Source organism: Mobula hypostoma, chromosome X2, assembly GCF_963921235.1.
Source record: "Mobula hypostoma chromosome X2, sMobHyp1.1, whole genome shotgun sequence".
NCBI classification, from domain to species: Eukaryota; Metazoa; Chordata; class Chondrichthyes; order Myliobatiformes; family Myliobatidae; genus Mobula; species Mobula hypostoma.
In genome coordinates, this window is record NC_086129.1 from 36,181,584 (window position 1) to 36,253,672 (window position 72,089).

At 43.7% G+C, this 72,089-nt stretch overlaps 2 protein-coding genes across 6 annotated transcripts in view; both read left to right on the forward strand.

The window, feature by feature from the left end:
- Positions 1-2,244: 2,244 nt before the first annotated feature.
- On the forward strand, positions 2,245-51,487 carry LOC134341027 (layilin-like). Its single transcript, XM_063038752.1, has 7 exons — positions 2,245-2,525; positions 32,799-33,096; positions 34,052-34,209; positions 44,104-44,190; positions 47,138-47,215; positions 50,034-50,136; positions 50,532-51,487. The coding sequence occupies exons 1-7, from the start codon at positions 2,453-2,455 to the stop codon at positions 50,860-50,862; spliced, it is 1,128 nt and encodes a 375-aa protein (XP_062894822.1). The 5' UTR covers positions 2,245-2,452; the 3' UTR covers positions 50,863-51,487.
- A 17,686-nt stretch (positions 51,488-69,173) lies between these two features.
- LOC134340794 (thy-1 membrane glycoprotein-like) overlaps positions 69,174-72,089 on the forward strand; it is a 13,661-nt gene continuing 10,745 nt past the window's right edge. Inside the window, exon 1 of one of the 5 annotated variants that reach the window (XM_063038317.1) lies at positions 69,174-69,279. The gene's annotated coding sequence lies outside the window, so the exon portion shown is untranslated. Of the gene's footprint in view, positions 69,344-72,089 lie in introns of all 5 variants that reach the window. The other 4 variants (XM_063038319.1, XM_063038315.1, XM_063038318.1 and 1 more) reach the window with 4 other exon arrangements.

Below are 72,089 nucleotides of genomic sequence, written 5' to 3' on the forward strand. Positions count from 1 at the left end.
ACATACAGTCTAAAGTATAAAAACTGTTAGTACAGCACTACTGTGCTTCATGTCAGACCTTACATGTCTTGATAGGAATGACTGATCTAGAAATTCTTTGTCAGCGCAAGTATATAGAGTCCAGTAACAGAATTAGCCTCAGATGTATGAAAGCATCAAAGGATCACCATTCTGCTTCTTGCAGAGTTAATATTTGTGGAAAGAACTGTATAGAGAACTCTTGATATTGTAACTATAAGAGAGAAACAGAGGAATGGTAGGCTCAGGAGGGAGATAGGCAAAAGGGTGAGGGAACAGGGAAAGTTAAGGGTCCAAAACAATAACCAGGCTCATTTGTAAAATATTCTGTACGTCAAAAAAAAAAGAAAATTTCTTACAAACACCTCATAGCTCTCAAGGCAGTTTCTTTCTCTAAACACTACCTGCATTATACCCTATAGAATTATACTCACATTCCCATAGACCCAACAGTTTAGAAATTTATTTCAGTGAAAAGCTTTTTTTCCCTCCACCATCAGATTTCTCAATTGTCCATAAACCCATGAACACAATCTCACTTTTTGCTCTCTTTTTGCACTACTTTTTTTTGTCTCTTATTGTAACTAATTGTAATGTATTATGTATTGCAATGTACTGTTGCTGCAAAACAAAAAAATTCATGACATATATCAGTGATAATAAACCTGATTCTGACGATCCTAGGCAGCACAGTAAGCAGTGCTGCTGCTTCACACTCCAGTTTTCTCAGAATCAATCTTGACCTCCGATGCTAACTGTGTGGAGTTTGCATTGCTCCCCATTTGATATTGTGGGTTTCCTCTCAAATTCCGAAGGTCTGCTGGCTGGTGGATTACTTGATCCCCGGTGTAGGTGGTTGGTGTGAGAATCACAAGAATGTTGACAGCCATACGAGGGAGAATGGGATACAAGTACCTAAGTGTGGGAATGCCTTGAGAGCACAGGCTCAACAAACAGAACGGTCTTCTTTCCTTTAGTCAGAGAGTGGTGAATCTGTGGAATTCATTGCCACAGATGGCTATGAGGCCAAGTCATTGAGTATATTTAAAGCAGAGGTTGATAGGTCCTTGATTAGTCAGGGCGTCAAAGGTTACAAGGTGAAGATAGGAGATTGGGCTAAGAAGAGAAATAAATCAGCCATGATGAAATAGCAGAGCAGATTCGATGGGCTGAATGGCTGAATTTCTATGTCTTATGGTCTGATATCATAAGGAAATTTAAAAAATAAGATTCTCTCTGTGCTCTCATTGAATGATATAGAACAGAGGAAGTTATTCAGCCCATTTTACCCTATCAACTACCTCACCTCCAGTCCAGTTTCCTTACAGACATGCAGAGTTTATCATTTTTATACACCTCTAATATTCTTTTGAAAAAATACTATCGAATCTGTTTCCATTGCCCTTTCTGGCATTGAATTCCAGAACATAACAAGTTGGTGTGTAAAACAATCCTTCAACCTCCCACTTTTCCTTCACAATTATCGTAAATCTTTATGCTATCCAACAACTAATCCTCTTGCCAGAGGAAACAAATCCAAAGGCTAAAATAAACACGGCTCTTCCTGCAGGAAGACAAATGGTCAGGAGGTAAAGGCTTGCCAACCACATAACAAGGTTTTGGATACCCCAGTGCTTGTTGTCTAATTTATTCCTTCCCCTTCTTTAAACTGGCAGACAGGGTACAGACTCCTAACCATCTTAAATGCTATTATTTTGGGGTTGTATACCATATTTATGTTTTTGCAGTTTCTAAAGAGTTCCTGTTACTAACCTTTGCTTTTGCTATTCTTTAACCACATAGTTACAGGTCTGAACCTCTATAAATTAATACGTTTAATATATTGGGATTGGACTTACAATTTTTAGTGTTTTTTTCAAACTGTTCTTTGGTTAATTGGTTTATTGATCAGACTCCCTCTACTGTTCCCTTTATAATGGTTAAAAAGTGCTGATGTTCAGGAACAGCTGGCTTCCTGCAGTCCCACTGCACCAGAGAGAGAAAGAGAGTCAGAGAGAGCGGGGAGAGGGAGATGGGTAGAGAGGGAAAGACAGACTAAACGATAGAGTGAAATTGGAGGAAGCAGATACAAAGACATAAAGAGATAGACAAACACGGGAGGGGGAAGGGTGAGCGTGAGAGAGACAGAAGGGGTAGACGGGGGGTGTAAAGGGAGAGGCGGGGGAAGGAAAGTGGGGGAGGAGAGAGAGAGAGTGGGAAGAAATCAGGCTCTCGGGAAGAAACAGCTAGCGAAAGTGCGTGTGTGTGAAAGAGTAAATCTCAGCAGTCCTCCCATCTCCACGCGGCTTCCTGCTCGGATTTACTGCCTTTTCCCGGTGGAAACAGGCGGGATGGAGATTTCGGGAGCACGGGGCTCTCCGAACTACTGAGATGCGGCGTTCACCCGGCGTTTTGCAGGCGATGTTCTGGTGAAATGGAACCAAAGGCAATCCTGACGGTGATGGTATTCTGTCTGCACTGCAGCTTCGCCTTCAAACTCCTGAGCGGTGAGTTCAGGAAAACTGCGAAACTCTCGAGCAGATGGAACACTACGTTTCTTAACCTGTTATTTTATGTTCTAGGCGCGAAAAACTTTTTGTTCTGATACTTTGAGGGCTACAGGAACGGACCTAAGTATATTTTCAGACTATAACCTGCCTGTCTGCGCCCATTTTCCTCTCTGTGCCGCCTCAATTCATTAGCTGATGATAACTGGACATTAGTTGTAAAAAGGAAAGGGAAACTTTAGACGTTGTTCGTAAATTAACGTGCTTGAATGATTACAACGACCATAGACTTGGTCCTAAGAGCGCAAAGGAAATTGAAAAAAAACTGTTAAGGGACAACAAATTACTTTCAGTGAGTTAAGTAATACAGTGCAATTTTTGATAGAGTACTTTCTAAAACTAAAATGTTTAATGTGACTGAGCACATTGAATATTAGAGTGTGCGGGGTGGGCGTTGGAAGTTGTGAAATTATAGAATGTGGTAAATCCAGTTTCCGTAGCAGTGACCCACCATTTATCTGTCAACGGCCAACCGGGAGCGCAGACGGGTCAATATTGGTTACAGCGCAAATCCCATTTAGGATTTATGGACGATATCAAAGCGCTGCTGAGTGCGGAGAATTTCATTGGTTCTCCCTCTCTCTCTCTCTCTCTCTCTCTCTCTCTCTCTCTCTCTCTCTCTGTCTGCCTGTCTGTCTCTCTTTCTCTTTCTTTCTCCCCCATCTCCCTCTGTCTCTCTCCATATCTCTCTCTATATCATTCTATATCTCTCTCACTGTCTCTATCTCCCTGTCTCTGTCGCTGTCTCAATCTCTCTTTCTCTCTCACTATTTCTAACTCTCTATCTCTGTCTGTCTGTCTCTATCTCCCTGTCTCTCTCGCTGTCTCAATCTCTCTATCTCTCACTGTTTCTAACTCTCTATCTCTCTCTGTCTCTATCACTGTTTCTATCTCTCTATCTCTCTTTCGCTATCTCCCTATCTCTCTCACTGTTTCTATCTCTATCTGACTTGCCAAAGGAATGACATCACTGAGTATTGTGTTATAATTCTGATGACCTGAAATATTGACTGTTTTTCACTACCTGGCTGCCATCTGACCTGCTGACTATATCAACATTTCCTATTTTATTACAGATTCGTGATAATTGGAAAATGACCTAAAATGGCCCAAAGTAAAACTATTTTACAGGTGGTTAGGGTTTGACATGTATTGCCAGATAATTTGGATGTCGTACGTTTTATAATAGTCGAAAACTGGTGGAGAAAAGTTACAAAGAAGTGGTGAAAGATTGGGGTAATGGAACTATTTCGATGCAATTTTGATCAGCAATTTTGACCTCATACTAATATAAAACAGAAAATGTTCAGAAATGCCCAGTGAGACCAAACGAGCTTGTTGACATGCAGGGAGTGTGGAGGAGGGGCATGTCTCTGATAGGGTAAAACTGGGGTGACCATGGGGGTAAGCTGTAAGCAAGGCTATCTGGTCATTGAGTTAGAGAGTGAACACGCAGACAGAATAAGAGTTGTGAAAGGCAGATCAGAAAGATATGCTCAGTAAGTTGGGCTGGGCTTGTCCACCACATTCAAGGGGAAAATAAGGGCATAAAACAAACTGAGCAAAAAACCACAGATGGTGACTGCTAACGACCGAGAAATCAAGTTACCCTAAGTTATAGAATTCAATATTGAGTCCAGAAAGCTGCAAAGTGTCCATACAGAAGCTAGGATGCTGTTCCTCAAGTTGGCATTGGACCTTATTGTGAGAGTACAACTATGTGAGAGAAGGCCACACACCAATTGGACAGAGTGGGATGGAGAACTCCTGTAGTTTTATTAAACAATATGAATATTAGATAGACTAAACTTGCATTTCTATGAGTGTAGATCACTAGAAGGTGACCAAATTGAGGTGTTTTAAGATGACTAAAAGATTCAACAGAGCAATTTCTTTTGGTGACAGTGTCAAAGCTGCACCAGTTTAAAACTTGAACTAGCTTATTTGGAGGGGGTCAGAAAATGCTTCTTCATACAAAGGAATCTGGAAATTTGAAAACATTATTAAGGCCAGGGATCAATTTAGCATGTCAATGATAAAAATGATGGTTTTTTTGTTAGGTCAAGGTTATGGAATCCCTGGAACCTGATCGTTTTTACCCTATATTAGTTGTGGAAATGGCAGTTACTTCCAAAGTACTCCTGATTTCAAAAATGTACCTTAAAGTGGTAAATCTTTACCATTTTAACTTTGTTATTAAAAAAAAATGAAAGAGGGAGAAAGAGAGCAAACAAACATCCAATAGTCTCCCATATATTGTGCAGCAATTTTTGAAATAGGACAACTGTGATTTAGCCTGATTAGGTGAACATTGGTGATGTACAATAAGGATAATTGAATTTTTTGAGGATAAAACTAAATTAGTACGTGCAGGAATGTCAATGGATGTGGTATATATGGACTTCAGGAAGGCATTTACTAAGCTTTCAGACTACAAATACAATGGTGGAAAATTAATGATTGTGATCATTATGTTAAGCAGTAGAAGACAGAGTGTAGGGGTAATGGGGGTGTCCTCAAAGTGGGATAAAAGAAACCACTCGTGATTCAGTTATACTGAGGCCTCAATTATAAGTTTTCTTGATTTAAGAGATGCAACAAAGAGGCAACTATCCAAATTTACCAATAACAAAATGATTAGCAGTTGTGTAGAGAATATAGTTCGGAGCTAAGATCACAAGTAAGACTGATCAATAACGTTGGCAGATTGATGTCAGTCAATAGTGAGATCATCTATCCTACAAAAAGGAAAAGTGAACAAAGCATTATTTAAATAGTGAATGGTTGGAAAATCTGTATTTTATCTTTAGGAGTTAAAACCAATGTAAACTCTGGGCATCCAAGTTTGTACTGGTATGGGACTTACTGACACATTCTGAATTGGTCAGTTTGGTCCACTGCTTGGCCACCTTCTGGATCCAATGATGAGGTCCAGTTTGTTTGGGATTCTGAACTATTGTGCCAGAAGATTAAATTCCAGATCCTGTGCTGGATCAGATCTACACAGATTCGAGATCATATTGATTTCATAGGGTATTGTTGGTTACAAAGAAGAGGGCATGTCCTGGATGGTGAAGGTCTTGAATGATGGATGCTGCCTTCTGGAGGCACCACTTTTGATGATGTCTTCAATGATGGTGAAGCCAGTGCCCATGATGTAGCTGGCTGAGAATACAGCTTTTTCTTATCCTGCGCAGTGGCCCCTTGATACTTGCCAGTGATGCAACCAGTTAGAATGTTCTCCACAGTACATCTGTAGAAATTTGCTAGGGTCTTTGGTGACATACCAAATCTCCTCAAACTCCTGTAGAAATATAGTTGCTGATGTGCCTTTATCATGATTGCATCAATATGTTGACCCCAAGATAGATCCTCTGAGATGTTAACACCGAGGCACTTGAAACTGTTTATCCTTTCCACTGCTGATCCCTCAATGAGCACTGGTGTGTGTTCTCCTGACTTCCAATTACTGAAGTCCACAATCAATTCCTTGGTCCTACTAGCATTGAGTGCAAGGTTGTTGTTGCGACCTATCTCACTCCTGTAAGCCTCCTCATCACCACCTGAGATTCTACCAACAACAGGCCAACTTCATGAACCTGTTTGCAGTGTTTCCCATCGAGTCTTTGCCAGCTCTCGGGCAATTCCATTTCCCACAATTTTCCCTGTAAACTATCCTGCCTCGGCAGAAGTGGTGGATGCAGGTTCAATTTCAACATTTAAGAGAAGTTTGGATAAGTACACGGCTGAGAGGGGTACGGAGGGCTATGGTTCAGTTGCGTGTCAATGGGACAAGACAGAATAATAGTTTGGCCCAGAGTAGATGGGCTGAAGGGCCTGGAGTGCTCTATGAACCTCTGTCTATGACCCATATTCCCGCCAACTCCAATTTCTATATTCAGGCAATTTACAGTGGCCCATTAACCTACCAGCCTGCCTGCCTTTGGGACATGGGGAGAGTATTCTGGGTAAACCCATACAGTTAGAGGGAGAACATGCAAGCTCCACACAGGAAACACCGGAGGTCAGGATTTAACTTGGGTCACTGGAGCTGAGAGACAGTTGCTCTTTTCTAATTCCTCCCAAAGTTTCTTCAAAGTGTTGTTCAACAAGGAGAACTGATTCAATATCCTAGGAATGCTGTACCACCAGACTTTCGATCACACCAAAGTCCCACTCGGCTGGGGGCAAGAAGGGACATAATCAGAATGAGGTTGCTTGCCCATGTCTAACCTGATGTCATTAAATTTTCCTTGGGTCCATGGAGAACAGATTGGCACTGTGACCTCCTCATACCCCAGTTATTACCTGTTATTTAGACAGCTCCATTATTTCCACGCATAGTGAGTGGGTGCACTCTGAAGCTGTGCCTTGTGCAGCTTGTCCTAATTGTGGTCAACCTCCTTGGCCTCCTGCAGACTCTTCCATTCAGTCAGCAACCATTCAACTACTCTCCAGCAGCTGATGGAGGGAGCGCTGTGTGGACAGTCAAAACTATATGGAGGTCAGATATTGTGGGAATGGTTAGTTTACGTTTGTATGGAGATTTTAAATTTGATTTTTGTTTTGTCATTGTGGTCAGGTAGATGATGTGGTGATCAGAAATAAAGGCAAAATAAGCTGAGAGCCATTGTGGAATGGAAGATCAGGACTGTGTTCATTCAAAGCAAAACTTGATCGGTTCTACTCCTTGTGGAGTGCCCCCTTCAACTTTCTCCCTCCTCCTGTTTCTTTACAATATCTTCAAAGAGCCGGTCAGTGTGATTGTGAGGTAGTGCAGATCAAGAGAAATGAAGATATACGTTGAAGATTTGAGACCATAGACCATGAGACATAACAGCAGAATTAGGCCATTTGGCCCATTGAGTCTGCTCCACCATTCAATCATGGCTAATCCTTTTTTCCCCCTCCTGAGCCCCACTCCCCGGCCTTCTCCCCATAACCTTTGATGCCATGGCTAATCAACAACCTATCAATCTCCACCTTAAATATACCCAGTGACCTGGCCTTCACACCTGCCTTTGGTAACAAATTCCACAAATTCACCACCCTCTGGCTAAAGAAATTTCTCCCCTCCTCTGTTTTAAATGGACACCCCTCTATCCTGAGGCTGTGCCCTCTTGTCCTAGACTCCCCCATCATGGGAAATATCCTTTCCACATCTACTCCATCTAGGCCTTTCAACATTCGAAAGGTTTCAATAAGATCCTACTCATACTTCTAAATTCCAGTGAGTACAGACCCAGAGCCATCAAACATTCCTCATATGATAACCCTTTCATTCCCAGAATCATCCTTGTGAACCTCCTCTAAACCCTCTCCGATACCAGCACATCTTTTCTTAGATGAGGAGCCCAAAGCTGTTCCCAACACTCAAGGTGAGGCCTCACCAGTGCCTTCTAAAGTCTCAGCATCACATCCCTGCTCTTGTATTCTAGACCTCTTGAAATGAATTTGCCTTCCTCACCATCGACTCAACCTGCAAGTTAACCTTTAGGGAGTTCTGCACAAGGACTTCCAAGTCCCTTTGCATCTCAGAATGTTGGATTCCACCCCCCCCCCCGCCCATTTAGAAAATAGTCTGTGCATTTATTTCTTCTACCAAAGTGCATGATCATGCATTTTCTAACATTGTAGTTCATTTGCCACTTTCTTCTAAATCATCAAAATCATTGATATTCTGCATAAAAAGAAGTGGTCCCAACACCAACCCCGTGGAACAGCACTAGTCACTGGCAGCCAACCAGAAAAGGATCCTTTTATTCCCACTCACTGTCTCCTACCAATCAGCCAATGCGCTAACCATGCGAGTAACTTTCCTGGGCTCTTAACTTGGTAAGCAGCCTTATGTGTGGCACCTTGTCAAAGGTCTTCTGGAAATCCAAATACACAACATCCACTGCATTCCCTTTATCTATCGTACTTGTAATCTCAAAAACGTCCAACAGGTTCCTCAGGCATAAGGAAACCATACTGACTTCATCCTATTTTGTCCTGTCTCACAAAGTACTCCATAACCTCATCGTTAAAAATTGACTGCAACATCTTCCCAACCACTGAGGTCAGGCTAACTGGTCTATTTATTCCTTTTTGCTGCCTCCCTCTTTTCTCAACAGTGGAGTGACATTTGCAATTTTCCAGTCCTCCAGAACCATGCCAGCATCCAATGACTCTTGAAAGATCATTACTAATGCCTCCACAATCTCTAACGCTACCTCTTTCTGAACCCTAGGGTACAGTTCATCTGGTCCGGGTGACTTATGTACCTTTTGGTCTTTCAGCTTTTTGAGCACCTTCTCCCTTGCAGTAGTAATTGCACTCACTTCTCTTCCCTCACACCCTTCAACATCAGGCACACTGCTAGTGTTTTCCACAGAAAAGGCTGATGAAAAATACTCATTTAGTTCATCTGCCATCTCCTTGTCCCCTGTTATTATTTCTCCAGTCTCATTTTCTAGTAGTCCTATATCCACTCTCGTTTCTCTTTTTATTTCTAAAAAAAAGCCCTTTCTATCCACCTTGATATTGTTTGCTAGTTTGCTTTTGTTTCATTTTTTCCTCCCAATGTTTCTTTTAGTTACTTTCTGTAGGTTTTTAAAAGCTTCCCAATCCTCCATCTTCCCGCTAATTTTTGTTTTGTTGTATGCCCTCTCTTTTGCTTTAATATTAGCTTTGACTTCCCTTGTCAGCCATGGTTGCACTATTTTGCCATTTGAGTATTTCTTCACTTTTGTAACACATCTATCTTGCAACTTCCTCATTTTTTTGCAGAAGCTCAAGCAATTTCTGCTCAGCTGTCATCCCTGCCAGCGTCTCTTTCTAAATTACTTTGGCCAACTCCTCTCTCATATCACTGTAATTTCCTGTATCCACTGAAATCCTGCTATGTCAGACTAAACTTTCTCCCTATCAAATTTCATGTTGAACTCAATCATATTGTGATCACTGTCTCCTAAGGGTTCCTTTACTTAAGCTCCCTAATCGCCTCTGGTTCATTACATAACACCCAATCCAGTATAGCTGATCCCCTAGTAGGCTCAACGACAAACTGCTCTGAAAAGCCATCTCTTAGGCATTCAACAAACTCACTCTCTTGAGATCCATTACCAACCTGAGTTTCCCAATCTACCTGCATGTTAAAATCTCCCCTGACTATCCTAACATTGCCCTTTTGCTTACCTTTTCTATTTCCCATTGTAATCTGAAGTCCACATCCCAGCTACTGTTTGGAGGCCTATACATAATTGCCATCAGGGTCCTTATACCCTTGCAGTTTCTTAACTCAACCACAAGGATTCAGCATCTTCCGATCCTACGTCACATCTTTCTAATGATTTGATGCCATTCTTCACCAGCAGAGCCACGCCACCCCCTCTGCCTACCTTCCTATTGCTCCAATAAAACGTGTAACCTTGGACATTCAGCTCCCAACTACACCCAACCTTCAGCTACGATTCAGTGATGGCCACAATATCATACCTGGCCACCTATAATAGTGCAATAAGATCATCCACCTTGTACTCCGTGCATTGAGATAAAAACACATTGAACATTGTATTTGCTACCCTTTTTGATTCTGCATCCCTGATGCACTGATACTCACCCTGCTGGCTGCAATTTTGTCCTGTCATCTGCCTGCCCTTCCAGGCAGTCTGACTGCATGGTTTTTTACCATCTGTCCTATCCTGAGTCCCTTCACTCCAGTTCCCATCCTCCACCCCTGCCAAATTAGGTTAAACCCTCCCCAACAGCTCTAACAAACCTGCTTGCAAGAACATTGGTCCTCTTCAGGTTCAGGTGCAACCGGTCACTTTTGTACAGGTCACACCTCCCCGAGAAGAGATCCCAATGATCCAAGAACCTGAAGCCCTCCTCCCTGCACCAGCTTCTCAGCCACGTATTTATCTGCCAAATCATCCTGTCTCTACCCTCACTGGCGCGTGGCACAGGCAGCAGTCCAGAAATTACTACCCTGGAGGTCCTGCTTCTCAGCTTTCTACCTAGCTCTCTAATTTCCCTCTTCAGGGCTTCTTTGCTTTTCCTTCCTATGTCATTGGTACCAATATGTATCAAGACATCTGGCTGCTCTCCCACCCCCTCCAAAATGCTATAGGTACAATCAGAAATGTCCCTGACCCTGGCACCTGGGAGACAACATACCATCTGGGTGTCCTGTTCATGTCCACAGAATCTCCTGTCTGTTCCTCTGACTATTGATTCCCCCATTACTACCACTCCCCTCTTCTCCTTCTTTCCCTTCTGTACCACTGACCCATGGTCAGTGTCAGTGGCATTTTCCTGGGAGCTCATCCCCCACAACAGTATCCAAAATGGTATGCTTATTATTGAGGGGAATGGCCACAGGGGTGCTCTGTGCTAACTGCCTATTCACCTTCCCACTCCTTCTCTTGACAGTCACCAGCTACCCGCGTCCTGCAACTTGGGGTGACTACTTCCCTGTAACTCCAATCGATGATATAGAAACATAGAAACATAGAAAATAGGTGCAGGAGTAGGCCATTCGGCCCTTCGAGCCTGCACCGCCATTCAGTATGATCATGGCTGATCATCCAACTCAGAACCCTGTGCCTGCATTCTCTCCATACCCCACGATCCCTTTAGCCACAAGGGCTATATCTAACTCCCTCTTAAATATAGCCAATAAACTGGCCTCAACTGTTTCCTGTGGCTTCCCCTTTATCCTCAAACTGTGACCCCTCGTTCTGGACTTCCCCAACATCGGGAACAATCTTCCTACATCTAGCCTGTCCAATCCCTTTAGAATTTTATACATTTCAATAAGATCCTCCCTCAATCTTCTAAATTCCAACGAATATAAGCCTAGTCGATCCAGTCTTTCATCATATGAAAGTCCTACCATCCCAGGAATCAATCTGGTAAACCTTCTTTGTACTCCCTGTATGGCAAGAATGTCTTTCCTCAGATTAGGGGACCAAAACTGCACACAATACTCCAGGTGTGGTCTCACCAAGGCCTTGTACAACTGCAGTAGTACCTCCCTGCTCCTGTACTCGAATCCTCTTGCTATGAATGCCAGCATACCATTCGCCTTTTTCACCGCCTGCTGTACCTGCATGCCCACTTTCAATGACTGGTGTACAATGACACCCAGGCCTCGTTGCACCTCCCCTTTTCCTAATCGGCCACCATTCAGATAATAATCTGTTTTCCTGTTCTTGCCACCAAAGTGGATAACCTCACATTTATCCACATTAAATTGCATCTGCCATGAATTTGCCCACTCACCTAACCTACCCAAGTCATTCTGCATCCTCTTAGCATTCTCCTCACAGCTAACACTGCCACCCAGCTTCGTGTCATCTGCAAACTTGGAAATGCTGCATTTAATTCCCTCGTCTAAGTCATTAATATATATTGTAAACAACTGGGATCCCAGCACTGAGCCTTGCGGTACCCCACTAGTCACTGCCTGCCATTCTGAAAAGGTCCCATTTATTCCCACTCTTTGCTTCCTGTCTGCTAACCAATTCTCTATCCACATCAATACCGTGTGCTTTAAGTTTGCACACTAATCTCCTGTGTGGGACCTTGTCAAAAGCCTTTTGAAAATCCAAATATACCACATCCACTGGTTCTCCCCTATCCACTCTACTAGTTACATCCTCAAAAAATTCTATGAGATTCTTCAGACATGATTTTCCTTTCACAAATCCATGCTGACTTTGTCCGATGATTTCACCGCTTTCCAAATGTGCTGTTATCACATCTTTGATAACTGACTCTAGCATTTTCCCCACCACTGATGTCAGGCTTACCAGTCTATAATTCCCCTTACTCTCCCATACAAGCCGAAAGTCATCCAGCTGCTGCTTCAGATCCCTAACACGGTCTGCAAGGAGCTGCAGCTGAGTGCACTTCACACAGATGTAGCTCCCTGGGAGACTCTGGCTCTCCCTGGCCTCCATCATCCAGCATGAAGAGCACACAACGGCTATTTAAGCTACACTAGGTACCCCTGACACAGTAAGAAAAAAGGGATGCTTGACAGAAAATTACCCACACAACTTACTCAGAGCCAATGGCTCTTCTGAGCTGAAGCCTCCTTTGAGCCAAAGCCTGACACTCCTACTCTCACCGGTCGCCCAGTCCTAACAATGGCCACCCCAAGCAATTTGCTTGGCTCTACGCACCAAAGTTGCTCCAGAGTGGACCAGGCATTATTTGAAGATAATAATTGTCTTTGTTATGTTGTCAACACAAGGTTTTCTTAAAGGGCGTAGTGATTCTGGGCAGCAGAGACTTCTTAATGAACCCACTGTCAGTCAGCAGATTGATCAGCATCCGTAACTAATTTGAACCAACTACAGAAACCACTCGGTTTCAGCAAAGTAGAGGCCATGTTCACTAGTAGCTGGCCCAGCTGGTCCTCTGTATGTTTCGCAGTCAGGTCCCAACACTTGGAAGTACTGGGAACATGGTGGTAAGGAGCTGGGGCCTGGGTGGAGCGCGTAGCCAAGAAGAAAAATAAACTAGGAATATGGGATCGGTGTTCCGTCTTGATCCCATGAAATAATCTGCTTGTCTGGTGGAACTTGCTTTTGGTGTTGCTGTACATGCTGCAGATATGGTCCATATCCCACTGCTGCTGCACTGCAGCAGTCCTGAAAGGTATCTTCCACATCATTTGGAGGTCTATAATGAATTGTGCCCACAGGGATGCCACGTACAAATATTTGGGGGACGTATTCAGTGTGGCTCTCATTCCTTTATGACTGCATCAAGATTTGTTTGGACCCTTTATACACATACTACAAGTGTCATTTTGAGCTGAAGTTCTGCGGGTCCCATTGTTGTGAAGGATGAGCAGGATTAATGTAGAGCTTTTCCCCCTCCGTTGGACAATGACACCTGCTCCTCAAATAATTTGTGCAAAAATACAACTGTGACCACAAATCAATCTGTTGACTACAGAATTTGTATAAAGATCTGAGGAAGAAGGATATCGTGGCTCCTGTCAGATGGTTCTCAGGGCAGACTGTCAAATCACATGGGGAATACTATACCACCAAACTTTCAATCACACCAAAGTCTCAGTTGGCTGGAGACAAGAAGGGAAGTCCCTGTCAGATCCTTCAAGCACAGAGCCCCAGACCTGGCACGCTGATGAAGGGTCTCGGCCCGAAGCGTAAGCCGTTTACTCCCCTCCATAGATGCTGCCTGATTTGCTGAGTACCTCCAGCATTTTATGTGTGGTGCTCAAGATTTCCAGCATCTGAAGAACCTCTTGTGTTTATGATTTCCTGCACACTGTCCTCAAGGATGCTGCAGTATGGACAAGGCAATCATTCACCTCCTCGTGGGGTGTGTATTTGCTAAGAAGGACTGGAAATGGACATAAAGTTTTCTTTTGTTGAGGTCCATCCTGTGCAGCTGCATGAAAAAGGACTCTGTTCTCTACAGGCTATTCCCACAAACACTGAGTCGAGCAACCAATTGTTGCTGGAAACACGTCAACATATCAGCCTGAAACTTTCTAGTCTTCCACTGCAAGGAGCTGTCTCAATCAAATTCATTTCAAACTCTGGCAGTCTATGTTGAGAGATGTACTGAAGTTCAGTATAGCATCGGAAGGACTCTGTGGGGAGGACCACAGTTGAGGGTCTCCCACCAGGGCCCTATGCAATACCTTACCTCAAATGGAATGGTTGTGAATGAAAAAAAAATCTCATATTGACATATTGTAAGAAAATATAATAATATACATGCTACAAGGAATGGTAATAACAGATGAATGTCCTGTGTTGTTTAAATTTTATCTATTAATTATATTTTGCTCCTCATTAAAGTGCACATAGAACTGCTTCATGAAAGACCCTGGCTGGATAGAGACACCTTTGAGGGAGCTCCCTGCCATTCCAGTTTGTTTTTCTGCGTGCTCTCTCCTCATTCTCCCGACCACACTTGAGTAACCAGTGCCAGATACTATATTTGGAAGCTAGAGTTTTGAAGTCTTTAGCTGAAGGTACAACTTGTCCACCTGTCACACCTCTCCCTGCAGACTTTATAATATGTATATGGTCTGGGAAACTAGCAAATGGTGCCTTATTCCATCCAATTTTGTAAATTAATCTGTAACAAGCCATTAATTAATTGATGTTCCTTTAAACAGTACAGGCAAAGGAAGAGGGGACGATATTTTTCTTGTTGCTAGATGCCCTGTCTATATTGGACATACTGTATGTCACTAGTTGCATATTGAGTACATAACGGTCTGACCTACTCAGACTACTAGCACTTTGCGAGAACCCAATATAATCACCCAAGCAAGGGAGGCGATGCTGTTGAATATTAGAGTCAGAGGAATGGCATTAGGTCTAGTTTCAAAGAATTGAAGTGGATTTTGATATCCCACAGAATTTGTTCCAAAACTGCGCCTCTTCAAGGTTCAAGGTTCAAGATTGTTTATTGTCATTCTTCACCATATGATTGTAGAAGAGAATGAAATGATTGTTACTCCAGATCTGATGTAGCAAAAAACACAATAAATTTAAATACACAAGATAACTTTATATACTACACTGATTGTATGTACAGCACATAAAGTGATGCTTGGCACAGAAGTACCTATACATAAGTGACTCTGGCAAGAAATGATAAAGTACAGGTGTATTGGTGAGTGGAGGTGTTGATCAGTCTGGCAGCTTGGGGGAAGTAACTGTTTTTGAGTCTGGTGGTCCTGTGTAGTCTCTTCCCTGATGGGAGTGGCATCCCTCATGATGTTACTGGCCCTTTTCGGGCACCTTTCTGTATCTAGGTTTTTGACGGTGGGTAGGCTGGTGCCGGTGATGCGTTGGGCAGTTTGACTACCCATTGTCGAGCCTTCCTGACCACCGCAGTGCAGTTTCCGTACGTACCATGCAGTGATGAAGCTTGTTAGGCTGCTCTCCACTACACATCTGTAGAATGACGCGAGCGTAGATGCACAAAATCCAGCTCTCTTCAGTCTCCTCAGAAAGTAGACATATTGGTGAGCTTTCCTGAATACATAGGATGTGTTCTGGGACCATGAGAGGTTGTGTGAGGTGTGCATTCCCAGGAGTTCGAAACTGGTCATAGTTTCCACTGCTGTGTCACTGATGCAAAAAGGTGGTGGGGGTGGGGTGGGGGGTGAATGGTGCGAGTTCTCCTGGAGTCGATAACAATCTCCTTTGTCAAACTGACATTGAGGAAGAGGTTATTTTCCTGGCGCCGGGCCTCGCACTCTTATACCTCTGCTCTATAGGCCGTCTCATCATTGTTGGTAATGAGCCCCACCACTGTCGTGTCATCAGCAAACTTGGCAAGGTAATTACTCGGGTTTTGACCGTGCGGTCATGTGTGAGCAGGGTGTACAGCAGTGGGTTCAGCACACAGCCCTGGGGAGCGCCCCTGTTGAGGGGAAGAGCAGTTATTCATCCTGACTCTGAGGCCTGTTGGTGAGGAAGTCCAACACCCAGCTGCACGGTGGTCAGTGGCGTGTTTAGACCAAGAAGTAGGAGCTTGTTCACCAAGGTCTGTGGGGCAATGGTGCTGAATGCAGAACTGAAATCCAGAGACAGCATTCTGACATCAGTGTCCTTGTTTTCCAGGTGTGTCACAGCCAGGTGCGTGACAGATGCCATGGCATCTGTCGTAGAACAGTTCTGTCAGTAAGCATATTGGTGAGTGTCTGATGTGGCAGGAATGGAGATTCCAGCTGTTCAAAGCACTTCATGATCGGAGTACAGGGCGTCCAAATTGAAGCATGTGGGAACAGCAGCCTAGATGAGTGATGCATTGAAGGTGCTCATGAAGATGTCAGTGAGCTGATGTGCACACTCAATGAGTACTCGGCCTGGGATGCTGTCTGGCCCGTTCGCCTTACAGGGGTTGACTCTCTACAGAGCCCTTCTCACGTCCACTGCTGTTGTAGACCTGGGAGAGGGGTAGCTTTCATGGCCAACATTGTGATGTAGGCCTCAAAGCATGCATAAAGGTTGCTTGGAGCATTGGTGGGTGGTGTCACTAGTACAGTCTATACTGTTTCTCCTTGCATAGTCAGTAATGCCGTTGGTGTCCAGCCACATACGCCAGGGATTAGTATTGGACAGATGTTCCTGAATTTTTTGGGTGTAGTTAGTCTTTGCTCCCTTGATACCTTAGGCATGGTTCCTCCTGGTGGCTCAGAGAGTTATTCTGTCTCCAGACTTGAAGGCAACATGCCAGACACTTAACAGGGGGAATACCTCTGCATTCAGCCAGGGCTTCTGGTTGGGCCATGAGGTGACTGTCTTTGAGGTACCAACATCATCTACACATTTACAGAGTCACAATTAAGCATCATTAATTCTGACCCTGGGCTAGAAAGAGTGGTGCTAAGCTTCACACACAAATCTAAAAAAAATTATCAGTGATATTCAGGATCCAACACAATTGTCAGGTGATCTGGATAAAATGATAGGACAGGCAAAAAGGCAATGTATGACGTTGTGTCTTGTGGATGGGGTGGATCATTTTGATAAAGCCAGAAGTAACAATTACTTTGAGGAAATAGCTAGGTGAATGGAAAAGCAGACCGATTTGAGGGTTGAGGTTTCCAACACATTAAATGCAGTATCCGGTGCACATAATTAAAACTAATTGATCACTGAAAGGAATGTAGAAGTGAAGATTTAGTAAGGAATCCACATCAGATCATTGTGGTTATAGTTGGAGAACCATATACATGAAGAAGGGTTTGTGGTGCAGGACAGTGGATATTGCACATTCACTTGGCTGCTGTGAGGGAATTTAAATGTAAAAAAAAATTATTTTGGTTTTGCCAGTATAGGTTATGGAGTTTTTAGATGTGTTTACCTCTACGAAAGTGTTAGGTGGAGTGGCTGAAATTAGGCTGTTCCAGTATTTGAGGGACAAAATTATAAGGTTAAAAGCCATTTAGGACAGACAGCATGGGATCTTGGCAGTTCAATAACAAAAGCAGGGAACTTTGTCAATATTGATGAATAGCCTGGTAGGACTGGATACTGTTTGAGTGGAGGCACACTCTTGCTATTGGCCTGGATAGTTTGTGTTGCAATTTCTGTGTAGGTCTTTTATGTTTTATCTCATCTTCTCTGAAGCAAAGTTTTAATATGTGCCCTTTGGTGCCACTGTACAAAGATTGAAAGACTTTTAAAATACTAAAATTAATATTATGCTGTGCTGCCAAGGTGTTCTCACTGGGGAGAGAGGGTGGAGTGCTGCCAGACATTATTCCATTTACTACTCGACAGAGCCGCCATCAGGTGAGCACTGGTACTGCAGCCGTGTAGAAATCCTCCTGAAGGCTCAATAAAACCAGCAAGTGCTGGAAATGGTATACAGAGTTAACATTTCAGGCCTAAGACCCTTCCTTTTATGTGGTCTAATCTGCTAAGTATTTCTAGCATTCTCTGTTTTGTCTTCCAATACTTATAGTTGTGTTGATTTTCAAATTCCTGAAGGCATTAGACTCAAGCATCCGACCCACTGACCGGGAGTTATTTGAGACTAGACAAGGGGGTGACCCGTTGTGGCACCCTTTGGGAGAAGGGTAGTGCAGTCTGATGTGACCAGAATGAACATTAAATTTTCCTGAATGCTATTGGTATTGCTTTCCTTTGGAAATTGAAGAAGAAAACCTCAGTTTATTAAAGAAGAACGACACGTAGCAAGGCAAATATAGCCCCTTCTCATTTAACGAAGGACACTTTTGATGGCATCATTTCTGGTTGATCTGCCACCCTTGTGCATCTCGTTGTCATTCTGGAGACGTGCAGTCCTTTCATCCGCTGTCTCTTCATCTCTTTTGCTATTTATTCTTTGTCTCTGACCTTGGAGACGTGCATTTCTCAGCTCCTTTGTCTCTTCCTCTCTCCTCCTCCTGTGCCTGTTTTTGTCATTCTGGAGATGTGCAGCCCTTTCATCCCCCGTCTCTTCATCTCTTCTGCTGTTTGTTGTTTGTCTCTGATCCTAGAGACATGCATTTCTCAGCTCCTTTGTCTCTTCCTCTCTCCTCCTTCTATGCCAGTTGTCACTTTGGAGGCATGCATGCCTCTCCTCCTCTGTCTCCTCTTCTCATCTTTTTTTGCCCTGACTCTTTGATCCTGGAGTCGTGTGGTCCTGGCCTCATCCGATTCTTGTTCTCTCCCTCTCCTTGCCGCTTCCCGACGACGTTTGGTGTCATCTCTTGACCATAATGTCCCCCTTCTTTTCCATACAGCATAATTAGGCTGACCATATCTTTTTTTACCCTAATGCTGTATAGAAGATACAAAACAGTAACACCAAAGGATACTGATTATTCTTGATGATGTGGTTGGCGCTCTCCTAAATGGATGTGATATAGTCACCGCTGTCCTTTGGCTGCAGCAAAGGGTTTTATGGGTGTCTTGATTTATGTCATTACAATAAGATTTAATTATCTCTTGTTGATGGGTGGCAGTTAGATCTGTCCCAATCCTGCACATGCTGATGGTGACTGCTTGAAATTGAACTGCCCTGCCCTTTTGCTCCAGTAGGTGTCGCTGCTGTAAGCATCGTGAGTCACTTCTGAGGCTGGCCGTGCGCATGCGTTGTGGTGTCGCGTCGCGGTTTCCATCATGGCTGACATCGGCTCTCGGGTAAAAGTGGGGCTGTTGATTTTGGCGAGTGAGCAATTTTAATCGAATATATAACCCTGAACTTTGGATTCATTCTGTAAGTTAGTGCATTTTAAGTCGATTTAGCCAAAAATAGTGCCGCTGTAATGCACTGCTTGCGCTAATCAGAGGTCACAAACAGAGCATGAGAGGTTTAGTAGTATATAGATAGAAGATAGATTGGGAAGGCGGTGGGTCGATTTTGGTAGTCGTGGATGAGTACCTTGCAAGGATAAGTACCAGGAGGGAGAACAGTGGGGAGGGATGAATGGACAAGGGAGTCACGCAGGGAGCGATCCCTGAGGAAAGCACAAAGCCATCATTTCCATTATCTAAATCATTGAAAAACAACGTGAGAAGTAGCGGTTCCAACACTGACCCCTTAGAAATACCAGTTGTCACATGCAGCCAACCAGAAAGGTACTAGAGTTCAGTCAACACACATCAAAGTTGCTGGCGAACGCAGCAGGCCAGGCAGCATCTGTAGGAAGAGGTGCAGTCGACGTTTCAGGCAGGTTCAGTACCTGGTTTGTTATGATGAGAAACCTAACAGTGAATGCCATGTTTTGAGAAATGAAAGGGAAAGAAAGCAGGTGTTTCCTGCACCTGTACCCAGTCCTTTTCATCTTTCTTTCTTTTTCAATCTTTTTATTGGTTTCATAATGATAAACATACCATAGTATTGATATAAAGTTATTGGATTACATTGTTATAATTAACATAGTTAAATATAAACTCAGTTGACACATGGGTATTTAACCTCCCACTCATACAGGATACAAATATAATATACAAAAAAAGAGAAAAAATCATGAAAAAGGAAAAAAAAATATACCCCAAAAGAAAAACTAGCCTGAACAGTGTTAACCAACTAAACTAAAAAAAAGACATGGGCTGTTATGTAACATCAAAAAAAATAGAACCATTGGTGTCGTCGACTCCGCTCCTCTCAACATATATTAAAAAGAAATAGAATAAGTTTGGAAAAGGTCAAATTACATCATATGGAAATGTTGAATAAATGGCCTCCAAGTCTTTTCAAATTTAATAGAGGGATCATAAATAACACTTCTAATTTTTTTGAAGTTTAAACACAACATAGTTTGAGAGAACCAATGAAATGTGGTGGAAGGATTAATCTCTTTCCAATTCAGCAAAATGGACCTTCTAGCCATTAATGTAAGAAATGCAATCATCCAACAAGCTGAAGAGGTTCAATGACTTGATTCTATCATTGGTAACCCAAAAATTGCAGTAATAGGGTGAGGTTGTAAATCAATATTTAAATCAACAGTTGAAATAATATCAAAAATATCTTTCCAATATTTTTTCAGAAAAGGACATGACTAAAACTTTTGAGTTAAAGAAGCTATCTCAGAGTGACATCTATCGCGTACAGGATTTATATGAGAGTAATAACGAGCTAGTTTATCCTTAGACATATAAGCCCTATGCACTACTTTAAACTGTATCAATGCATGTTTAGCACATATAGAGGATGAGTTAACTAATTGAAGAGTTTTTACCCATTTTTCAATCGGTAATCTTAAGTTCCCCTTCCCAATCAGTCTTAACTTTGTTAGATACGTCTGGGCATATTTTCATAATTATATTATAAATAGTTGCTATTACACCTTTCTGAAAAGGATTTAAATCTAAAATTTTTTCCAAAATATCCATTGAATATAAATTCGGGAAGGTAGGAGAAACAGTATTTAAAAAGTTTCTAATCTGTAAATATCTAAAAAAAAATGGGATCTAGGCAAGTTATATTTATTAGATAATTGTTCAAAGGACATGAAACAATTATCCAAAAATAGATCACAAAAACGTACTATACCTTTAGTTTTCCAAGCCAGATATGTTTGATCCATAATACGGGGTTGAAAGAAGAAATTAGATATAATAGGACTTGCAAAAATAAATTGATTCAACCCAAAAAATTTTCGAAATTGAAACCATATACGTAAAGTATATTTTACTATTGGGTTTTCCATTTGTTTATACAATTTAGAAAGAGTAAAGGGAAGCGAAGTCCCTAAAATAGAACCCAATGAAAACCTTTGTAAGGAATTACATTCAAGATTTACCCAATGTGGGCTTGAAGTTACGTCCAAGTCCCATAACCAAAATTTTAAATATAGAATATTAATTGCCCAATAGTAAAATCTAAAATTCAGCAAAGCCAAACCCACCCCCCTCCTTTTTCAGATTTCTGTAAGTGTCTTTTCCCTAACCTAGGAGTTTGTTCTGCCCTATATATGAAGAAATTTTGGAATCAACATTATCAAAAGAAGATTTCGGAATAAAAATTGGCACTGCTTGAAATAAATATAAAAATTTAGGCAAAATAGCCATCTTGATAGCATTAATCCGACCGATCAATGACAGAGACATTGGTGACCATTGGTGAACAAAAGTTTAATCTGATCAATTAAAGGTTAAAAATTAGCCTTAAATAAATCCTTATGCTTTTTCGTAATTTTAACCACTAAATATGTAAAAAAACTTGATAACCAATTTAAATGGTAAACATCCATAAATAGGAACCTGCGTATTTAGGGGAAATAGTTCGCTCTTATTAAGGTTCAATTTATAACCAGAAAAATTCCTAAACTGAGCCAACAAAGATAAAATAGCGGGAATGGATGTCTCAGGATTAAATGTATAATAACAAATCATCTGCATATAATAACTTGTGTATTTCATTCCCACGGGTAATACCAAAAATGTTAGGTGAGTCTCGGATAGCAATTGCTAAAGGTTCAAGGGCAATATCAAATAATAAGGACTAAGAGGACATCCCTGCCTAGCACCCCGAGATAAGTGAAAAAGGGGAGATCTTTGATTATTAGTACAAACTGAAGCTACAGGGGTATGATATATCAATTTAATCTAAGAAATAAATATCGGACTAAAATTAAAGTTCTCAAGCCCACTAAATAGATATGACCATTCAACTCTTATCAAAAGCTTTCTCAGCATCTAATGAATAACGCATTCCAAAATACTAAGTGAAGGAGTATAAACAATATTCATTAACCTCCTAATATTAAAAGATGAATAATGGTTTTTAATAAATCCAGTTTGGTCCACAGAAATAATTTGAGGTAATACCTTCTCTAACCTAGTTGCTAATACTTTAGAAAAAATTTTAGAATCTACATTCAGGAGAGATTTCGGTCAGTATGATGCACAATCAGTAGGATCTTTATTGTTTTTAAGAATTAAAGAAATAGAAGCTCCATAGAATGATTGTGGTAATTTACCTAATCTGATTGCTTCTTTAAAAACTCTAGACAACCAAGGAGAAAGAATAGAAGAAATAAACTTTAAAAATTCCACTGTAAAACCATCTGGACCAGGTGCTTTGCTGGAATTCATTGAGGAAATAACAACTGTTATTTATTCATCCGTAACAGGAGTTTCTAATGTTAAACATTCTTCAGGTGATAATTTTGGAAAATTCAATTTCCTTAAAGTGTCATGCATGGTGTTGGGATCATGAGGAAATTCAGAGTGGTATAAGGAGATATAAAATTCTTGAAAAGATTTGTTTATCTCGTCATGATTAACTGTCAAGGTGTCATCATGTTTGCGAATCTTGATAATCTGACATTTAACCGAAGCAGTTTTCAATTGATTAACTAATAATTTACCCGATTTGTCACTATGTATATAAAACTCACTTCTAGTTTTCAATAATTGACTTTCAATCGAGGATGTTAATAATAAGCTGTGTTCCATTTGAAGTTCGACTTTCTGTTTATAAAGCTCCTTACTAGGAGCAATAGAATATTTATCATCAATTTCTTTAATTTTATCAACCAACAAAAGTGTTTAATTCTTAATATGTTTTTTCAAACCAACAGAATAAGAAGTAATCTGTCCACGGATATAGGCTTTAAAAGTGTCCTATACTATCCTGTTGGAGATTTCTTCTGTAATATTAGTTAAAAAGAAGAGATCAATCTGTTCCTTCATAAACATAACAAAATCCGGATCTTGACGCAAATTAGAATTAAATCGCCATTGTCTAATAGTAGAAGAAGTATCCACTAACTTGATAGAAAGTTTCATTGGAGCATGATCAGAAATGGCGATAATGTTGTAATTGCAGTCAATTACAGATGGAATTAAACGAGAGTCAATAAAAAGGTACTCAATTCGAGAATAAGAATGATAAACTTGTGAGAAGAATGAAAACTCTTTATCCTTAGGGTATAGAAATCTCCAAATTTCTGAAATTCCAGCATCAATCATAAAAGAGTTAATAAGAGTAGCTGACTTATTCGGTAAAGCCTGACTAGATATGAATCTATCCATCAAGGGATTTAAATAGCTATTAAAATCACCACCCATTATCAACATATACTCATTTAAATTAGGAAAAGAAGTGAATAAATGCTTAAAAAATTCAGGATGATCCATGTTTGGAGCATAAACATTAACCATAGCAACTTTTTTATTAAAAAGTAACCCAGTAATTAACAAAAATCTACCACTTGGATCTGAAACAATGTCTTGATAAATAAATATAATTGAGGAATCTATAAAAATTGAAACTCCTTTAACTTTGGCCTGGGAGTTCGAGTGCTACTGTTATTCCTTCCAAAACCTAAAGAAACGTTGATTATCCTCTTTCCTCACATGAATTTCTTGTGTAAAAATAATGTGAGCATTCAGTCTTTGGAATACTTTAAAAATCTTTTTCCATTTTGTTGGATGGTTTAAACCATTTGTATTTCAAAAGACAAAATTAATAATCTGAGCCATAATTTAAAGTCAACCCTTTGGTATATAAAGAGTTAACCATAATGTAAAACTTATGAAATCGGAAGAGGAATAAATATTCAGAGCGGAACCGGAAGTCATGACACTGCAGACATCTTTGAAGTACTGAATCAGCCCAATAGAAAAGATTAATAAAAAAAGTAAAGAACCCCCCCCCCCACCCTCCACCCCTAAAGTTCCGAAACTAAGCCAGAAAGGGCTAGAAAAAGAACTAAGAACTAATACTAAATCTACCCCCATTTCTACAGAAGGCAACTCCAAAGATATATATTAAAAAGAGAACCCCCGCCAAAATCCAAAAAAAAATTAAACACTGTACTGTAATAATCTTCATATTATGATTTCTAAAATGAATGAAAAAAAGTAAGTGCCGGTGCATATTATTAATCAATTACAAACATAAATAATTGAAAATGGCACTTCAAAAAAAAGAAAGGAATTATGGGGAGAAGAAACCTGAAAAGATGGCGTAGTGAAAAGAACAAAAGATATTATAGAAGGGAAACAGACTGCCATCTTAATTATATGAAGCAAAAAATAAACAAGATATTCCTCCATACAATAGAAATTCACCATCAAATCGTTAGTGACAATGTCAGAAATCAAATAATTAGGAATTAACAAAGTAAAGAAAAGTGAAATCATCAACAAGAAAAAGAAACTTTAATTGAGATGTGAAAAATGCCTACACTACTAACTGAAAACAAAGATCTTGAACTTATAAAAGACTTTCTTCATACGATGATTATAGACTTTAAAGAAAAAGCACATAAAAACAGAGCCAATGCTGCGAGAGCTAGACATTAATTAGAGCGAAGTATTAGATTAGATTAAATTAGATTAGATTCAACTTTATTGTCATTGTGCCGAGTACAGATACAAAGCCAATGAAATGCATTTAGCATCTGACCAGAAATGCAAAGAATAGTGTTATTTACAAAATAACTGCGAATAAAAGAAGTGCTACAGCACACAAATATGGAAGTACTGAGACTTAGTGCTGTGATGAGAGGTTCAGCAGTGTCACAGCCTCAGGGAAGAAGCTTTTCCTGTGCCTGTTGGTGCGGGAGCAGAGGCTCCTGTAGCACCTACCGGATGGGAGGAGAGTAAAAAGTCCATGGTCAGGTTGAGATGCATCCCTGATAATGCTTTTCACCCTGCCCAGGCAGCGTTTATGGTAGATGTTCTCAATGGTGCGCAATTGGGTGCTGATAATCCGCTGGGCAGTTTTCACTGCACGCTAGAGTGCTTTGCGGTCCGATACAGGACAATTGCCATACCACACTGAGATGCAGTTGGTGAGTATGCTCTCAATGGTACAACGGTAAAAGTCCGTCAGTATCCTGGGACAGAGGTGAGCTTTCTTCATGCTCCGCAGGAAATAAAGGCGCTGTTGCACCTTTTTGATCAGGATGGAGGAGTTCAGGAACCAGGTGAGATCCTCGGAAATGTGGACACCAAGGAATTTGAAGCTTGATACACGCTCCACTACAGTTCCATTAATGTAGATGGGGACGTGAGTGTGACTCCTGGCATGCCTGAAGTCCACAATGATCTCCTTGGTCTTCTGAGTGCTAAGGGCCAGATTGCTGTCGGCACACCACGCAGCCAGGTGCTGGACCTCAACCCTGTAGGCCTTCTCGTCATCCCCTCTGATCAGACCAACCACCGTGGTGTCGTCTGCGAACTTGATTATGGAGTTAGAACCATGTACAGGAACGCAGTCATAGGTGAAAAGGGAGTACAGAAGAGAGCTCAGCACACAGCCTTGAGGAACGCCGGTGTTCAGGGTGAGAGTGGAGGAGGAGAGGTTGTCTAACTTAACTGATTGGGGTCTGTTGGTCAGAAAGTCCAAGGACCAATTTCAGAGGGATACGCTGATACCAAGCTGGCGAAGTTTGGTGATCAGCTTGGAGGGGATCACAGTATTGAATGCTGAACTAAAGTCGATTAACAGCATTCTGATGTAAGAGTTGGGGCTGTCCAGGTGGGTCAGGGCAGAGTGAAGTGCCGTGGAGATGGCATCCTCTGTTGACCTGTTGGTGCGATAGGCAAATTGATGGGGGTCCAGGGTAGAGGGTAAGACAGGATTTCAGATGTGATAGAAGTATCCGTAGCAGTTGAATAGTGCTCAGTCAAAAAACTTTGAGCCACGCTTATGCAATGGAAGACACAACGTGGACCCTCCAAAGGAGAAATTCTTAGACAGGCAGACCTTTTTGGTAGCATTCCGACATCAAAGATTTAAAAGCCAGCCGCGCCTTCATCACTTCTGGACTGTAGTCCTCCACTAAATGGAACTGATATTGTTGAAATTTAATCATACCTTGCCGACGGGCAATTCGAATAAGATGCTCTTTAACGTGAACATAATGGAAACGGAGATCACCGGCCTCGACTTAGACCCGGGGTCGGGTTTTGGACACAGTGTACGGTGAACACAGTCAACCAATGGAGGATCGTCGGGGAATACAGAGCTAAACACATCCTTTAAAAATTGAGAGAAGAATTTTGAAGGGTCCCCTTCCTCGACATCCTCAGGGAGACCAATTATACGTAAGTTCTGTCTTCTAGATCAGTTTTCAAGATCAATAATCGAGTCCTTTTCATAACCACTTGGTTTGCAATGAAATTCGTTATCTGCATGAAGTTCATTGCAGGTACGTTTGCTAGCATGGTTCGGGAGGGTTTAAACTAATTTGCAAGGGGGATGGGACCCAGAGCGATAGAGCAGTGAAAGAAGTGCATGGAGTAAAGCCAAATCTAACATATAGAGAGGCTTTGAGGAAAGAGAAGCAGAATAAACAGTGTAAAGACAGTAATGTAGAAGGGCTGAAATGTGTGTACCTCAATGCAAGAAGCATCAGGAACAAAGGTGATGAACTGAGAGCGTGGATACATACATGGAATTATGATGTAGTGGCTATTACAGAGACTTGGCTGGCACCAGGGCAGGAATGGATTCTCAATATTCCTGGATTTCAGTGCTTTAAAAGGGATAGAAAGGGGAGGAGGGGTGGCATTACTGGTCAGGGATACTATTACAGCTACAGAAAGGGTGGGCAATGTAGCAGGATCCTGTTTTGAGTCAGTATGGGTGGAAGTCAGGAACAGGAAGGGAACAGTTACTCTACTGGGGGTATTCTATAGGCCTCCTGGTAGCCGCAGAGATACAGAGGAGCAGATTGGGAGGCAGATTCTGGAAAGGTGCAAAAATAACAGGGTTGTTATCATGGATGACTTTAACTTCCCTAATATTGATTGGCACCTGATTAGTTCCAAGGGTTTAGATGGGGCAGAGTTTGTTAAGTGTGTCCAGGACGGATTCCTGTCACAGTATGTGGACAGGCCGACTAGGGGGAATGCCATAATATATCTAGTACTAGGTATTGAACCGGGTCAGGTCACAGGTCTCTCAGTGGGTGAGCATCTGGGGACCGTGACCGCCGCTCCCTGGCCTTTTGCATTATCATGGAAAAGGATAGAATCAGAGAGGACAGGAAAATTTTTAATTGGGGAAGGGCAAATTATGAGGCTATAAGGCTAGAACTTGTGGGTGTGGTTTGGGATGATGTTTTTGCAGGGAAATGTACTATGGACATGTGGTCGATGTTTAGAGATCTCTTGCAGGACGTTAGGGATAAATTTGTCCCGGTGAGGAAGATAAAGAATGGTAGGGTGAAGGAACCATGGGTGACAAGTGAGGTGGAATATCTAGTCAGGTGGAAGAAGGCAGCATACATGAGGTTTAGGAAGCAGGGATCAGATGGGTCTATTGAGGAATATAGGGAAGCAAGAAAGGAGCTTAAGAAGGGGCTGAGAAGAGCAAGAAGGGGGGCATCAGAAGGCCTTGGCGAGTAGGGTAAAGGAAAACCCCAAGGCATTCTTCAATTATGTGAAGAAAAAAAGGATGACAGGAGTGAAGGTAGGACCGATTAGAGATAAAAGTGGGAAGATGTGCCTGGAGGCTATGGAAGTGACTGAGGTCCTCAGTGAATACTTCTCTTCGGTATTCACCAATGAGAGGGAACTTGATGATGGTGAGGACAATATGAGTGAGGTTGATGTTCTGGAGCATGTTGATATTAAGGGAGAGGAGGTGTTGGAGTTGTTAAAATACATTAGGACGGATAAGTCCCCGGGGCCTGACGGAATATTCCCCAGGCTGCTCCACGAGGCGAGGGAAGAGATTGCTGAGCCTCTGGCTAGGATCTTTATGTCCTCATTGTCCACGGGAATGGTACCGGAGGATTGGAGGGAGGCGAATGTTGTCCCCTTGTTCAAAAAAGGTAGTAGGGGTAGACCGGATAACTATAGACCAGTGAGCCTTACGTCTGTGGTGGGAAAGCTGTTGGAAAAGATTCTTAGAGATAGGTTCTCTGGGCATTTAGAGAATCATGGTCTGATCAGGGACAGTCAGCATGGCTTTGTGAAGGGCAGATCGTGTCTAACAAGTCTGATAGAGTTCTTTCAGGAGGTGACCAGGCATATAGATGAGGGTGGTGCAGTGGATGTGATCTATATGGATTTTAGTAAGGCATTTGACAAAGTTCCACACGGTAGGCTTATTCAGAAAGTCAGAAGGCATGGGATCCAGGGAAGTTTGGCCAGGTGGATTCAGAGTTGGCTTGCCTGCAGAAGTCAGAGGGTCGTGGTGGAGGGAGTACATTCAGATTGGAGGATTGTGACTAGTGGTGTCCCACAAGGATCTGTTCTGGGACCTCTACTTTTCGTGATTTTTATTAACGACCTGGATGTGGGGGTAGAAGGATGGGTTGGCAAGTTTGCAGATGACACAAAGGTTGGTGGTGTTGTGGATAGTGTAGAGGATTGTCGAAGATTGCAGAGAGACATTGATAGGATGCAGAAGTGGGCTGAGAAATGGCAGATGGAGTTCAACCCAGAGAAGTGTGAGGTGGTACACTTTGGAAGGACAAATTCCAAGGCAGAGTACAAAGTAAATGGCAGGATACTTGGTAGTGTGAGGAGCAGAGGGATCTTGGGGCACATGTCCACAGATCCCTGAAAGTTGCCTCACAGGTGGATAGGGTAGTTAAGAAAGCTTATGGGGTGTTAGCTTTCATAAGTCGAGGGATAGAGTTTAAGAGTCGCGATGTAATGATGCAGCTCTATAAAACTCTGGTTAGGCCACACTTGGAGTACTGTGTCCAGTTCTGGTCGCCTCACTATAGGAAGGATGTGGAAGCATTGGAAAGGGTACAGAGTAGATCTACCAGGATGCTGCCTGGTTTAGAGAGTATGCATTATGATCAGAGATTAAGGGAGCTAGGGCTTTACTCTTTGGGAAGAAGGAGGATGAGAGGAGACATGATAGAGGTGTACAAGATAATAAGAGGAATAGTTAGAGTGGATAGCCAGTGCCTCTTCCCCAGGGCACCACTGCTCAATACAAGAGGACATGGCTTTAAGGTAAGGGGTGGGAAGTTTAAGGGGGATATTAGAGGAAAGTTTTTTACTCAGAGAGTGGTTGGTGCGTGGAATGCACTGCCTGAGTCAGTGGTGGAGGCAGTAGTGAGGTTTAAGAGACTACTAGACAGGTATATGGAGGAATTTAAGATGGGGGCTTATATGGGAGGCAGGGTTTGAGGGTCAGCACAACATTGTGGGCCGAAGGGCCTGTACTGTTCTATGTTCTAAACAGGACATGTAGTAACAATAATTGCAGAAATAAGCACAAAAAAACAGAATGGGGCAAAGTATACCTGTGCAAACTGATTATTATGATTATGTGTTATGCTCTATGATACAGGCGATCATGGTCTTGACCATGAATGTTCTTTGCAAATTTTTCTCCAGAGGTGGTTTGCCATCGCCTTTTCTGGGAAGTGTCTTTATGAGATGATGACCCCAGAGTAATAAACCTGCCTGTCCAAGTAGACCCATTCTTTCTGCTTGTTCCTGCCCCACTGACCTCATGTCTGCATACCTTGACTCTGTTTTATACCACCCCACCCCACCCCCCAGGTTCAGTCCCTTCCTAACGACATCTGTGATACTTCACATGCTCTTGATCTTTTCAATGACTTCAAGTTCCCTGGCCTTGATCGTCTCATTTTCACTATAGATGTTGATTCCTTATACACCTCCATCCCCTATCAGGAGGGCCTTAAAGCTCTCCACTTCCTTCTGGTCAACAGACCCAACCAGTTCCCCTCCACCACCACTCTCCTCCATCTGGTGGAACTGGTCCTCAACCTCAATAATTTCTCCTTTGGCTCCTCCCACTTCCTTTAAACCAAAGGTGTAGTCATGGGCACTTGCGTGGGTCCCAGCTATGCATGCCTTTTCATCGGCTACATGGAACAGTCCTTGTTCCAAGCCTACACTTGTATTGCTTCCCAACTCTTCCTACACTACATCGACTGCATTGGTGCTGCTTCCTGTACCCATGCTGAGCTCGTTGACTTCATCAACTTTGCCTCTAACTTCCACCCTGCCCTCAAATTAACTTGGTCTATTTCCAACACCTACCTCCCCTTTCTTGATCTCTCTGTCACTATCTCTGTAGACAGTCTATCTACTGAGATCTCTAATAAACCCATGGACTCTCACAGCTACCTGGACTATACCTCTTCCCACCCAATCACTTGTAAAAATGCCACACCCTTCTCTCAGTTCCTCCGTTTCCACCATATCTGCTCTCAGGATGAGGTTTTTCATTCCAGAACTACTGAGATGTCCTCCTTCTTCAAAGAAAGGGGCTTCCCTTCCTCCACCATCAACGCTGCCCTCAACTGTATCTCTCCTACTTCACACAAGTATGCTCTCACCCCATCCTCCCATCACCCTACCAGGGATAGGGTTCCTCTTGTCCTCACCTGCCACCTCACCAGTCTCCGGGTCGAGCACATAACTCTCCATAACTTTGTCTGTCTCGAAAGGGATCCTACCACCAAGCATATCTTTCCCTCCCTCCCCCCCCACTTTCCTCAGGGATCGCTCCCTGCGTGACTCCCTTGTCCATTCATCCCTCCCCACTGATCTCCCTCCTGGTACTTATCCTTGCAAGCAAAACAAGTGCTACACCTGCCCCTACACCTCCTCCCACACTACCACTCAGGGGCCCAAACAATCCTTCCAGGTAAGGCGACACTTCACCAGCGAGTCTTTTGGGGTCATCCGGTGCTCCCGGTGTGGCCTCCTGTATATGAGTGAGACCCAACATAGATTGGGAGACTGCTTCGCTGAGCACCTACACTCCATCCGCCAGAAAAAGCAAGATCTCCCCGTAGCCACACATTTCAATTCTACTTCCCATTCTGACAAGTCAGTCCATGGCCTCCTCTACTGCTGCGATGAGGCCACACTCAGGTTGGAGGAGCAGCACCTTATATTCTGTCTGGGTAACCTCCAACCTGATGACATGATCATCGATTTCTCCAACTTACGGTAATTGCAGCCCTCCCCCCTCCCTTCACCATTCCCTATTCCCATTCCCTCTCTCACCTTATCTCCTTACCTGCCCATCACCTCCCTCTGGTGCTCCTCCTCCTTCCCTTTCTTCCATGGCCTTCTGTCCTCTCCTATCAGATTCCCCCTTCTCCAGCCCTTTATCTCTTTCACCAATCAACTTCCCAGCTCTTTACTTCACCCCTCCCCGCTTCCTCCCTCCCCTCAGCTTCTTACTCTGACTTCTCCTCTTTCCTTCCAGTCCTGATGGTCTCAGCCTGAAATGTCGACTGTTTACTCTTCTACATTCATGTTGCCTGACCTGCTGAGTTCCTCCAGCATTTTGTGTGTGTTGCTTTTCAGAGATTGTCTGCCTGGCGTCAATGGTCACATAACCAAGACATGATATGCACCAGCTGCTTATACGACCATCTACCACCTGCTCCATGGCTTCATGTGACCCTGACCAGGGGGGCTAAGCAGGTGCTGCACCTTGCTCAAGATTGACCTGCAGGCTAGCAGAGGGAAAGAGCGCCTCGCACCTTCTTTTGTAGAGACGTACCTCCACCCCACCCTCATTCTCCACCCTGCCACCCAATCTGAGGCAGTGCTAAAAAAATGATAAAGTGTCAATAAGGGAAGAGGTAGCATTAAAGACTCATGAACGTGGCACTTCCACCCGGAAGGGGATGTGAAGAAGGTGATTGGATCAGAAGTCTGAATTCAAAGAGAGTATTGCTTTTAACGCTGGCTCTTAACGGAAGAATGAATTTCCCTAAACAAAAAGCAATAATTACCAAATGAGCTTGGGCCTCTCCAAATTGAGGAGATGGACAGGTAGAAGAAGATTTCAGCTGTGATTCTTTCAACAGTAGGGTCACATCAAATATATCTCTGCCTTTTTAGGCTTCACCTGATGTATCAAAAAGGTAATTGGGCAGGAAGGATCCAATACCATTAAGTTATTTGCCTAAATTTCACAGCTGCATTAACCTCAGTTTAACCCTGTCTTCAAAGGCAGAGTTCACACTTTCTCCCTGCATTTGTGTGGGTTTCCTCTAGTTTTATCCCCCAGTCCAGAAGCATGTGGGTTGGTAAGTTTATTGACCATTGTAAATTGGTCAGAATGGAGCAGGTGGGTTGAAAAACTTATTTAAGTGGTAATAAACTTGGTGATTTGTTCAATAAATCTATATGTTTTAGAAATGGAAGGAATCCATCATCCTATGATTTGTCCATGGATTTTGATCTCTATGAGGTGCTTTGGAAAATATTGCTATGTTGAAGATGCTCCATAAATGCAAACTATTATTTGGCTTACAAGCTAACTCTGTTCTTCCCTGCACAGGCCAGACAGTGTGTCGCAGGGGAGTTGAGCGCCCTTGTTACAAAATCGCCTATTTCAAAGATGTGTCGCGCAGGTTGGGGTTCAAGGAGGCACACAGTGCATGTCAGAGCGATGGCGGGGAGCTGCTTAGCATTGAGACAGAAAACGAGCAGCGGCTCATTGAGAAGCTGATCCAGGGCTTGTCAGCAGGTGATGGAGATTTCTGGATTGGACTCTGGCGGAGTGCCAGTGGGAACGAGAGTTCGGCAGACTGTCCAAGCCTGTACCAGTGGCTGGATGGGAGTAACGCAAAGTTTAGGTAGGCACCCCTGCAAGTACTGAAGTTATCATCAACCCATTCTCTCCACTGATCTCATTCACTGTCATATCATACTCAATCAGCATGCCACACTCTTCATTCATGCCACTGAGAATGACAGCATTTATTGCTCATCCTCAGTTACCCTGAGAAATTAGTGTTGGATCTTAAACTGAGTGGCTCTTGACTGAAAGTTCTAATTTTAACAATCCTCCACATTCAGTTTTCATCAGGTTCTGGGTTTCTCTTGCTCATTAAGTCCATCTTCGGATGGTGGACTGCCCCGGGGTTTTATAATTCCACCTCAGAATAGCTAAAGAACTCATCAGAACACAACATAAAGCAAGGCTGGCTCAAACTGTCAGTTGACCCAGAAAATATTTGACTGGAAATTAACATCAGAGTGAAAGGGCCAGTGTTAAAAGCCCTTGTGGTAGTTGGTAAATGGTTTATTATTGTCACATGAACTGAGGTAGAGTGAAAAACTTTGTTTTGCATGCCATCATATGGATCATTTCAAAAAAGTGACATGCAAAAATGGAATGCAGAATATTGTGTTACGGTTACAGAGAAAGGGCAGTGCAGGTAGACTGTAAAGTGCAAGGGCTATGACAAGGTAGATTGTAAGATCAAGAGTTTCTCTTTATTGTTCAAGAGGTCCATTTAAGAGTCTTCTAACAGTTGCATAGAAGCTGGTGGTGCATATTTTCAAGCTTTTGCATCTTCTACCTGATAAAAGGGGCAGAAGAGAGAATGTCTAGGTTGGGAAGGGTCTTTGATTATATTGACTGCTTTCCCAACGCAGCAGGAAGTGTAGACAGAATCCATGGAGGGGAGGCTAGTTCTCCTGATGGACTGAGCAATATCCACAATGCTGCAGTTCCTTGCAATCTAGAGTTCTCATTCAAAAATTAGATTTCAATTGTCATAAGTTGATATCTGTTGTTTCTTTTAGAAACTGGTATGTGGATGAACCATCATGTGGCAGTGAGGTGTGTGTCGTAATGTATCACCAGCCCTCTGCCTCCTCAGGCATGGGAGGACCATACTTGTATCAATGGAATGACGATCGATGCAACATGAGAAACAACTTCATCTGCAAGTACGCTCCAGGTAATCTTGCACACTTATGTAAATGTTCATACAGGAACTCAGCTGGGTCCATTGTTTGTCATCTTTATCAATAATGGCACATTGGATCAGCAAACTTGTGGATGACACCAAGATTAGGGGCATACTAAACAGCAAGGAAGACTTTCAAAGCTTGCAGCAGGATCTGGACCAGCTGGAAAAATGGGCTGAAAATGGCAGATGAAGTTTAATGCAGATGAGTGTGACGTTTTACACTTTGGGAGGACAAACTAGGGTAGGACTTACATGATGAGCAGTAGGGCACTGAGGAGTGCAATGGAACAGAGAAATCGGGGAATACAGATCCATAATTTCTTGAAAGTGGTGTCACGGGTAGAAAAGGTCATAAAGAGAGCTTTTGGCACATTAGCCTTCATAAATCAATGTGTTAAGTATAGGGGTTGGAATGTTATATTGAAGTTCTATAAGACATTGATGAGACCAAATTTGGAGTACTTATTGCAGATCTGGTCACCTATCTGTAGGAAAACTTTTGATAAGATTGAAAGAATGCAGAGAATAAAAATACAAGGGTGCTACTAGGACTTGGGCACCTAAGTTATAGGAAAAGTCTGAATCACTTAGGACTTTATTCCCTGGAACATATGAGAATGAAAAGAGATTTGATAGAGGTATACAAAATTATGAGGGGTATAGATAGGGTAAATGCAAACTGGCATTTTCCACTGAGGTTAGGTGAAACTGGAACTGGAGGTCATTGGTTAAGGGAGAGCAGTGAAATATTTAAGGGGAAACTGAGAAGGAACCTCCTCCTTCAGAGGGTGATGCAAGTGTGAAAAGAGTTACTAGAGGAAGTTGTGGGTGCGGGTTTGATTAGAACATTTAAGAGAAGTTTGGAGAAGTATGTAGATGGGGAGTGGTATGGAGGTCTATGGTCCAGGTCCCGGTCGATAGGACTAGGCAGATTAACAGTTTGATGTGGACTGGATGGACCAAGGGGCCTGTTTCTGTGCAGTAGTGCTCTAAGATTCCATGACTTTAACCAGGGCTGGGAAATGAATATTCAGGGTTCTACATCCTATCGAAAGGACAGACAGGTTGGCATAGGGGGTGGGGTGGCTGTGTTGGTAAGGAATCAGTCACTTGTGAGGAGGGACATAGAATCAGGAGATGTAGAGTCAGTATGGATAGAACTGAGAAACTGTAAGGGCAAAAAGACCCTGATGGGAGTTATCTACAGGCCCCCAAACAGTAGCCTGGATATAGGGTGCAAGTTAAATCAAGAGTTAAAATTGTCATGTTGCAAAGGTAATTCTACGGTTGTTATGGGGGATTTCAACATGCAGGTAGATTGGGAAAATCAGGTTGGCACTGGACCCCAAGAAAGGGAGTTTGTGGAATGCCTCAGAGATGGATTCTTAGAGCAGCTTGTATTAGAGCTGTTACGTACCCCGTAACTGGGTTGCCAAACCAGCAGAAATGGATCACTCAGTTGGAGTCTGGAGTACTAGAACTAAGAAAGTTTTATTAAAGAAACAAGCAACACAGTAATCGAAAGGATAATAAATGCAACAGTTCAGTGATGATAAACACACATGTGCACAGAATTAAGATAACAGCATCAATCAAGCTCTATCGTTGTCTAGGGGTAAATGACCAATTTCAAAATGACTCAAAGTTCAGTCCAGTTTAGTAGTTCAGTTCGCAGTAATCGTTGCCATGGCGGTGGACAACGTGGGGGAAGAGAGAGATAGAATAGGAACAACTCATCATTCAGAACGGCTTCACTCACAGACCAGCAAGATGGCTCACAGACCAGCGAGATGGCTCACAAACAGCTTTTGGGCGGGTCCTTGGTGATGTCACCTGAGGTCACCGACTGTGACCCCTCCTCCAGATGCGGTCGATCCTCTGCAGTGAACCCGGCACCCAGGCAAGGGCGGACACACACCGGGTTCCCGCTGATCGTACCTTTCCACCCTGGGCGTTGTCCGGTACTTCTCACCACTCGTGAGAGGCGCACCGCTTCCAGGGTCTCGTTACCTCGGGTGGCGTGTGTCTGTCTTAGCGAACCTGTCCCTTTTTATCCCCCTGCTGGGGTATCGCCTGTCCATCACTTCAAACAGTTCAGGGCTCAAAGGGGGGGAGCCGCTCCAGACAGCTCTTCCCCCCACATCCCTTCATTACACATCTCCAGACGCTGCTCCATTGTTCCTTATCTCTCCTTCCCCTGAGGGCAGGTGGCAGACCAACTGCTGATGCCACTGATGCTAGCCCAGGCCAGCAAACATCTTAATTTTATGTGTATTCTCGTAACACTTCCCCCCTTTAAGGATTTTTACCGGGAGGTAAAAATTACAAACATGACTACATTATCTGATACATACACAATATACATCTTTAACAGTTATTTAGCTAATACAGAGAATTTGAAATTGTCAACACCTTGACAGACAGTCATCACATTTTCTGTTCCTTTTACACGTGTTATTAATAATCCCTTAGACCAGGCTCCAACTCAGCAAACTTCATAGTGGCCAAAAACACTGATGAATTGCGACCAATGTAACCTCTCATTTGGTTTTGTCCCGGACCACAACAACAAGGGTCGTCCCATTCCGACTCAATTTTCCCTCGCAAGGGCTTAGTAGGAGGGGGACGGGTATTGACCGCAGAGTTATTGCAAAACTTCCTGCAGTACCCCACCATCTCCAAAAGCCTTCTGAGGGCCCTCTTGTCTGTCGGGGTTGGGAGGTCAGCGATAGCCTGCACTGTAGCTTGCATCACTGCCAGCTGCCCCTGTGTCACCACAATTCCCAGGTAAGTGACATTCGCGTGGCCGAATTCATTTTTTCCAAGGTTCACTATCAAGCTGGCTTCAGACAGCCGTGTTAAATTGCCAATACACACCTCTGTGTTCATCAGCCCTTTAGTCACTGAATTACTCAAAAAATATGGGTGTTGTTTACTTGGCCGCCCTATTGTAACCGACATAACCCAACGTCCCAGTTCTTTGCATTTCCTCGGGACAATCAAACACATGGGTGCGAGTCGTTTAATTACTCCTTCGGGGATTAAGGGAGAGACCTTATCAGTAGACCTGGCCAAAACAATAGCCTTCTCCCATCTGACCGATCCCATCCTAATCTTTTCAAAATGGTTTTTTCCTCTTATCAAGGGGCCCCTAGCTTCATTGATTTCCACGCTAACACCGACTAGGTTTGTTAGCATATCAAAAGCCGGTGACCGTCTCAGTTCGCGTCGGTCATGATCAATAACATTTTTCCCCCTGGGCAGCCGGTAAATCTCTTTCATGATTCCACCAACTGTTTCCTCCAGCACCGCAAAATATCCACCGGGGGGTACCTCGTGGGCCATGTTAAAAACCTCATCCCCATAACTCTTTTGCACCACCCCCCATTCCTCATCTGCGGGTACTGTACTTGATTTCCCTTTCTTCCTTAGCACTTCCTCCTCCGCACAATAGCTTGTCAAGGCTGTGTCAGAGAGAGCGGTCTCGGCAAAAACCATCAGCCCCTCGTCTCGCTCCTGCGTCTGCACAAATTCTTTCCTGGCTACTGCTACGTCCGTCCCAGCTCCCTCACTACCTCTTATCTCACTACACCCTGTCTCATACAAGGTTGGCAGAAATGTTTCAGCCAAATTCACCATCGCGGGCGGGGCCTCCATGCTGGCAGGCTGACCCGTCAATCTCACGACTGGGAACACGATTCCTCCGGCGATGTCATTACCGAGCAAGACTTCCACGTCTTTCATCGGTAATTCGGACCTCACCCCGATCGTGACTAGTCCAGAGACCAGGTTGCTCTGTAAATGTATCTGGTGCAAAGGGACTGACTCTGTCCCTTCCCCAACACCTTTGACCTCTACCTCCCCAATCTGGGTCTCTGAGCTAAACTCTAATACACTCTTCAGTATTAGTGACTGACACGCTCCCGTGTCTCTCCAGATCCGCACTGGAACTGGTTTTAACCTCTCCTTCACTGACACCAGTCCGGCCGAGATAAACCTCTCGCGCCCTTCCTGGACTTTTTCAGACCTGTCCTTCCCTAGCGGTTCGCTTAACAGCTCAATACAGCCATTCAAAATTTCCGCTTTTCCTTTCCCCGTCTCCTTCCTTGGGGCAAAGCACCTGGACGCAAAGTGTCCGACTTTCCCACAATTATAACAGACGACTCCAGGAGACTTCCTACCAGACTGCTCCCGGTCTACCTTATCCTTTTCACTAGTCCCCGGCTTACTTTCTGACTTTTCCGGTGGACTCTCCCCGCCGTCCTGACTACCCTTCTGGTAGCCTTTACTCGGGGCAACCTTCATTTTATGCGTCAACGCATACTCATCCGCTAACTTAGCAGTTGCGGCTAACGTGGCTGCCTCTTTCTCATCGAGGTAGGGTCTCATACCCTCAGGGACACAACCTTTAAACTGCTCAATCAGAACCAGTTGCAGCAGTCTGTCATAATCCCCCTCTACCCCTTTCGAGGCGCACCAACGCTCACAATATGTTTGCATCTCGCGAGCAAACTCCAAATACGTGCGGTCCCACCGCTTCCTCGCATTCCGGAACCTCTGCCGGTATGCCTCCGGGACCAACTCATAAGTCCTGAGGATGGCCTCCTTCACCACCTCATACTTCTGGGCATCTTCCGGGGATAAAGCGGAGTAAGCTTGTTGGGCTTTCCCTTTCAGTACACTCTGAAGTAAAACAACCCACTTATCCCTCGGCCAGTCCTGACTTATAGCTACTTTTTCGAAGTGGAGAAAGTACCGATCCACATCGGTATCGTCAAATGGGGGAACCAGCCTAACCTCCTGGGTCGCCCGGAACCCTCCACCTTGGTTCGGCACGAGCCCCTGCTCGGCCCTTATCTTTAACTTCTCCAGCTCAAATTCCCTTTCCCTCTGTCTCTCTTCTCTCTCCAACTGTCTGTCCCTCTCTCTCTCTTCTCTCTCCAACTGTCTTTCTCTCTCTTGCCTTTCTACCTCTTTCTCTCTCTCCCGCCTTTCTAACTCTCTCTCTTTCTCCTGCCTTTCTAACTCTCTCTCTTTCTCCTGCCTTTCTAACTGCCGTACCCGGAACTCGTGCTCGAGTCTCAGTTTTTCAAGCTGTACCTGTACCGCGTCTCCAGCAGGTTTTTCAATAGACACCTCCCCCAGCTCACCTTGGGGAAACACACCTTTAGATACATAGTGCTCTACAATAGCTCTGTGTATCTCCTCTCTCCTCATTGTCGACTTCACCTTAGCAAGATTCACCCGTTTTGCCACAGCTATCAATTCCGATTTCCTGGCATCCTCTAATGCCTCCAAGGTCGGCGCCTTTATAAATTCCTCAACCTCCATTTCTGCTGTTTGTCTTTTCTTTCTTTCGGGAATTTTAACCCAATCAATTTACTCCGTCCCAAATTTAGCGTTCAAAATCGCGGACGAGAACCCCACTTATGTTACGTACCCCGTAACTGGGTTGCCAAACCAGCAGAAATGGATCACTCAGTTGGAGTCTGGAGTACTAGAACTAAGAAAGTTTTATCAAAGAAACAAGCAACACAGTAATCGAAAGGATAATAAATGCAACAGTTCAGTGATGATAAACACACATGTGCACAGAATTAAGATAACAGCATCAATCAAGCTCTATCGTTGTCTAGGGGTAAATGACCAATTTCAAAATGACTCAAAGTTCAGTCCAGTTTAGTAGTTCAGTTCGCAGTAATCGTTGCCATGGCGGTGGACAACGTGGGGGAAGAGAGAGATAGAATAGGAACTCATCATTCAGAACGGCTTCACTCACAGACCAGCAAGATGGCTCACAGACCAGCGAGATGGCTCACAAACAGCTTTTGGGCGGGTCCTTGGTGATGTCACCTGAGGTCACCGACTGTGACCCCTCCTCCAGATGCGGTCGATCCTCTGCAGTGAACCCGGCACCCAGGCAAGGGCGGACACACACCGGGTTCCCGCTGATCGTACCTTTCCACCCTGGGCGTTGTCCGGTACTTCTCACCACTCGTGAGAGGCGCACCGCTTCCAGGGTCTCGTTACCTCGGGTGGCGTGTGTCTGTCTTAGCGAACCTGTCCCTTTTTATCCCCCTGCTGGGGTATCGCCTGTCCATCACTTCAAACAGTTCAGGGCTCAAAGGGGGGGAGCCGCTCCAGACAGCTCTTCCTCCCACATCCCTTCATTACACATCTCCAGACGCTGCTCCATTGTTCCTTATCTCTCCTTCCCCTGAGGGCAGGTGGCAGACCAACTGCTGATGCCACTGATGCTAGCCCAGGCCAGCAAACATCTTAATTTTATGTGTATTCTCGTAACAGAGCCTACCAGGGAGAAAGCAATCCTGGATTTAGTGTTGTGTAATGAGCCAGATTTGATAAGGGAACTCAAGGTAATGGAGCCATTAGGAGGTAGTGACCATAATATGATAAGTTTTAAACTACAATTTGAGAGGGAGAAGGGAAGATCGGAAATGTCAGTATTACAGTTGAACAAAGGGGACTATGGACCTATGAGGGAGGAGCTGGCCAAAGTTGACTGGAAAGATACCCTAGCAGGGATGACAGTGGAACAACAATGGCAAGTGTTTCTGGGAAGAATACAGAAGGTGCAGGGATCAGTTCATTCCAAAGAGGAAGAAAGATTCTAAGGGGAGTAAGGGGTGACCGTGGATGACAAGGGAAGTCAAGGACAGTATAAAAATAAAAGAGAAGAAGTATAACATCGCAAGGATGAGTGGGAAGCCAGAAGATTGGGAGACTTTTAAGGAGCAACAGAAGATAACTAAAAAGGCAATATGGGGGGAAAAGATGAGGTACGAAGGTAAGCTAGCCAAAAATATAAAGGAGGATAGTAAAAGCTTCTTTAGGTATGTGAAGAGGAAAAAATTAGTTAAGGCCAAAGTTGGGCCCTTGAAGACAGAAGCGGGTGAAATTATTATGGGGAACAAGGAAATGGCAGACAAGCTGAACAGGTACTTTGGATCTGTCTTCACTAGGGAAGACACAAACAATCTCCCAGATGTAATAGTGGCCAGAGGACCTAAGGTAACAGAGGAACTGAAGGAAATTCGCATCAGGCACAAAATGGTGTTGGGTAAACTGATGGGACTGAAGGTTGATAAATCCCCAGGGCCTGATAGTCTGCATCCCAGGGTACTTAAGGAGGTGGCTCTAGAAATCGTGGACGTATTGGTAATCATTTTCCAATGTTCTATAGATTCAGGATCAGTTCCTGCGGATTGGAGGGTAGCTAATGTTATCCCACTTTTTAAGAAAGGAGGGAGAGAGAAAACAGGCAATTATAGACCAGTTAGTCTGACATCAGTGGTGGGGAAGATGTTGGAGTCAATTATAAAAAATGTAATAGCGGCATATTTGGATAGCAGTGGCAGGATAGGTCAGAGTCAGCATGGATTTACAAAGAGGAAATCATGCTTGACTAATCTTCTGGAATTTTTTGAGAATGTGACTATGAAAATGGACATGGGAAAGCCAGTGGATGTAGTGTACCTGGACTTTCAGAAAGCCTTTGATAAGGTCCCACTTAGGAGGATAGTGTGCAAAATTAGAGCAAATGGTATTGGGGGTAGGGTACTGACATGGATAGAAAATTGGTTGGCAGACAGGAAACAGAGTAGGAATTAATGGGTCCTTTTCAGAATGGCAGGCAGTGACTAGTGGGATACCGCAAAGCTCGGTGCTGGTACCGCAGCTATTTACAATATACATTAATGATTTAGATGAAGGGATTAAAAGTAACATTAGCAAATTTGCAGATGACACAAAGCTGGGTGGCAGTGTGAAATGTGAGGAGGATGTTATGAGAATGCAGGTGACTTGGACAGGTTGGGTGAGTGGGCAGCTGCATGGCAGATGCAGTTTAATGTGGATAAATGTGAGGTTATCCACTTTGGTGGCAAGAACAGGAAGGCAGATTACTATCTGAATGGTCAAGTTAGGAAAAGGGGAAGTAAAACGAGATCTGGGTGTTCTTGTTCGTCAGTCACTGAAAGTAAGCATGCAGGTACAGCAGGCAGTGAAGAAAGCTAATGGCATGCTGGCCTTCATAACAAGGGGAGTTGAGTATAGGAGCAAAGAGGTCCTTCTGCAGTTGTATGGGGCCCTGGTGAGACCACACCTGGAATATTGTGTACAGTTTTGGTCTCCAAATTTGAGGAAGGACATTCTTGCTATTGAGGGAGTGCAGCGTAGGTTCACAAGGTTAATTCCCCGGATGGCGGGACTGTCATATGTTGAAAGATTGGAGCGACTGGGGTTGTATACACTGGAATTTAGAAGGATGAGAGGGGATCTGATTGAAACATATAAGATTATTAGGGGATTGGACAAGCTAGAGGCAGGAAACATCTTCCCAATGTTGGGGGAGTCCAGAACCAGAGGCCACGGTTTAAGAATAAGGGGTGGACAATTTAGAATGGAGTTGAGGAGAAACTTTTTCACACAGAGGGTTGTGGTTCTGTGGAATGCTCTGCCTCAGAAGGCAGTGGAGGCCAATTCTCTGGATTCTTTCAAAAAAGAGTTAGATAGAGCTCTTAAAGATAGCGAAGTGAAGGGATATGGGGAGAAGGCAGGAAAAGGGTACTGATTGTGGATGATCAGCCATGATCACAGTGAATGGGGGTGCTGGCTCGAAGGGCTGAATGGCCTACTCCTGCACTTATTGTCTATTGTCTGAACTTAGCCCTGAGCAACCAGTATGGTGCTGGTGATAGAATCAGAAATTCTACTGTACTCTCTCACTCAGGGATGACCAGGTTTAACACTAGAGCTGGCACTGTTCTCGAGGGGGACTATTCTCCCTTAGACGGTGGTGGAGGCTGAGATTTTCACAACACTTAACACAACAGTTGTACAAAGCATTGATTAAACTACACTTAGAAAACTATGCACACTCCTGGTCACCACATTACAGGGAAGATAGACAGAGTGCAGAAAAGGTTCACCAGTATGTCGCCAGGAATGGAAGTCTATTCCAGATTTGAACCATCCATTTGATGAAAATGTTTCTCTTCAAATCTCTTTTAAATCTATTACCAGTTCCCATAAACCTATGATACAAGAGATTCTGCAGATTACTCCGCTCTAAATGTACAGTAGTGGTGAGCCATGTTATAAGACCATAAGGCAAAGGAGCAGAAGTCGGCCATTCGGCCCATCGAGTTGGCTCCGCCTGCTCCTCCATTGAGTTATGGAGGGTCTAGAGGAGGTGATTGGCTGAGGTGTTGTTGAGGTAAGAGGTGGCTGGTGGAGGCGAAGGATCTCAGTTTGGTGGTACAGAGATGAAAGGGCAAGGTTGGGAAGGGTAGGAGTCAAGCCTGAGAGTGCAACAAAACTTGGAGGAAAAGGATAAAGGAAGATTCAGCTCTCAGGGAGAGACCAAGCTGGGGATGAGAAGGTCTAGGTCTCACAGTAGCAGCTATACTGGGGCTTAGAGGACTGGGGTTAGATTCAGTCAGGCAGGGGACATCTAGGTGGAGGTGCACTCTGAGGGAACGCAACCTTAAATGGGAAGAGATTTTTAGCTGTTGTCCTGACCTCAAACATAATCTGTATGATGAGTTGTGAGCATCACTGAACAGGCCAGCATTTATTACTCATCCCTATCTGCATGGTATTGGTGAGCCACCTTCTTCACCCACTGCATTCCTGGTGAATTTACTTCCAGTTTTCTAAGGGTTCTAGAGTGGTGATAAACTGGTGTCGTATGTGAGCGTTACTTTCAAAAGGTATCAGTATGTGGTGGCACTCCCATGGGCCTGCTCCCTTTGGTAGCCACCTTGGTGAATGAATGTGTGGTGGGGGGATGCATAGTTGACAGGTGCTGTTGGAATAGCTCCAACCCATAATGGCAGTGTTTATGTGTTTTATTCTTAGTTCGAGTTTCTACCATTCTGAGCCCGACTCTGGCACGGTCCCTGGATCCAACCCTCGTTCCCACTGAAGGGAATACATCTGATGTAGGTAAGAGTCAACATATCCACTCTGTGTGAGGAACAAGGGGATAGCACAGATAGAACTTTTGTTCTATGAGCATTTGGAGTGAGGGTCATATTTGGATAAAGTTTAGGTAAATTATGTGATTTTTGTGAATATTGAATGAGGGGATCATTTTTCAATTCTTACACCCAAGAGGCAATGTTAACACAGCTCCTGTGGACAACAGTAAAATCTGACTTAACTCCTCCATCTCCTTTCCGCCTTCACAAATCTGTGAGGTGTGTCATGAAAGTTACTCCAAGAATGGTGAAAATGCTGAACTCACTTTCACCTGACTTGAGGGACCAGTTAGTGCCTGAAGGGGAGACCATTAGAAAGTTATTCTGTTGGATCAGATTGGAAAGGACAGGAGTGAACTTGCTTGGTGCATAGGTATGAGGAGGTAAATGGTGTTCTTTGTAAATTCCTTGCCAAGGAAGATGTGTCCAGTTCCTGGCAGGAAGCCTGCATTATTTCCATTGGGCTTTGAGATTTCCCAGGATCAGGTGATCCAGAACAGAAACAATCCAGACGCCAGTAACCTCCATAGTGTGACCCAAAATTTTTGGTCAATCATGATCCAAGATTTTTTTCACATGTCATTATTGAAGAATTTACCTAACATTAAAAATTGACTGAATTTATAAGATTCTGTAAAAAGTGCCTGAAAAGGTTACCAAACTGTTCAACTTGGTGAGTTATTGAAATACCAAAGCACATAGGTTGGCAGTAAAAATTTTAAATGTTGGAATCACTTATCAAGGCAGTCACTTCTGTGGCAAAGGAAACTGTTCATATACTTTATCAAGTCAAAAACCCTTCGTCACTATAGGGAATTGTGAAAATACACTCAGTGCACATTAAATTTGGTACATCTGTATACCTGCTTGCAGGTGCCACATAGGGTGGTTTGAGTATCTCAGAAACTGCTGATCTCCTGGGATTTTCACGTACAACCGTGTCTAGAATTTACAGAGAATGGTGCAAAAAACAATAACATCAAGTGAGCAGCAGCTCTGTGGCCTTGTTATTGAGAGAGGTCAGAGGAGGATGGCCAGACTGGTTCAAGCTGACAGGAAAGCAACAGTAACTCAAGTAACCACACGTTACAACAGTGGTGTGCACAACAAACACGTCAAACCTTGCAGTGGATGGGCTACAGCAGTAGAAGGCCACGAGCATACACTAAGTGGCCACTAAAGTGGCCACTGAGTGTATGTAACAAAAAGAGATGGAAAGGCTGTGAAGTACAGATCACATCTGTGGCTGAGATCTGCCCAGCGCAGTCTGTGGAGAGAGAAAATCTGAATTATGAGCTTAAGAAGGATAAGGTTACAGTAGAACTGGGCGATCTTAATAAAAGCAGAGGAAACAAGTTACCTGAAGTCATTGAATTTGATGTTGAGGTGCAGAGGCTGCTATGTGCCAGGTGGAAGGCAAGGTGCTGTTCCTTGAGTGTTGGTTGGGTCTTGGTGGAAAAATATAGGAGGCTATGGATAGAAAGATCAGAGTGGGATAGCACTGGAAAATCGGGGTCAGCCTTGTCAACTGATTAATGATGTTCCATAAACCATTCACCCAATCTACATTTGGTTTCTCCATTGCAAAGAAAACTAAATACAGTAATTCAGTACACCAAATGTTGGGAAGGGGCAGAGTAATAGAGCAAGTGTTGTATCTCCTGCATTTACGTGGGAAAGTGCTATGTGTGGTGCAGTGGCTGGGGGAGTTGTAAGAACAGACCAGGGATTCAAAAGGGGAACAGTTGCTCCAGAAGCCTGAAAGAGGATCACAGGGGAAGATGTGTCTGGTGGTGGTATCTTATTGAAGATGGCAGAAGTTGCAAAGAATAATCCATTGAATGTGGAGCTTGTTGTGTTGGAAAGTGAGGACTAGTGGAACTCCATCCCTGCTCTTTCCAGACAGCAGAGGGGCAGGGAGCATGTAGGATGCAGTTGAGACAATGTTAGCTAGTTAAAGGCAAAGAAAGACATCTCAGAGGTACCAGTACAAAAAGTCTCATCATCAGAACAGAAACAAAGAAACTTAAGGACTGGGAGGAAGGAATGGAGTCCTTGCAGAAGTCAAGGTGGGAGGAAGTATCGTCGAGAAGTCTCTGGAAGTCTGTAATGGATGTTTGCCATTAACCATCTGAAACGAAGATGGAAATTTGTAAAGGGAAAGAATGAGTCACAGATTAAGTTGGCCATCTGTAATATTAACTAACCTTTTTTTCTGATAACACAGATGCCATCTGATCTGTTAGGTATTTCCAGCATTGCCTATTTTGGTTTTCAGTCCTCTGCAAAAAGCTCTGACTTACAAGTTACACAGTTTTTTTTGCTCTCTTGCTGTCCTCATTACTGAACCAATCAGAAGAGTTTGTAAATGGAGAATCGCCGCATCAGTCCTGCCCTCGCCATATCAGAGATACTTTACGTTTCCAACCCACCCCTCCCCCACCTTCTCTAAACTAATTTGTTTTCTCACGTTTTGCGTGCACATTTTTGGTTCTTCAGCCTAAAATGTTAAATCTTTCCACAGATATTGTTCAACCTCTGGGGAGCTTTCAACATTTTTGGTTTTATTTTGGATTATTAGCATCTGTAGTATTTGAATTGAGTATAAGTTAGCAATCAACAAATTAATAAGATAGAAGATCTTTCCAAATCTTTACATATGAAACAGTGAGAGGAAGGTTTGAGCAACATAGTAAGAATGGTAGTTCATTAATTTCTCAAAGCTCCACTGTAAAATGGGGATGCACACACCATTACCAACTCTTCTGAATGTGCCAGTCAACTATGCACCAGATATTACATTGCATTAAGCAAACTATCACAGTCGTGAATGTGTGAAACACTGAACCTCTTTAAGCACTGACAAGGAACAAAGTCAGAACTTAAATTTCTTTGTGTTTTAATTCTTCTAGAAGCAGCAGCAATTCCAGTTACTTCCTCATCTGTTGAGAACGAGAAGGACTCAGCTGTAACTATTGACAAATCCGAAGGTAACTACAGAAATTTTGGGCAGTATGGGATACAAATCATGCACTAAGACTGTGGTATGGTGGCATACCCTGCCTTTCTGTATTTTAGAAGTTGAGTACAGATTCAGATTTATTTATCACAGATAGATCAAAACGTACAGTGAAATGCATCATTTAACAACCAACATACCCAAGAGTGTGGTGGGGGCAGCCCGTAAGTGTTTGTACACTACCTGACCGTGCATTACACATGTGGCTCGGGACATATTTCTGCCTCTCGTGTTTATTTCTGGCCCCCGCCGCCATATCAAGTTTTGGTGCACTGATCCCTGATCAGGGAGCTTTTATCAAAAACAGGTCCCAACAATCTGTGGTTGCAGCAACTTGATGTCCAAGGACACCAGGCATCATCTGACTAGCACTTTTTTAGACAATATTTTTATTAATAAACCATTTCAGCTATGATACTGTCTTTGCTGTTGGAAGGCATCTACACTAAAAGGGGTTCAAATTGCTTGCATGACTAAAGGCATTGATTCCTGCCAGGATACAGGCTCATTCCTCGGCTAAAGGTGCTGTCACTGGACACATGAACTCTGTTGAACTTGGTGTTTTATTGGAATTTAGGTCTTTTCCTCTTCTAAGCGTGTTGAATCTCATTGGTAATTACCTCCATCCTCTACAAAGGGTGAGGACTATCACCGTGGTAGTGTTTCCATTTTAAATATATAGAATTTTACTGAGGTATAGGTCCTCTCTTCTAGGGACTAATTTTCACTGGAATATGGACTTCCCCATCCTCTCCTGAATGTACAGACTTTGCCTGAAAAACTGATCTCTATCTTTCCCAAAGGTATTGAATCTTACTTGGGCAGAGGATCCCTATTGTCTTGAAGGTGTCTACTTCAATTCAATTCAAGTTTAATTGTCATTCAACCATACATGAATACCCATGAGTACAGCCAAACCAGACAGTGTTACTCCAGAGCCAAGGTGCAAAACAGAATACCAACAGACACACAGCAGAAACCACACATAGCACATACAAGATAGCAAGCACATCAAGATATCAGTGAGAAACAGCCACACAAAAAAAAAGTCCTGACCTGAAACATGAATGCCAGAGAAATCTGCAGTTGACCACAATGCAGCTTGCCTTCTGCCGAGCAAACACTGGGGGGGCAGCACCAACTCCAGCCCGGACACTGGAGCTCAGTTCCTACTGACCCATATTGAACGATGGTTCTCCCGATACCTCACACTTGCCCATGTAGACATCTAAAGAGAAAATTATGGTCACAGTGGGACAATGTCACAACTGATACGAATCCTGTGATAACCTGAAACCCAAGCCTGGATTTTTTTTTAAGGTTAGCTGTCACATCTATATTGAAATACAGTGAAATGTGTCATTTGCATCAATGACCAACACAGTCTGAGGATTTGCTGGGGGCAGCCTGTAAGTGTCGCCATGCTTCTGGCGCTAACGTAGCATGCCCACAACTTACTAACTATGACCCATACACTTTTGGAATGTGGGAGGAAACCAGAGCACCCTGAGGAAACCCAGGCGGTCAGGGGAAGAATGTACAAACTCCTTACAGGAATTGAACCCTTATTGACAGTGGCTGCTGCTGTAAAGCATTGTGCTAACCACTACACTACAGGAATCCTGATTTTTTTTTTTTCTTTTTGGCTGCATAATATGCCTCTCCTGAAGCTGGTTCTGGAGGTTTCTACAGCCTGGGATCAGTTAACATAGTAACAATCCAGGACCAATCTTTCAAAGGTGCACTGTTGGTAATATGGAAGTACTACGCAGTTCACACTAAAATTTGTAGATAACACTAAACTAGGCGGTATTGTAGACAGTGAAGAATATTATCAAAAAATTACATTGAGATCTTGATTTGCTAGATTGGTGGGTTGAGAAATGGCAAACAGTGTTCAGTTTGCTGTTCATCGGCTCCCTTACCTAGCAGCTGAAGTGAGAAGTATTGCATTTTGGGAAGTCAAAACATGGTAGGATTTTCACTATGACTGGCAGGTCCCCAGGGAATGTTGTCAAACAGAGAGACCCTGAAAGTAACACCACAGGTAGACAGGTTGGTGAAGAATGCATTTTGCACACTGGCCCTCATTGGTCAGCGTATCGAATACAGGAATTAGGTTGCAGTTGTATAAGATCTTGGTGAGTCCACATCCAAAGTGTATCATTTTGATCTTCCTGTTATAGGAAAGATGCCATTAAGTTGGAAAATGTTTAAAGAATATTTTTGAGAATTTTGCCAGGACTCGAAGCCCTAAGTTTCAGGGAAAGGTTGTGCAGGTTAGGACTTTATTCCTTGGCGTATAGCAGACTGAAGGGTAACCTCATAGAAGTGTTTAAAATCATGAGGAATTTAGATGGCATGGATGCATATTGTCTTTTTCTGAGGAAGATTGCCAGCTCTGGAGAATCGCAGCTGTGAGAAATGACTGGATAGATTGGGGTTCTGTTTATTGGGCTGGGGAGAGACTAAAAATTATTTTTCAAATGGGTGGGACCTATTTTCCTGAGCAGAGCATTGCAAAACCTGTGGGATAATTGGAAATAATTGTATCACTGGAAAATGAGAAAACATTCTGTTCAGAGAATGGTAACATCTGGAATTTGCTACCTGAAAGAGTGGTAGAGTTGGAAAAGATCACAATTAAACAAGACACCGATGTACACTGGAAGAGCTGTATTTAGCATTTCAATTTGAAGGATTTCAGATCAGCTGTATCTGGTCTGTCTTCTCACTTTGTTCCATGAGGTTAGCTTAACCTTTTTAATTGGAATATCTATTTCCTGTAGGCAATTCTCTCAACATCATCTACATCATCATTCCAACCATCCCTCTTCTCCTCCTGCTGCTCGTCTCGGCTGCGGTCTTCTGCTTCCGCTTCTTTATCAGAAGGTAAGTTGGAAATGACAGCAACCACACACTGACACATGGCCCACCCCCAATGCGGAACCGCCACCCACCCCACAGTAACAGACCATTCAACCCCCATGGAGAGATCACCCAACTACACTTTGATGCTGACAGACCACCCATTCTCCCAGACGTAACAAACCATCCTTACTCAAATTGTGACAGTCCTCCTCTCACTCGCCTCACAGTAGCAGACACACCCCCACGCAGTGATTACCCCTCACAGTCAGAGGCTGTCCACCATCCTGAATGCATAATACGCCCCTCCCCCTCCCCTCGCTCCAACCTTGACAACTAGGGTGCAATGAGAGGGAGAACTGGTCCAAATTTGTCCCAGTCTTGTTTGTGATTCATTTTGGTGGCGTTTCTTTTCGAAGGAAGAAGGAAAGAAGTGCGAATGTGGAGAAAGAGCACAGTTTCTGGATGGAGCCTGTCAGAAACCAGTCGCCAAACCTGGAGATTTACAATGTTATCAGAAAGCAGTCAGAAGCTGACCTGGCCGGGACCAGACCTCACATAAGGAACACGTCATTCTGTGCCACTCCAGCGAATCGAGGCTTGCACAGTCTGTCTGGAGAGTATGATAACGTGCAAGGCCACTGCTCTGAGAGCGGCTTTGTGACAAATGATATTTATGAGTCTTGCAATGATGAAGCACCAAGAAGCAAAGAGTCAGGATGGGTGGAGAATGAGATCTATGGTTACTAGGACTCTGCAGGGTGCAGCTGTGAGGATCAAGTTGTCCAGGGACTGTTTCCCCTCATGGACATGATGCACTCCTGACTGGACAAAATAGTCCATTCCTTTTTTTTCAGTGCAATAAGATACAGAGAGAAACATCTAATGACATTGGTATTATGAGAATGACACTTTACAACTATCGGCGAGCAATTGAACGCTAGGCTCTAACCAGTTAGTAAATCGAAGAGACCCCAGGGCGTTCCAGAGATGGAGCTGACTGTGAGTGAGAGGGATGTGGTTCAAATGTTTTCTAGTTTATTCATGTCAGCATGTAAACCTTTTCTCCCCAGAATATCACTGAATGTTCTTGTTCTTTTAGCACACTGGAGAGAGCATGCTTCGAATGCATTCCCACACATTGTTTGACACTAAGACACAAGCTGCATATTTAAGTCCATATTTAATTAATACAAATGATCAGAGTGCATTGTGGTTCTCCGGGCATTGTATACCTTATGACATGTTAGAACTCTTAATAAGTGTACAGAATTTCTTCTATAGCACCTCAGGACTGACCTTCAGCCTGAGAGAGGGCATGATGCTAATTCTTCTGAAACTCAAGTATTTTCCAGAACTTTGATTAAACTTGTAAAGTGGCCTCAAACTTGCATTGCCTATTTCAGTTACAAATCATAGCCTTTACTTTGGCAAATGTGTCAGTGACTTTTGCAACCACACTTAATTTTCTCCCATATCTTCCAAAGGAGAAAATTATTTACAAGATCATCTTGTCTAAGACCTTAGTGATTGGTTGCAGTGTGTAATTGAGATATAAAGTGCAGGAGCAGGATGAAGATCAGAAAAGATCAAAGGACCTCTGCACCTTCAGTACTCAACTTTTGAACATATTGGACAGATTTTGCTGTGCATGGTTTCCACTTGCTCATGGAGTTTTTTTTTTACACTGCTGGTTAGTGTAAGTATTGCCATATCCTGCAAAGGGCTTCTGAGACTTGTATGAGCTAGGTAACCAACACTGTATCTCCTTAACCAATAACTGCAAGATCATTAAGAATCAAAATATGTAAGTATAAGAATATTTTATACAAGGTCAAATTAGATATTCTCTTGCGGGATATTGGTGTTCCAACCAAGGGCAGCATCCAGTGCTCATCACTTAAACAACACACACAAAATGCTGGAGGAACTCAGCAGGCCAGGCAGCAACTATGGAAGGAGTACAGTCAACATTTTGGGCTGAGGCACTTCCTCAGGATGGAGGCTCTGACTTCTCATCTTTCTTTTCTCCAGTCCTGAGGAAGGGTCTCAGCCTGAAACACTGACTGTACTCCTTTCCGTAGATGCTGCCTGGCCTGCTGAGTTCCTCCAGCATTTTGTGTCTGATGCTTGGATTTCCAGCATCTGCAGACTTTTTCTTGTTTGTGATTGGCTCATCACTTAAACTATCCTTCATCAGGTATTAATGAACTTTCATCTCTCTGAACTATGTGACAAATTTCATTACAGCTTTCTGCAACTGAATAGCTTGTGAGACAGTTTCACAGAGCAGTTAAGAGTCACCCATATTGCCATTGGTCTAGAGTTGGATATAGGCCAGACCAAGTCAGTGGGATTTGAACACAAATCTACATCTAAGCCTAATAATTTAACCTACTGTAACCCTATACCAAAAGGAAAAGAAAGATAAGCGGAGAGAGTGTAAAGAAAATACACCAGCAGAAAAAAAGTAAAACAAAATAATTTCTATATAATTCTAAAAAAAAGTCTCTTAACAATAATTAATATCTGAAACGAATAAGACTCCAACATGCAGAAGTGAATTTTCAATCCCAAGAAAAATTATGCTTTTACATAATTCAAAATGATCTCTAGACTGGAATAGACAGGTTTAATTTGTATTTATGCCATCACACAATGTGGTGTATTTGAACAGTGAGTTGCCAATGAGATGCAATTTTTGCATAGTTTGTTCTGAAATAATGCACCTCGGTCAGCAAGTTCTGGAATTTTGCATGTAAATATACATGAGTTTAATTCATGCATGGATATTGGTGATCAATGTCAACCATATTCTTGTCTTTACAAAAAAATCTTCAGAACCTCTATATACATTGTTATTTGTTCCATATACAAAGTGATCTGTCCATGTACCTTATAATGTAAACACCTCATTGTTACAAATAGCACAATTCCTGTCATTATCAGACTGTTTTTGCTGTACTCATATAGCCAATGAATCATTTGAAATGTATATACAGGCAGTTCCAAGGTGCCAAGCAGATTCCACTTTTACAGATGTCTATAAGTTGATTTGGTCTATAAGTCAGAAAATGCACAAAAGATACTTGTTATTGGTAACTATACCGCAATGGTATTGTAATGAATTACATCAAAAGCACATGAATCTGATAAGAAAGAACAATTACTAAAGAAGAGAGGTAGCTAATTCTGCTTTTGGTATTAACAGCTGTATGTGCATACTTCAGATGTTAGAATTTTATAAATATATGGGAGTTTGTCTATAACTGCTGTTGGTCAAAGGATTCCAGGATTTAAATCCAATGAAAAAAAACAACTAAGTCATGTATGACTTGAAGGGGAACCTACATGTGGTGGAGTTTCATGGTTTGCTGCCCTCATGCTTCTAGGTGTTGGGTTTGGAATTGCTGTTGCAATAGTTTGGACAAGTAACTGCATTCCATTTTATAGATGATATAATTTGCAGCCACTGTGCATTGGAAGTGTGTAGAGTAAATGTTTAAAGTTGTGTGATGCTAGTCATATCTTTGTCCTAGATGGTGTCAAGCTTCCTTCAAGTTGTTAGCACGACTCTTATCCAGGCCCATTGAATGTATTAGCCAGCCCGTTGTGTCGTGGCATCCGCACCGGATTCCGGGGTGAGTGGGCCTGGGTTCGAATCTAGTTGGCCGACTCCCTGCACGTTTTCCATCCATGTCAGGCTGAGTGTCGAGCCAGCAGCGCGGCCTCGTAAAACAAAACAGACGAGGTGCTAAAGAAACGGCAAGGTTGCTGCCCGATGCGCCGCGAGACGTGGAAAGGAACAACTATTATTTCAGACTCCTCACTTGAGCCTTGAAAATGGTGGAAAGGTCTTGAAGCATCAGGAGGCAAGTCACTTTCTTGCTATCACACAGGATGAATCAAAATAGCATGAAACTGGCCTCTGTTGTGATGGTAACCTCAAGACGAAACTAAAATGGGTTACTTATTCAGCATTTTCTGCTGAACATGTTTGTGACCATTTCTGCCTTTTGTTTAGCACTCTCCCGCTGGGCAGCCCCATCACCGAAGATGGGGATTTTTCAGAGACTTTTCTTCTATTAGTTGTTTAATAGTCCATCACCATTCACAACTAGTTTTGCTGGGACTTCTGAGCTTTGACCTCATCCATCAGCTGTGAAATCATTTAGCTGTGGCAATGGGTAATGTTTTTACTGTTCAGCATGTACATAATCCATCTTATCTTCAGGTGTGCCTTGTGCTGGTCTTGCCATGCCCTCCTGTTCTCATTGAATCAGGATTGATCCATTGGCTTGACAGTAATGGTAGAGTGAGAGATATGCTGAGCTGTGATTTGCAGACTGTGGTCATATACACATCACCTGCTGCTAGTTCACAGAACTTCAATGATGTCCTGGTTTAAATTCTGAGACAATTCGCATTTGTTAGTGGAGTGAATTATTGAATGACTTTTTTTCCTCTACTGTTTCTACATTTTCAATCCTATCCAAATGAGAAGTACAATCTGTATTTAAGTGTTGGAATAGACGGAGTGCATGTGGCTTGGTGTTGGTTGATGAAGTAAGTTTGTTGCTACAACAAAGCCGACCAAATCCTGAAATTCATAGCTGAAAAGTGAAGTCCGCGGAAGACGGTGAACATTGCACTCCACTTCCAAAATTCAGATCCATGGAAGCATTGTACAATGTGCTATATTGTGTACCTAATATAAGGGAGCCACGGTAGCTTAGCGGTTAGCGTAATGCTTTTATAGCTTGGAGTTCAGGGTTCAATTCCGACAACATCTCTATGTAGTCTGTACATCATCCCTGTGGAATATGTGCGTTTCCTCCGGGTGCTCCAGTTTCCTCCCACAGTCCAAAGACCTACCAACTGGTAGGTCAATTGGTCATTGTAAATTGTCCCATAATTAGACTAGGGTTAACTTGAGGGTTGCTGGGACGGTGCGGCTCGAAGGACCTATTCCGCGCTGTATCTCTAAATTTTAAAAAAAGACAAAGCATAAAACTCTTTCCAAAGGCCTGTCTTCATAGTAAGGAGAGACTCCACTGAGTTGTACAGTGTTGTCATTGTGTAGAATTGTATTCCACTCTGTACTCCTCAGTCCTGTCCAGCCAAAGGAACCAACCCTGAAGGAGTGTGGAGTGTAGAGAGTTAGTACCAAATATATATAAAAATGAAGTGAAAGACTGGGTGAAGTTACACTGCAGACCTGCCAGATTCAGCTGTAAATGGGGATGGATTATTACACAGCCAATAGGACAGGACTCAATGAACTTGGACACCTTCAACAATGGTAGAGTGCAGTACTTGAGGGACAAATAGCATTTACAATCCTCTTCAGCTAGCAGGGCTGTGCACAATCCTTCTTGGCCTTCTTTTAGCCCCCCACCCCATCACAGAAACAAACGTGAAAGCAAATTCCTCCATCCCAGGAGATAATCAAGAATGGCTCAGAGCACAGAATAAAGCAAAGGGTCTTGTGTTTGCACATACATGTGTTTTGGGATTAGCCATGCCTCTTGCTGAGTTAAACAGATCCAACCATAACAGCATTAGCAACATAAAAATTGACTCGTCAATCCTGCCCACAAGCAAGATGCTCAAATCTGGCTAATAGCTGCAGCAGCAGTGTTTAGAAAAGTGATAGATGGTGTTGGCCGAATTATGTAGCAGTACTTAAAAGAGCAAGCTCAGATCATCTTGGCTCTTGGCTCCATCCCTCCCCCTCCTGTCTTCTCCTATCTTTTTGGATCTCCCCCTCCCCCTCCCACTTTCAAATCTCTTACTAACTCTTCTTTCAGTTAGTCCTGACGAAGGGTCTCGGCCCGAAACGTCGACTGTACCTCTTCCTAGAGATGCTGCCTGGCCTGCTGCGTTCACCAGCAACTTTGATGTGTATTGCTTGAATTTCCAGCATCTGGCAGAATTCCTGTTGTTTGAGCTCAGATCATCATCAAGCTCAGATCAATTGCTTTCGCAGTTGTTCAGATTTGAAGCAATCCACGAGCACATGCATGAAGATCTAGAGAACAGTTTAATACATGGGAATAATATTTATGTTAATGGAATTTCATATATCCAGTCATCACAATCGACAAAAAATTAAATGTAACAGTCATGTATACCTACAAGCGCAGGGCAAAGACTAAATACTGTAATCCAGTAACTCCTCAGAGCCACCTACAAGGGACAAGACAGCAGTGCATTGAATACTCCATCTACCAGGACAAGCACTGTAACAAGGTACTTGGGTAACTACTTGTCTGATACTCCATCCACCACTCAAAACTTGCACCTTCTCTTTGCTGAAAACTGTAGTTTCTCTGCTTTACAAGGTGCACGGCAGCATCTCACCAAAACTTCAACAGCACCTCCCAAAGCCATGACCTCTACTGCCCCGGAGCCCAAGGGCAGCAAGCATTTGGGTTCAACATCATCATAAGTTCCCCTCCAAGTCAAACATAATTACATTCAGTCACCACTTTATTAAGTACACCTGCTCGTTAATGCAAATCTCTAATCAGCCAATCATTTGGCAGCTACTCAATGCATAAAAGCATGCTGACATGGTCAAGAGGTCCAGTTGTTGTTCAAACCAAACATCAGAATGGGGAAGAAATGTGATCTAAGTGACTTTGAACGTGGAATGTGGAAAATCCTGGAATTTTCACACACGAAATTTTCTCTACAGAGGGTGGTGCGAAAAACAAAAAAAAAATCCAGAGAGTGGCAGTTCTGCAAGCAAAAATACCTTGTTAATGAGAGGGGTCAGAGGAGAATGGCCAGACTGGATCAAGCCAACAGGAAAGCAACAGTAACTCAAATAACCAGACGTTACAACAGTGATGTGCAGAACAGCATCTCTCCACGTACATATCAAACCTTGAAGTGAATGGGCTACAGCAGTGGATGACCCCAAACATACACTCAGTGACCACTTAATTAGGTAAAGTGGCCATTGAAGGTATATTCCCTTTCCTTTACCATCACTGAGTCAAAATCACAAAACGCAAGGAAACCAGGAGTTCAATAACACCTCTCATCTCACCTTTTCAAAAGCAATTAGAAATGGCCACTAAATGCTTGCCTAAATAGCAGCACTTACATCCTGTAAAGCAGTTCTCAAAATAGTGGGGGCTTTCTGCCCTCTTGCAGCAATGTGCCAGAGTATGTACAATTAAATGGTCCATGTCCCAGACTCGTCTGGGTTCTCTCTGTGTATAATGATGCTTCTGTCTTATTTCTAGCTCCAGTTGAAAGTGAATTGAATCTCATTTCCTTTCAACACCTCAGCAAAATGAAAGCGGGATCTTGGTGCCAGTGATGTGGGCTGGATTGGAACCAAGGTTCCAGATCTGGTGGCTCTGTGTGTTGGTCACTGACATCGCCCAGTCTTCTGCAGCCTCAGTGTGGACGTCAGTAAAAGTGTGAAGCTGGAGAAGCTTGTGCAATCAAACAGCATTCTAAATCCTTGTCACTGATCCCTCCCCTCTGACTGCTAACCGCAGGATTCATTTACCTTGTTCAAGGGGAGTTCCAATCACAGCCACAAACTGTGAGATCACATTCCTGAAGTAAGCTTCCACCTCTAAGACAAGATGGTCTTTCTTCAGTCCACACAGATATATTTGTTTTAAACTGTGAATAGGTTTATTTACAGACCCGTAATGTTTTAGTTCAATATTTCTCAATCCATAGCAATATTTGAAAGGTTAAATTTATTTCTGACTGCTTCAGTTATCCAATGGATCTCTGTATGTGATTCCAATCTGGACCTAGCATGTGATATTGTGACTGGATTTTAAATTTGAGATCAAATTTTAGCTCTTGTGCTGTTCAATTTGGTGGACAGACCAGAAAGACTGGGATCGTTCTCCCTGCTACAGGGAAAGTCACAAGAAGATCTGATGGGACTATTTAAAACCACGAAAGGTGTAGATATGGTAAATAGAGAAACATATTTTCCAGTAGTTGAGAGGTCAAGAGCTTAGGTAAGAAGAATGAAGGTGATTGGCAAAAGTGCTAAAGTGAGTCTAACATCAACCATAGGGAAGTTACTGGAAGTTATTGGACAGTGTCAGATAGGAAAGGTTTCAGGGGGTATGGATCAAACAATGGCAAATGGGACTAGATGAGATTGCAGTCATGGTTAGCATAGACCACTTGGGCCAAATGGCCTGTTTCTTTGCAGTATGACTCTATAACTCTGTGCCACTCTACGAGACAGGATTAATCCACAAAGTTCAAAGTAAATTTATTATCAAAGTATATACATGTCACCACATACAACCCTGAGATTCATTTTTTGTGGGCATATCATCATATCTGAAGAATAGTAACTATAACAAGATCAATGAAAGATCAACCAGAAGATAACAAACTGCAAATGCAAATACAAATAAATAGCAATAACTAATGAGAATATGAAATAATAAGATAAAGAGTCCTTAAAGTGAGATCATTGGTTGTGGGAACATTTCAATAGACCATAGACCATAGAATAGTACAGCACAGTACAGGCCCTTCAGCCCACAGTGTTGTGCTGACCCTCAAACCCTACCTCCCTTATAAGCCCCCACCTTAAATTCCTCCATATACCTGTCTAGTAGTCTCTTAAACTTCACTAGTGTACCTGCCTCCACCACTGGCTCAGGCAGTGCATTCCACGCACCAACCACTCTCTGAGTAAAAAACCTTCCTCTAATATCCCCCTTGAACTTCCCACCCTAGATGGGCAAGTGAGTGTAGTTATCCCCTTTTGTTCAGGAGTCTGGTGATTGTTCCTGAACCAGGTGGTATGAGTCCTGGGGCTCTTGTACCTTCTACCTGGTGGCAGCAGTGAGAAAAGTGCATGGCCTGAGTGATGGGGATCTCTGACAATGGATGCTGCTTTCCTATGACAGCATTTCATGTAGATGTGCTCAATGGCTGAAAGGGCTTTACCTGTGATGTACTGGGCCAAATACACTACCTGTGGTAAGATTTCCACACTTGGAAAAGTAGGAATCATATGGTTTTAATGGGGAAGATCCTGTCTGACCAATTAAAATTTTCAAAGAGGTGACAAAGTTTATTGATGAGGACATTGCTATGGAGCTACATGTACATCACAAGATTTACCATGAAATGTGTTAGAGAATTTAGCACCAAACAAACAAAGTAGGCAAAGTCCTCAAAGCTAGTTACTGCCTTTATTTCATGAATTCATGGGAGCCATCCCACATGCCTTCGCCAACATAAGGTTACAATTCAAATTTATACAGTACATCTAATCACACTAGGTCAGCCAGTCCCAGACACTGTTTCCGCGATTTACACAACATTGGCACCTACACAATTGGTTCCTCACCGCTCAGAGTACCAGACAATCTGCTAATCACGTTGCCTCTCAAACAGTTAGCACCTACACAATCGGTTCGTTCGGAAAACATGATCTATTGTTGGTTAGTACAAGGAAGATAGACCTATTCTGCTTCCCATCACACCATCCCCATGACTCTGCCAACCCCAGTACTCAAGCTTAATTTTTCCTCCACAAATGAAAGGCAAATTGATAATAGGAGGCAGAGGGTAATGTTGAGAGTTTTCGTGATGGGAAGCCCGTGACCAGTGATGTGCCACAGGGACTGGCACTGGGTCGATCACTCGTATGTACATTAATGCTCTTAATCTGAATGTCATAGAAATGAATAGTAGGTTTGCAAATGCACATGACCCAAAAAGGTTTATGGGAACTGGAACAACAGGAATTCTGCAGATGCTGGAAATTCAAGCAACATACATCAAAGTTGCTGGTGAACGCAGCAGGCCAGGCAGCATCTCTAGGAAGAGGTACAGTCGTCGTTTCAGGCCGAGACCCTTCGTCAGGACTAACTGAAGGAAGAGTGAGTAAGGGATTTGAAAGTTGGAGGGGGAGGGGGAGATCCAAAATGATAGGAGAAGACAGGAGGGAGAGGGATGGAGCCAAGAGCTGGACAGGTGATTGGCAAAGGGGATATGAGAGGATCATGGGACAGGAGGTCCAGGGAGAAAGACAAGGGGGGGGGGAACCCAGAGGATGGGCAAGGGGTATAGTCAGAGGGACAGAGGGAGAAAAAGGAGAGTGAGAGAAAGAATGTGTGTATATAAATAAATAACAGATGGGGTACGAGGGGGAGGTGGGGCATTAGCGGAAGTTAGAGAAGTCGATGTTCATGCCATCAGGTTGGAGGCTACCCAGACGGAATATAAGGTGTTGTTCCTCCAACCTGAGTGTGGCTTCATCTTTACAGTAGAGGAGGCCGTGGATAGACATGTCAGAATGGGAATGGGATGTGGAATTAAAATGTGTGGCCACTGGGAGATCTTGCTTTCTCTGGCGGACAGAGCGTAGGTGTTCAGCAAAGCGGTCTTCCAGTCTGCGTCGGGTCTCGCCAATATATAGAAGGCCACATCGGGAGCGCCGGACGCAGTATATCACCCCAGCCAACTCACAGGTGAAGTGTCGCCTCACCTGGAAGGACTGTCCGGGGCCCTGAATGGTGGTAAGGGAGGAAGTGTAAGGCCATGTGTAGCACTTGTTCCGCTTACAAGGATAAGTGCTAGGAGGGAGATCAGTGAGGAGGGATGGGGGAGTACAAATGGACAAGGGAGTCGCGTAGGGAGCGATCCCTGTGGAAAGCAGGGGGGGGGGAGGGAAAGATGTGCTTAGTGGTGGGATCCCGTTGGAGGTGGTGGAAGTTACGGAGAATAATATGTTGGACCCGAAGGCTGGTGGGGTGGTAGGTGAGGACCAGGGGAACTCTATTCCTAGTGGGGTGGCAGGAGGATGGAGTGAGAGCAGATGTGCGTGAAATGGGGGAGATGCGTTTAAGAGCAGAGTTGATAGTGGAGGAAGGGAAGCCCCTTTCTTTAAAAAAGGAAGACATCTCCCTCGTCCTGGAATGAAAAGCCTCATCCTGAGAGCAGATGCGGCGGAGACGGAGGAATTGCGAGAAGGGGATGGCGTTTTTGCAAGAGACGGGGTGGGAAGAGGAATAGTCCAGATAGCCGTGAGAGTCAGTAGGCTTATAGTAGACATCAGTGGATAAGCTGTCTCCAGAGATAGAGACAGAAAGATCTAGAAAGGGGAGGCAGGTGTCGGAAATGGACCAGGTAAACTTGAGGTCAGGGTGAAGGTTGGAGGCAAAGTTAATAAAGTCAACGAGTTCTGCATGCGTGCAGGAAGCAGCGCCAATGCAGTCGTCGATGTAGGGAAGGAAAAGTGGGGGACAGATACCAGAATAGGCACGGAACATAGATTGTTCCACAAACCCAACAAAAAGGCAGGCATAGCTAGGACCCATACGGGTGCCCATGGCTACACCTTTAGTTTGGAGGAAGTGAGACTGGTAAGAGATTTAAAAGGGATCTGAGGAGGAAAATATCCATCCGGCAGATAGTTCTAATCTCCAACAAACTGCCTTAGAGGGTGGTGGATGCAGAAATTCTCACAATATTTAACACTCCAGTTGTATAAAACATATATGTATAGTCCTGGTCAGGACCTTCTGCCTTGCAAGGGTTCACTCTCTTCAAAGAATACCCATGATGATATAATAGGGTTATGATCCTCAGTCACCTGGACATTGCTGACCACTATTCTACTGCCTGCAGCTTGACTGATGTCCCTGCAGCAGTCAGTCAGAAGGAAATGCAGGAGTGTGATATGAGGTATGAGGTATAAGGCTGCCACGTTTCTTGGAGTGCAAAAAAAGTACTGATGTAGAGAACCAAAGAGAATGACAACCACAGCTGAATTGAATAAAACAGCAGAACACAATGATAAAGCCATTAAGAGAGAAAATAATAATTTCTAAGAGGATAAAAGACATCAGCAAGCCAAGAATGTACATTTCAATTTATATCAGCTGGATTGCACTTGTCTCCACACTACAAAGAAGTTATTTAAACATTGCAGAAAGTGCGGGAAAGATTCTCATAAATAGAGATGATGCAGTCATCGGGGAAGATTGAATGGGACTGAGCTTTCTGAAGTAAACAAAAAGGATTCAAGATGGGGCTTTCTAAAGTTACTGAGCAGTGGCGAGATGGGGCAGTTCAAAACAAGGTTCATAAATGTAAATACAGTATGTTGAATTAAAAACAGGAGTCATAGAGTACGACAGCACAGCAGCAGGTCCTTCGGCTCATCTAGTCCATGCTGAACTGTTGTTCAAATCTAATCAGTAAACTCCAAGACATGGGCCTCAATGCCTCCTTGTGCAATAGGATCCTGGATTTCCCCAAGTGCAGATCCCAGTCAGTCCGGATTGGCAACAACATCTCCTCCACAATCTCCATCAGCACTAGTGCACCACAGGGCTGTGTGCTTAACCCCCTGCTCGACTCACTCTTCACTGATGACTGTGTGGCTAAGCACAGCTGCAACACTATATTCAAGTTTGCTGGTGAAACCACTGTTGTGGACCAAGTCAAAAGTGGTGATGAATCAGTATACAGGAGGGAGATGGAAAATCTGGCTGAGCAGTGCCATAACAACAACCTGTCACTCAATGTCAGCAAAACTAAGGAGCTATTTGTGCTGTATGCAAGAGAAAGTTTGATATATTCAGAAATTCCTCTTACATACAGTGGGAAAATAAAGTGTCACTTTGGTGTATTCTTAACATTACAGTCACATTACCAGTAAAGAATGACATTTTTGGAAACAATATGAAATGGATCTCTCACATATTCTGACAATTTGGGATTGATCACTCCAGATTTTTATTTCCATTGACTTTTATGGATAATATGCTTAAATAGGCATGTAACATGGAAAGTGTTTGATGAGATACCCCAAGGTTTAAATAGAGCCTATATCATTGGGCACAAAAATAGTTTAAAGCATGAACATCACTGACAAGTCTGACACTTCTTACCCATTGTAGTTGCTTTGGGAAGTTAGAAGTGATCCATTAAAGTGGCCAGTTAGTAAAGCTGTAGTGTTGCAGCACCGGACAACTGGAGCAACAGACACAAAACGCTGGAGGAACTCAACACATCAGGCAACATCTATGGAAATGAATAAACAGTCGATGTTTCGGGCTGAGACCCTTCTTCAGGACTGAAAGGGAGGGGGGAGATGCCAGAATAAAAATGTGGGGGAAAGGGAAAGAGGCTGGCTGGAAGGTGATAGGTGAAGCCAGGTAAGTTGGAAAGGTCAAGGGATGGAGAAGAAAGAATCTGATAGGAGAGGAGAGTGGACAACAGGAGAAAGGGAAGGAGGAGGCATCCTAGGGGGAAGTAATAGGCAGATGAGAAGGGGAAAGGTCAGAATGGGGAGTAAAGGAAGGCGGTGGGGGGGGGAGGGAAGGAGAAATTGATATTCATGCCATCGGGTTGGAGGGTACCCAGACAGAATATAAGGTGTTGCTCCTCCACCTTGGCGCAAGGGGAGGACATGGATCAACATGCCGGAACGGGAATGGGAATGGGAATTGAAATGCTCGGCCAGTGGGAAGTCCCGCTTGTGGCGGATGGAGCGGAGGTGCTCGACAACTGGGTTCTATCCTGACTTCGAGTGCTGTCTGGGTAGAGTGTGCACATTCTGCCTGTGGCTACAAGGGTTTCCCCAGCTGTTCTACTCCCTGATCTCAAAGGTAGCAGGCTGGCAGTCTACTTGGCCACTGTAAATTGACCCTAGAGTGTACATGAGTGATAAAATCTGGGGGAGGTTGATGCCAATGTGGGAATGAGTGTAAATGGGTGATTAATAATTGTCATGGACTTGCGGGGCTGAAATAAAAATGAACGTTGGAAATCCTCAGCAAGCTGTAACATCTGTAAGGAGAGAAAAAACTGGAAATTAATGTTGTAAGTGGATGACGTTGGACTGGCCATTCTGCCACAAACGGGAAAAGATGCTTATCTGAACTGCTGACTTCATTCTTGAGTCCTGAGGGCTGCCCATGCCTGGACAGAGGATGTGGAGCCCTTGTGCTCACACTGGACTTTGTTGGAAATATGCAAGCCTGAAAGGATAGAGTGGGAACAGAATGGAGAACTGAATCGCAAGTCGCCCAATTAAGTTCAAGGTCACCCGTGGAGGCTGAATGGTGTTCCCTTGAGGGCGGCCACCCAATCTTCATTTGGTTCCTCCCAATGTCGAGGGACCACATTATGATCACCAAACACAATTTACGGAACTGCAAAAGTGTCAGTTCTTCTGAAAGGTTGCAGGTTTTAGAGGAAACCCAGCTCTATAAATGAACCTTTGTCAAGCCTGTTGTATCTGTCCTGATAATGATATTTTCATGACTAGTGCTTCAAGAATAGTTTTCTCTCCATGTGATTGATTGATAGGTTGTCTGTCATATCTGATGATGACAGGAAACCTGTGCGGGGGAGTTTTTAAAGTGGAAAAGCCCTTGCACTGGGGTTGTTCCACTCTCCTGGCCTTGGAAGTTCAAGTCCAGTGGTACGAGTAGTTGTCACAGCTGTGGTTGTTTGGTGGTCTTTTTTAATGGGTTCTATTGAGTTTCTTGGTTTTTGCGACTGCCTGTAAGAAGATGAATATCAAGGTTGTATATAACATACATACTTTGATAATAACTGTACTTTGAACTTTTGAACTTTGATCTTTGCTGCTACATGATTGGCCTATTAGATATTTGCATTAATGAGCAGTTGTGGTGTACCCAATAAAGTGGCCACTGGGTGTATGTTAGAAAAAGCTAAACATAGAACATGTCTATAAATTAGAGGAACAGTATGCAAAAAGGAACCTGACCTCTTAATTACTTGTCACATTTTACTTGCCTTTTTCACTCTGCTCTCAGTATCTTTCACTTGTTGCATGATTCCAATGCAGGCCATTGCATGTTAATGTAAGACGCAACATGTTAAAGCTGGCTGTTGAAAGCAGAATGAGCATTGCATTACATTACATTTCACCTTAATTTTCTGTTATTGCTGCATCTAGCCCTGCTCTTTACCTGCCAACAAGCTTCCACCTTCAGTCTGGTGTTTTCTCCTGATAAAGACTGTGATGTATTTGTAAAGATAGTTTTCCTCGGCATATAGAAGATAACAATAATAATGCAAGTGGCGTAAACATTTCCTTCTCCTTCCCCACTGCCCCTTTAGTTCCCCACCATCAAACCATCTTTTTTTTTCATATTCATCTTAATGACGTGGAATTGGAAACCAGATCTTTCTAACTCACACAATAGTCATTTATGTTGATTATGATATGTTCAATTTAAATAAATGCACAAAAATTACCACATATTACTGATTACTTCAGAATGAGCAGACAATAATACTACTTAAGTGCTTAGATTTCTGTCTAAAGTCTTTCAGTGTTTAATGTGAACAATCTCCAATGCATCTGTGCTCACTTTTTCTGTTATGCTCCAACAAAATTGATATTTATTGATCCATTTTCTCCCTGACATCATCAGGTTTGGACGTTGAATTAAGTCTCCAGATAGTCTGGCTATTCAAGAATCTATCAAATGCCAGACTTGCCTATGTGGATATTGCTTTTGTTAATCATTGCTATTATCTCAGCTGAGACAATGTAAGGAAAAGGCATCCTAGTCACTTCCAGGACATGGGCATAAATATAACCCCGAAAGCCTCTTCCACTACACTGTAAGTTCATGGCACCTTTGCTCCATCATTTGTTGGTGCACTTACCCGACAAAAAAAAATAGGCAACTTAAGTCTTAAAAGTGCTATTTTGGCCCTAGAATCTGCAACTTTCAGGGGAGAGTTTTTCAGATATAAATTAACTTCTGTGTGAAAAAGTGTTTCCACTAATTTTAACAAGATCCCTCTTATCTCATTCTTTTCAGAGAAATGTTTCTATTGAATCTCTATGATTTTGAACTCCTGAAGCATTTTGATTAGATTTAATTAATTTCCAGTGTTAATTTAATGAAAACTTTGATTTTCCAAACTCTCCAGTTCTGTAATGGGGCCTCATTATTTAACCCTTTAAGCTATTACATTCCGGTGAATCTTCAGTGCAGCAACTCCGTTCATGACTAGTCTTGGAGATTATCCTCACTCTTGCATTGTTATTTCCAAGTGATATTGGTCAATATCAAATTACTAGTTTTGATTATTGATTTATTTGTCACTTCACAGATGCTACATTCCAGAATTTTCTGTTTTTATTTCTGATATTTAGCATCTGCAGTATTTTTTTTTGCAATACCGGTCCAGAAAAATGCAACTTGGCAGCTTCCCCTGAGTCTGCTTGGCTTTTGAAGTAAAGAACAAAGTGAACTCCCGTTGCCACAGGAGTTAAGAAGGATGGTACTCCTCTCTCAAAGTCACGGTGTAGAGTGAGCGTGGAGGCCTTCCTGACTGAGTTGGTTAGGAAGTGAGTAAAACCTCAGCAAAACTAAGAGTTTCTCCATTGTTAAACAGTGGGGCAGCTTACCACAGTGTTACCTGCTCATCCCCTACTTCATCACTGAGTGTGGTCCCACATTTAACACCCCTCATCCCTATTTCACCACTGAGTCTGGTCTCACATTCACCCCCACCCCCCCACGCACCCACCCTTCCTACTGTCAAGGATGCGGGCCAATAGGACAAGCCTGGATGATCACATTGGTTCGGATGGACCAGTTGAGCTGAAGGGCCTGGTTCTGTGCTGAATGCCTCTATATGACTCTACTGAGTGGGGTCTAACGTTGTCCCCTTCCCCTCATCCTCTCCACCTCACTACCAAGTGGGGTCAAACATTCACGCCCTCACTAAGTGTGGTGTTGCATTTGGTAAAGTGGTTTATTATTGTTACATGAACTGAGGTAAAACAAGAACAGAATGCAGAATGAAGGGTGACAGTTGCAGAGAGAGTGCAGTGCAGGGAGACAACAAAGTGCAAGATCATAATAAGATAGAGGTCAATAGTCTTTTTTTTTCATTCTGTTAAAAGTGTGATTGAAACTGCCTTGAGGCTGGCTGTACTTGCTTTCAGACTTTTGTACTGTACACCTGATGGAAGAAGAGAGAAGTCAGAATGTCTGGGGTGGACGGGGTCCTTGATGATGCTGGCTGCTTTACTGAGGTAGTGAGAAGTATAGACAGGGTCCATAGAGGGGAGGCTGGTTTCTGTGACGTACTGAAATTCTCTGCAGTTTCTTGCGGTCACAGGCAGAGCAGTTGCCGTACCATGCTGTGATGCATCCAGATAGGATGTGTTCCATGGTACATTGACTAAAATTGCTGAGAGTCAGGGGGACATAACTCTGCCATGGATGGTCCCAAGTCCAGCTGGGAAAAGAGGATGTTTGGGCATGGGGCTAGCAACCCCATCCCGTAAAAACCCAGAGCTGCAGAAACACCAACAGAAGCTCCAAAGTCCTCATCCCTGTATTAAGTCGTGTGGTGAAAGTAGATCAAGCCTTGGCCCAGAACAGATGACCCTGACAAGCTGCTGTCAGCGGTCTTTGAAGGAGAAGAAGAAGAAAAGGGACGTGCCAAATTTCTTAGCCTCTTGAGAAGATTGAGGCTCTGGTGAGCTTTCTCGGCTGTGGCATCAACATGGCTGGACAAGGATGCTCACTCCTGGGAACTTTAAGCTCTCAACCCTCCCAAAGTCAGCACCTTTGATGTAAACAGGCATGGCACCACCCCTTTCCTGATTTACACTCTCCACCCACCTCACCTCTGGAATGAACAAAGAATATAGAACATAGAATAGTACAGCACAGTACAGGTCCTTCGGCCCACAATGTTGTGCCGACCCTCAAACCCTGCCTCCCATATAAGCCCCCACCTTAAATTCCTCCATATACCTGTCTAGTAGTCTCTTAAATTTCACTAGTGTATCTGCCTCCACCACTGACTCAGGCAGTGCATTCCACGCACCAACCACTCTCTGAGTGAGGACTGGCATTAATCCCCACCCATCCTCACCCACCGCACCTCACGGATAGGAGCTAGCACTTCATTCACCAAACCAAAAGCAAAACATTGTGGGTCCTGGGAAATTTGAAAGATGCAGGAAACATTAGGCTGAGCAGCAGCCCAGGGCTGAGAGTGAGAATGATTCAATTCTGTGACCTGTTGACACATCACTCATACCTGCATTCCAGATAATGGATGGAGAATTAGACAAGATAGCCCATGGAGAGGGAAAGGAGTGAGTGTGTGTGTGTGTGTGTGTGTGTGTGTGTGTGTGTGTGAGAGAGAGAAAGAGAGGGAGGGAGCGAGAGGGGGAGAGAGGGGCAGAGAGGGGGAGAGGGAAATGGAGGGTGAGAGGGAGTGAGGGAGAGGGGAGAGAGGGGTAGAAGGAGGGGAAGAGGAAGAGGAAGGGGGAGAGGGAAAGGGAGATGGAGGGTGAGAGGGAGAGGGAGAGGGATGGGAAGAGGAAGGGGAGATGGAGAAAAGGAGAGGGAGAGAGAGGGAAGAAAGAGACAGAGGGAGAGAGGGATGGGGAGGTGGAGAGGAAGAGGGGGAGAGACAGGTGTGAGAGCAGGAGAGAGGGTGAGGGAGAGGGGGAGTGAGAGGGGAGAAAGAGAGGGAGAGTGAGAGAGAGGGATGGAGAGGGGTGGTGAGAGGGAGAAGGAGAGAGAGGGAAAAAGAAGAGGGGGAGTGAGGGAGGGGGTAGGAAGGGTAGAGAGAGAGGCAGACAGAAGGGGAAAGGAGTGGGAAGAGGGAGGGAGAGAGAGGGGAGATGGAGGGGGAGAGGGAGGGTGTGGGGGAGAGAGAGAGGGAGGAAGAGATAGAGAGGGAGGAAGAGGGAGAAAAAGAGGGAGAAAGAACTGGGCGACATCTCTCATTAATGATGGGTGGATGCAGAGTCGCAGACCCGGAGACCAAGAATCTCTTTTCATAGCTGCTGCCTGCCCTGCTGAGAGTTATTTATATACTATCTACTGTGTTCAGAACTAACGCATTATATGTATATAATGTACATATGCATTAGTTCTGAATACGCAGGAATGCATCGGACGGAGATCTCTGGAAAATGCCGGGAAGATCCCGAACCTGAACCCAGACGTAGTCTGGTAAATAATGTCTGAGGGGCGCTCACTTAACTCGCAAGAAGTGGGCGTGCGGATGTATCAGCTGATACTGCAGTCAGTGCTGCAGTGAGGACCTGTTCCAGGAGCCTTTAAATTCTCTACAGGATCCTCGTGATTGCATATTTCACTGCCGATTTCAAAAACTGAGGTAATTACACAGAGGGTTGGGCGACGCTGAGCTTTCAGTAGCGCAGGAAGCGAGATCGCACCAGGTAAGGGAGAGTGAGCTGAGGGGTTGCGGCGGCTGCAGTGGAAAAAGGAGAGGCGATGGGTATAACGGGATTGCAAGTACCGAAGAGGGAAGGGAAAGAGTGTAAATTACAGCGGAGGAGGAGGAATGGGAAGGAGAGGGGGAGAGGGAAGTAAAGGAATTAAGGAGAATAGAGAGCGGCACATTCAGCAGCAGTGTCGCCAGCGAGCTATTAATCTTGGAAAAACTGGAACAATTTTTTTAACCGCATGTAGGCAGAGTCAAAATAAATAAATGAATTGGCGCCCGTTGGGATGGGGGGGGGGGGGAGAGAGATATCTTTAATGCAAAACTAGTGCAGGTTAACTTCAGGTTTGTGTTTTCAATCTCCGAAATTTCTGTTCTTTGTTCCTTGGATTGTCGGTTTGAAGTTAGGGCGGGCTCTGCAGATTAAATCTATAGGAAAAAACTGTGAGCGGAATGAAACAACAGAGAGAAAAAAACGTGGACTCTGGCTCGGTTGGAAGCGAACGAGTGATAAGGGGAAATAAATCCCGAGGGTCGATCTGTCCGAGAGGTTCCTTCTCCGCGCCTCAGTGCGGGCAACCTGGTTGCATGTTTTTGAAACGCCCTGTTTTTTTCGCCATTTGTGCCCAAGTCGTAATCACTCATCCACCCCAAAGGAAATGGAGCCACTTTCGGGTCTTCCGCTCCCCCTCCACCCCAAATCCGTTCACCACACCCAAAACCGGCAATTCCCTTCGTTTACACAATTTATTTATTGTTTGTAATTTATAGTAATGTTATGTCTTCGCAATGTACTGCTGCCGCAAAACTACAAATCTCGCGTCAATCTAAATCAGTGATAATAATTCGCGTTCCACCTACGACAAAGGGCAGACTACTGAGGAATCGGCCCCTCAAGCAGTATCCGGAGTCTCTTGTGTCAACCCTGCCTCATTGCCCCGCATCTCTCTCGCCGCTGACCCTGGTCCCTCCCTACAGACTTAACTCCTTCCGCCCCCACCATGGGAAATGGGCTCATCGCGCTCCAAATTCCCTTTTACTAACCACCCCACCCATTTTCTTCCTCAACCCAAGCCACAGCACCCTGGGGAGCTCTTGCCAACCCACCTCTTTTCCAGCTCCCACTCCCACTGTCTACCCACCCACGACCCACCAACCCCATCTCCCACCCTGAGACACTCATCCCAAGCCGATCTGCCCTCTTTCCCTTTTCCCACTGTTACGTACCCCGTAACTGGGTTGCCAAACCAGCAGAAATGGATCACTCAGTTGGAGTCTGGAGTACTAGAACTAAGAAAGTTTTATTAAAGAAACAAGCAACACAGTAATCGAAAGGATAATAAATGCAACAATTCAACAATGATAACCACACATGTGCACAGAATTAAGATAACAGCATCAATCAAGCTCTATCGTTGTCTAGGGGTAAATGACCAATTTCAAAATGACTCATTCAGTCCAGTTTGTAGTTCAGTTCGCAGTAATCGTTGTCATGGCGATGGACAAGGTGGGGAAGAGAGACATAGAATAGGAACAACTCATCATTCAGCACAGCTTCACTCACAGACCAGCGGGATGGCTCACAAACAGCTTTTGGGCAGGTCCTTGGTGATGTCACCTGAGGTCACCGACTGTGACCCCTCCTCCAGATGCGGTCGATCCTCTGCAGTGAACCCGGCACCCAGGCAAGGGCGGACACACACCGGGTTCCCGCTGATCGTACCTTTCCACCCTTGTCGTTGTCTGGGACTTCTCACCCACTCGTGAGAAGCGCACCGCTTCCAGGGTCTCGTTACCTCGGGTGGCGTGTGTGTCTGTCTTAGCGAACCTGTCCCTTTTTATCCCCCTGCTGGGGTATCGCCTGTCCATCACTTCAAACAGTTCAGGGTTCAAAGGGGGGAGCCGCTCCAGACAGCTCTTCCTCCCACATCCCTTCATTACACATCTCCAGACGCTGCTCCATTGTTCCTTATCTCTCCTTCCCCTGAGGGCAGGTGGCAGACCAACTGCTGATGCCACTGATGCTAGCCCAGGCCAGCAAACATCTTAATTTTATGTGTATTCTCGTAACACTTCCCCCCTTTAAGGATTTTTACCGGGAGGTAAAAATTACAAACATGACTACATTATCTGATACATACACAATATACATCTTTAACAGTTATTTAGCTAATACAGAGAATTTGAAGCTGTCAACACCTTGACAGACAGTCATCACATTTTCTGTTCCTTTTACACGTGTTATTAATAATCCCTTAGACCAGGCTCCAACTCAGCAAACTTCATAGTGGCCAAAAACACTGATGAATTGCGACCAATGTAACCTCTCATTTGGTTTTGTCCCGGACCACAACAACAAGGGTCGTCCCATTCCGACTCAATTTTCCCTCGCAAGGGCTTAGTAGGAGGGGGACGGGTATTGACCGCAGAGTTATTGCAAAACTTCCTGCAGTACCCCACCATCTCCAAGAGCCTTCTGAGGGCCCTCTTGTCTGTCGGGGTTGGGAGGTCAGCGATAGCCTGCACTGTAGCTTGCATCACTGCCAGCTGCCCCTGTGTCACCACAATTCCCAGGTAAGTGACATTCGTGTGGCCGAATTCATTTTTTCCAAGGTTCACTATCAAGCTGGCTTCAGACAGCCGTGTTAAATTGCCAATACACACCTCTGTGTTCATCAGCCCTTTAGTCACTGAATTACTCAAAAAATATGGGTGTTGTTTACTTGGCTGCCCTATTGTAA

What these genes read in the sequence shown, in the direction of transcription:
- LOC134341027 (XM_063038752.1), top strand. Translation starts at nt 2,453, where the DNA reads ATGGAACCAAAGGCAATCCTGACGGTGATGGTATTCTGTCTGCACTGC. An exon ending in CATCTGCAAGTACGCTCCAG is followed by an intron (nt 34,210 to 44,103) that starts GTAATCTTGCAC and finishes TTTTATTCTTAG; the next exon opens with TTCGAGTTTCTACCATTCTG. An exon ending in AGGGAATACATCTGATGTAG is followed by an intron (nt 44,191 to 47,137) that starts GTAAGAGTCAAC and finishes TAATTCTTCTAG; the next exon opens with AAGCAGCAGCAATTCCAGTT.